Source organism: Dermacentor variabilis, chromosome 4 (genome assembly GCF_050947875.1).
Source record: "Dermacentor variabilis isolate Ectoservices chromosome 4, ASM5094787v1, whole genome shotgun sequence".
NCBI lineage: Eukaryota > Metazoa > Arthropoda > Arachnida > Ixodida > Ixodidae > Dermacentor > Dermacentor variabilis.
Genome location: NC_134571.1, coordinates 121,522,794 through 121,594,463, shown reverse-complemented (window position 1 = coordinate 121,594,463; position 71,670 = coordinate 121,522,794). Strand labels below are relative to the sequence as shown.

The window sequence follows — 71,670 nt, the reverse complement described above, 5'->3', positions numbered from 1 at the left end:
AATGTTTACGCACGCTAAGAAAAAGCGTCGTCGAACATAACGGCACCCATGACTCTTGCTTCAGCGTGAATTCTCGTAATGGCTACGCTCTCATTCTCGTTTCTCGCCAGTAGCTATTGAAATCAGCTAAGCTCACCTGAAACGTTAGTCATAAGCAGCTAAGGCGTCCAATTTCTTAGATCATTCAGCGATTCAGGCGTCCGTAAGCCTATTGAGACGCGTCCGCATATTAAGAACAGGATGGTTGCTAATGGGTAGGTTGTCTTGGCTTGGACACGTTTGGCATGAGGCACCAGGCGGCGCTCTGTTTTCAACGACTTGCTTATGTCTATGGCACCGCGCGGTAAACTAAATGTATTGAAGGGAGTTTAACCGCAACGTTCCGCAAAATAGCTTGCGCATAACGTACGTAAGGCGAAAAACAATATTCTAAAACTGTCAAATAACAGCGCCCTGTGTGAACGTCGCAATAGCGAAATATTGGCTTGTGAGGGTGTTTGCGGCCTTCAGCTAACATACTTAGAAAACAATATGAAATACCTTGTGCGAGCGCGCCAGCCTGCTACCTAATTCACTACCGTAACTTGAATAAAGCTAGATTTGTTTGGAACAGGGATTTAGCGTAAAACAAAGGAATGTTGGTGTTCCTGAGGCCCTCCCATGTGCTCTTATCCATGTAAAGGCACTGCCGCCACCAGTCGCCGAATCAGGTAGCTTGAGGAGTATGGTGAACACACCTAAAATCTTGAATTCTTACTCGGGATGTTTGCCTGGTGACATGCCGACTGAGGCATGCCACGACCCTGGCCGTAACATGCCGTAAATTTAACTTCATGAACAGACAAGATAGAAGAAATCAGGCCCAAATATGCAAAGACATGCATCAGATTGTGTCTCAGAGATGTGCTGAATGTACGTAGATGCAAGGCAGCTTACAGTTTTCATTTGAGCATTTTTGGTAAGGAATGTAACTAGTAATATACCGACGTACGGAACTAGATCGTTTACCAGCCGCTACTTTAGCTGGGAGGGGCGGAGGACGTTATGGCAGAGACAGCAATAGATTTGCATGCATGTGAAAGCAACGCATCATCCAGCGAATTTCGGCGGGAAACAGCGGCACTCGTTAGCTTACACACACACAGCGTCACGCGGGCAACAGCGCCGATGCGCGCATATCTCGGCAACAAAAGAGATATTCGGCTAAGAGAAAGCACACTGTCCATGACTCCTCGCTTGCGCCGCTGACAGCGACGCAGCTCTGTATGTGGGTGTAGAAACTTTATGGATACTAGATTCTGTGTGTGGTGAAATGCCGGGTGGCACCTTCTGGTAGGGCCCCACTGGGTTCCGCGGCTCGCCAGGCCTGGTCTAGGGTCGCCAGTTGGCTTCCCGAGCCGAGTTCGGAGTGCTAGTGACAAATTTCCGCGCCATAAATTAACTGCGTCACAGAGCGGCTGGTTCGCCGGGACACAAGCTGAACGCCTCATCAAGCGTGTCGGCGTCCCTGTTTACTTTACTCCACCGTGCTTCGTAGTTCACGCGTCCACGTGGACTAATCAAAGCACTTGCCTAAAGAAGGAAGAGAAAAAGAAATAAGAAGCCTACAATAAACTTGGATGCAGTGACTATAGAAATAGAAGACGCGCAGCAGAAACATGAATAAAGGGAAAGTCAGACATCCACCCGTTCGTAGCAATTGCTACAAAGGAAACCCATACGGGTTCCTCGAAAGGAAAGCCTCATAGTTGAAGAAAAATTCGTCCTGGTCCGGGACTCGAACCCGGGACCACCGCCTTTCCGGGGCAGCCACTCTACCATCTGAGCTAACCAGGCGGCTAGCAGATGGCCGGGCGAAGTCGAATTTGTCGACAACTTTGTCGACAACTTTGTCGACAACGTTTTCGACAAATTCGACTTCACCCTGCCATCTGCTAGCCGCCTGGTTAGCTCAGATGGTAGAGCGGCTGCCGAATGATGGTAGAGCGGATGCTGATGGTAGAATGATGGTAGAGCGCAGATGGTAGAGCGGATGCTGCCGAAGGAAAGGCTGCAAGGGAAATGGAAAACTGGTGCATCGTATTTTTCTTTTTGTAACTGCGACATTGCTGCCACGAGTGAATAGCCCTGTCATTAAAATTCAGGCACTGGTACCAAGGAAAGACGTAGTGCGCTACGAGACTCAATAACCATTCGGCACACACTGCGCCTGTTTGTGCTGCCTTTTCGTCTAGCTTGTGTCTTTTCATATAACATACTCATTTTTATCTCTCCGTATTATATTTTTTAGGGGGGGGGGAGGCCAGGAAGGACGTGGCTTGAGTACCCTACGTTGATGCCTGAACTAAGAAGTCGTTAAGTAGGTGATCACCACACTGATGATTACATCATAACACAAGTGTAACATAGTGTCACATATAACTACCACGAAAATATGCTTAGCGCTGCGGTCCATGTATTTATACATGGACCACAGCGCTGATGTATTTATACTACGCTCTTTATTGTAGTTTATAAGCACCTTAAGGCAGTTTACAAGCAGTGGTTGCCGAGAAAAGCTATTTCTCCTTTCCCATACATTTAGATCAGAGCCCCTGAGCTAAAGCTTCCTCAACATTATTCAACAAAATTGGGCACTTTGTTTCTTCCTTTTCCTTCCTTTTTATTCCCTTCACTTAAACCCCTTTCCATGTGTAGGGTAGCAAACTGGAAGTGCGTCTGGTAGACCTCCCTACCTTTTCTTCCTTTCTTTTCATCCTCTGCCTCCTCCTCCTACTTTTCGAAGCACCAGGATCGCCTGGAACTTTCCCTTATGAACATTTCTAGCATAAAGAAAGACAGAGGGAGAAAAGGCAGGGAGCTGAACCAGAAACGAGTTTCTGGCGTGTTACGCTTCAGTGGGTATGGGGGGGCGGGGGTGATTGGGATTAGAAAGAGGGCAAAAAATTCTACCGTAAGAGCTTTCTGTGAATACGGACCCAAAATTTAGATAGCTAAAGGCTTGTGTGTGTGTTTTCTTCTCCCTTTGAGTTTATGTGTAGTTCTGTTCCACTGCACGCTTTCATGACGACGTACTATCAGAGTCAAATGAAATGTGAACAGCGGAGCGCGTAGCCCAAGCATAAGTAAAGGTATAGTGTGTGTCGGCCAGTCATCACCATTGACAAGGACGCATTTGACGATTTGGCCGCACCGCGCTATCCCCCTATAGTGAAATACTTTCGCCTATGATCTGGTTCTTACATTTGAAAGATGGAAAATAAGAATAAAAGATAACTGAAGCTAAAGTTTGCAGTTTACGGTGGGTACTGTCGCACAGTTTGCCGACGCGAACAGCGGTGCGCGTGGAGCAGTTTGCACCGTCATAATTAGAGATTCGCTCATGTGGTTTCCGCTTCTGCGCCACATCATTCTTTCAATCGGCGAACTTGCACAGCACGGTATCGCTGGCAGCCGCGACGGTGGCCCGCATCGGTGTGCCGAGCGCGTTTGGCCATTTGTTTCACTTGCGGCCAAATCGGATGTGCGCGTCTGTCATTCATGGTGATCGGACGGCGCGCACTACACCTTCACTTATGCTTCGGCCACGCGCTCCGCTGTTCACGTTTCATTTCACACTGGTAGTACCTACAAGCTCTAACCACGAACAACGGGTACTATGCAAGCACGCCCGAGTTGGCAAAGCTCCAGATAACTGTGAGCGGCGGGTTCGCCCTCAGGTATGAATGAGCTATTGGTACACTCTTAGGCAAAGGTACACCCTTTGGGGGGTATCTCTGCCACACAGCGATAATCGTCATCTGCCTTGCTTGCGTTTTCTTTCTTGAAAATGGAGCGCCCGCTACTTTGCTGTCGGGAATGCTATGCCATGCTGATAGCGCGCATGCCGTTCGTCACTGGAAAATACCGGGCTCGCGTTCTTAAAGAAAGGAAATGCGGAACAGACATGACGACTATCATTGGGACAAAAGGGTGTAAATTTGCTTAAAAGTGCATCAACTTTCTTAAAACGGTTGTACCCATTGGGGTGTGTATTTGTCCCACAACAATAATCGTTATCTGCCTTGCTTGCGTTTCCTTTACTGAAAACTCGGCGCTCGCTACTTTCCTGTCGAGAATGCTGCGTCACACTGATAACACGCATGCCGTTTGTGACTGGGAAGTACCGGGCTCGCAGCGTTAAAGAAAGGAAACGTGGGCAAGCCAGATTATGATTATTGTTGTGGGACAAGACAAGCCCCAAAGGGTGCAAATTTTTCTAAGAGTGAAGACCTATATTTAAACCCCCTGCACGTCTCAAAGTTCATTGGCTCATCTATATTCACTCTTGAGTTGTCATCACTTGGGCGCTGTCACCTCATCATCTCTTGTTTTCCAAGGGGTGTTATGCAAGTACGCCCTAGTTTGGCAAAGTTCCAGATCACTGTGAGCTGCGGCGACGCCCTCATATGATTGAGCTATTGCTATCAAGACCTAAATTTAAATCGTCTGCACGTCTCCACGTTCTTTGGCTCATCTATATTCACTCTTGAGTTGTCATCACTTGGGCGCTGTCACCTCATCATCTCTTGTTTTCCAAGGGGTGTTATGCAAGTACGCCCTAGTTTGGCAAAGTTCCAGATCACTGTGAGCTGCGGCGACGCCCTCATATGATTGAGCTATTGCTATCAAGACCTAAATTTAAATCGTCTGCACGTCTCCACGTTCTTTGGCTCATCTATATTCACTCTTGAGTTGTCATTACTTGGGCGTTGTCACCTCATCACCTCTTGTTTTTCAAGGGGTGCTATGCAAGTACGCCCTAGTTTGGCAAAGTTCCAGATCACTGTGAGCTGCGGCGTCGCCCTCAGATGGTTGAGTTACTGCTATCAAGAATTAAATTTAAACCCTCTGCACATCTCTAAGTTCTTTGGCTCATCTATATTCACTCTTGAGTTGTCATCACTTGGGCGTTGTCACCTCAGGGCGCTCGAAAAGGAGTCACGTGGCGAAACCGTCAGTAGTTTTTACAGCCAAACTGTTAAGGGCTAGTCCCCCAGGATCCTGTACGTGTGTAGACACAAAATCCCGAAGATAGTGCAATACTGGGTGGACCCACTGCGGAGGTGAAGCAGGCGTTAAGCAGACCCCATACGTGGGCCGATCACGAACATAGTGCAATGCCGGGCTAACCCGCGGCGGAAGTGCAGCTCGCCATTAAGGGGCCCACATACACAGCACCGCTGGTCATCTTTCTTAACATAGTGGAACGTCACTGATTTTTTGTTTCATCTTTTTATCATTCCACTAAGCGAATTACCGGTCCATGTAAGTCATAAAAAAAGGTTACTGATGTTCTTATCTTACGCCCTTTATTGTAGCTTATAAGCACTTTATGGTAGTTTACAAGTAGTGGCTGCCGAGAAAAACTATTTCTCCTTTCCTATACATTTAGATCAGAGCCCCTGAGCTAAAGCTTCCTCTTAATATTATTAAGCGAAATTGGGCACTTTGTCTTCTTTTCCTTTTTCTTTCTTTTTATTCCCAGAAAAAAATCATTTTTTTCCAAAAGTCTTAGTTTTTTTGTTTTACAAAGTCCACACAGCTCCACCTAAATCACCACTGTACGCGGCCTTCACCTTAAGCCGAAAAATGCCGACCGTCGAGAGGCTACCAGCTTCGCTGTAAAGGTATGCGGCTTTAGAGTGTTGGTAGAGCACTTCTTCAAAGTTAAGGGGATTCTTGCTTCGAAAGCCCGGAAATTCGTTTACTTCTTTTACAGCGAAGCTGTGAGCCTCTCGTTGGTTGGAATTTGTCTTGTCGATGCACGTGCGCAAAAAAAAAAAAAGAAAATGGGGGCCGATGCAGGAAGTGCTGAACTACCAGGCCGACCCGTGGTGGAGGTGAATCAGGTGTCAAGAACCGAGAAAAGTTAAGCGAAAAGTGCATACATTTTTTGGAATCATGCCTACATCAAAGAGAACAGCATTCGTTTCAATAAAGAACAAGCACAAAAGTATCCGAACCACATAATAGATGGTAAGACGCTCATGATATCAATGGGAAGCATGTAGCTTGGTTAAAACACGTTGGTGGGCTAGTTGGTTAGAATCCATGGCAGAGTCTATAAGCGCGACTGAACGAGGATGTAGCAAGAAACTATGTCTGTGTCTGTGTATCTTTCTTTCTACGTCCTCGTTCAGTCGCGCTTATACACTCTAAGCATGTAGCGCTCCCTGCATACGTTTCCCGGTAAAGATTACTATTGCGAAAGCAGCCGCGTAGTGACAGCAGCTTGCTACGCAGTGAGTGACGTGACTAGCCTTTCCTACATGAAAGAACCAGCCTAGCAATTCATTTCATTGTTGTTGCAGCACGGCTAGGCAACGCATACTTACGACTACCGAGGAACAGCGTGAATACGAGCAGCAGCAAACGGAAAAAGAAACGGCAGGATGACCTGCTGCGGCACGCTGTACAAATTACCATTACTCCCATTACTACCATTACTCTAACTAACCATTGCGAGCATCACTCTAAAGCGACATCCACTTTCGCAGGGCTGAGATAGCGAGTCATTTTTTTTTCATGTTTGTTTCCGAGAGCCTGTTAGTGATGTTACAAGGAGCCGTGATGATACAGGGATGTCTCAATATCTAGCCCATAACTGCTTAACACAGTAACGTCCCGCTGTGACGTTTCATGACAGCCATTGACAGGTTGGCCCCGCAATGCGGTTATTGGTGATTTATTTTGCCCATTTGTTGGTATTAAAGTGATCCATATCAGAAAGGGGGTTGACAGTTGAACTACAGTTCAGATTCATACATTTCAAATAATCTTTAGATCTCAAATTCTTCTAGGGGATCGCGAAGCTCTGGAAAGCCTCCGCTCAATTACTTGCCAAAATGTGAAATTGTATAAAATGGGGTATGTTTTCCGGCACATTGCTCAGCCGTAATACAACTTGCATCTACATTCTCTCCTTTTGGTGCGGATTTTCTGCACAGAATAGGAGGAATGAAATAAAATAAAATAAAAGCTTTCAAATCTGCATCGTGCAGAAACTGCATCAATGTTTCCACCAACTTACGTCTCAAGACAGGTGTAGTTTTCGGGTAGGTCAACGTTTATTAAGATCTTAAGTCTGGTCAGCTGCGTTCCAGGTGACAGCCAAAGCATTTGCGAGCGTCTGATGTGGCCACAGGAGCCGATCACTTGAGCCACTCTCCTTGGTCGTCTTTCGTCAGTAACCAAGCCCAGGTAACTGGCGTTGTAAGGGCTACTGCAGTCTGAAGCATTTGGAAATATACTTCCTGCACCCACCTGAGGTTACGGGTGAGGAAACAAGCATATGGGGGAATTAAGGCGCGTGTGTGGCTTCGGAGATTAGATTTTAGTGCTTGAGGGAGAGCATGGGGACCGTTCGGAAGGTATGCTGGTGCCCAACATGAGACAGGTGATCGAGCCAGTTGGCCTGCCATCTTATTGGATTCTGATCAAGCTCTTCTACCCACTGCACCTCAATACTGGGAAGAAAGGACCTGTGGAGTCCGCGATTTTTTTGACAAATTTTTTGCATTTTTGTAAGTCACTTTTGGGGGTGCTTCAGTGCAATGAGTGAGTCAGTGTAAACTTACATTGTTGTGATGTTCAGTACTGGACTAACTGAGTTGATGGCACTGTGTATGAATCGCAATTCAAGGAGACCAGTATGAACTGGTTACATGACTTTTCTCACATGTATAGGCTAGAGTCTTGTAATAAGTTCATGCCACTTTGTCAGTCCGTCAATTGAATGTGGAATAAAACTAGTGTAGGCAAAGGTAAAGTTCTTCAGACAGGCATTTTCTTTTCACTTTCTTCCTTTACAAATAGCCGCCATTGACAGCTGCACCATGGACGTCCCTATACTAACGCGTGAAAACTAACTTCACAAAGCCATCCTTGACAAAGATAAATGTGCCTGTCGTTATACATCTGCCAGCTTGTCAAGGCACTATACTCCCAGTTTGTGCATATTTTTCCCACACTACAGTTCCATCTGTCGGCCCCTACCTCGACTTTGGACAAGAGGAGTAACGGCACTCTTTCAAGTTAACCGTGGGTGCTAGACTATACGCGTCGTCAGTCCACAAAAAAAAAAAGAAAAGAAATAATGAAATCTACCAGCACATGTGGTCGGCATCTATATCAGGACACCAATGTAAGTGTGGCGGTAATAAAGAATATTGTAGCTGTGCATCCGAACAATGTGCTTCGCCCCTCAGAACGGCGAGTGCAACCTGGTCCTATGTCACAGTCAGAAATTTTCTGTAAAAATCCTTCGCACGGCTGTCATCGGTGACAAGGGCGTGACACAGTCACTCTCTAAACTTTTCCTCCTCTCAGTTCCCGTGCGTTGCACCAGTTTCGGGTATTATTCCGGTAGACGGTGCGCACAATCGATACCTAATGCGCATTACTTCCACGTGAATATTCTGAAGAACACTCACTAAAGGTCATGCAATCATTTGATACATTTGAAGAATGTTAGTTTTATGGATGTGCGAATATTCTAAATTTTCGAATGACGAATTGTATATTGCCCTGTTTTATTGAGTGTTCAAATCAATTAGCCACTGTTTGTAAATAGGAATACTTCTTGTACACTTTTCGGATAATTCAACTCGCCCATTCGGCGATAAATTTCATATCGGCGGCCATAGTAGACACCAAATGCGAGAGGTTACGCGGTGGAGTGCCTTATATGTCCAAGCTTTTTATGTTAAACCGTTATCATTCGTACTTACCCATGAGTCATTACTGTGCGACTAAACTGCGTGTTTTCTCCTAATGCTCTATCTGTGTACTTAAACTACGCACCATGTGTATAATAACAGAACCTTGCTAACATTTTTAATAAATTTTGTCGCGAAGTTCGACGGTAGGAATAGCAGTTTATTATACGAAAAGTACTTAAAAAGCACTCGATTTTGTATTAGCATCGCTTCTGGCACTATTTGAGTTGTATTTGCTCCCGTCTCAAACATTACTATTCGCACACACACCTATAGCCATTGTCAGAAATTACCACACCGAGTTTTTCCATTGGAACCTCTTTAATCTCAAAGCCGCGTCACTTAAGACCCACGTGATGAGTGGTTCACGGCAGGATGGCCACCACCCGCACCGGGGCACCACTGGCGCGGCACACTTTGATGGGCAGTACGATAGCCGTGGCTCCGAGAGCGGGGAGGCGCGACAGGTCGGCCAAGTTTTCGAGGATGTACACGTTATTGGCGGAAAGAACCCTGTGCGTCGCCGAAGCGTTGAACAGGTCTACGGAAGGAGAGTCCAATCCGACGCCGTGTACTTGCCGCTGCTCAACCAGGAACTGCGCAGCCTCTGGTGACACAGTCGGGAAACGCCGCCATCCATGGTCGTCGATTCCCAAGTAAGCATTTCGGTTCGGCCACAGCTGGGCAAAAAGAGCGCGTGCAGCGAGATAAATGGCGCGTCTTGAAAACCATGTTCAACATCACCACATTTGGCAGGGACAAGCGAAAGCAGCGAAGCGGGCATGCGCGGTGACTACCAATTTAATCGATTACATTTAAACAGCAGCTAATATAGCCCACTACGTGACTCCTGCAACACGTGCAAGGGCACGCACATCCTGCGTCCAGATATCAGACGCCAAGGATTTGTGTCAGATGGCACAAGTTAAGAGTAACAGTTGTGCCACCTGATTAAAATTATTGGCGTCAATACATGTAATAAATTCAATAGGTAGTCAGCGAATGTTCCTTTCGATCTTTTCGCTTGTCCCTGTCAAAAGCGTTGTGTTGTTCAAAATGGATTGTCACCCACTTGCCAAATTTGCAATCCTACTAACAATTCTGAAAAGATGGCCCGGAAACATGTTAAATTTGTCTGAAGATGAGACGGTTTTCACATCACGAGAAAACGGGAACACGCGAACGTGCTAATTGTGATATTGCAAGGTAGGGGCTACGTCCAGGGACAAAAAGCCACAAGAGTGAAAGTGTTTAGACGTGCTGTCATACAGAGAGACCACTTTGCAGAATACAAACAAAATTACGGACTGCAAGTTACACAGGCTAGGTGTGCCGCTTCTTCACGAAGTATGCCCGTGCGCATTTGTGGGACCACACCATGTCATAATGGCGAGAAAATGTGAATAAAAAGAAAGTCATGGTACCACAATTTTCTAAAAAATTGCTAATACATTCTACACCTAATAACTTACCCTTGTGCCAAATCAAAGGGAACGCCAGAACTTTTTTTTCCTAGAAAGCTATAGCAGCTGGACGCGAACGCAAACGACTGTATATGACGGAAGATGCATCCTTCCGTATTCATATGGTGATTTCGAAGTATATTCATACGGCGAGTTCATAGTACCATTTCTCTAGCAAACCATCTTCTGGCTTGTCATTTGCGAACAACGACACGCCCTTGAACAGTTCATTGGGGATCACAGTTATGGCTCTCCTGTCTCAATTTGCTCAGCCCACTCCTTAGAATCCTTTCATTCCCAGACTTTCCATCAGCGGTGAAATCTGAAGAAAGTGTTAGATGCATTAGATGTAGCCAGAAAACGAATATACACATTTCCTATCAATACCATTACACGTTTACTGCGATAGCTGTTTTTTTGCGACATACAGCTTACATGCATGCGTGATTACAGAAAACCACCTAGTCTCGCTGGATCTTTATCCGGACGTAAGACAGCAAGAAAAGGACTCCAAATTCCTGCCTCGAAACGAGAGGACTAATCGCATAACGATTAGGTACACAGGCTGTGGTATAAATTATAACTGATCAATGCTTTCCTACACAATTTTTTCTACTAATGATCCAAGTTGTACTTCTTTCCTCACGAGGGTACGGGTTTTAGTTCTCCACTTGAGCGTTCGAGACGCACTGACAGAGACGGCCTCCGCAAGGGAAAAGTACTGCCGCTACGGATAGCGACGACAGGTCCGCCGGAGTCTCCGAATGCGAGGAAGCAGACACAGATGAAGCAAGCTTGAATACAATTCGTATTTACAACTTTTTACAAGAGACACACATAGGAAGGCAAGGTGGAACTGGAACTCATAGGAGACCTTATATCGGCAGAAGCGATGGGGCACGGCACCGCAAGTTTAATCCAGAGCGCTTGGTGCAGAGCGCAATTAAAGATTAATAAGCAGTAAGCCCCAGCAAACCAAGGTGCAAGGTTGATTGACATGCAATCTCTCCCTGCCCCAGTCTCGTAAAGGCCCACTCACACTAGGCCAACACGTTGCCGACTTCACCTGTACAGTGTGACAAAGGCGCCGACACAAAGGAAAGAACGCTGTCGCCGACAGTCGGCAGACTGATATCGGTGACGGGTCGGGATAGTCTGAATGAGCCTTTGTACGATCTTTCGTAAAACTGATAGCGTAGTATTTGCGGGCCATTCGTCAACGAAATCTGCCAACATGGCACATTAGGTTCGTGCACATTTACAGAGTAAACACTTGCGCAGAAAAGATTTTCCATTACGGTCAACTGGCCACGGCGTTAGAAAAAGGTTCCCACAGTGGAGGGTGAGCGCAGTGCATGATGAGTACGGCGTTTACGCATTCCGGGCCGTCACCGTGATAGTCACCCGCCGCTGACAACCAAGCATATCCCATTTTGCTTCGCTCGTCAAGCAAGGGTAATCGGCCACACACTGCTAGCCGTCTCTCTACCCTTTCTTTGCAGCTTCGACGGGACCAAAAAGGAGGAAAGTGCCGATTTCAAGCTTCCCGAGCTAAAAGTAAAAAAAAAATAGCAAGTGCTTTTCCAGCAGCAGGGTTACAATAGTGTTTAAAGAAGTGTTAGAAATGTTAAGCAAATAGACGAGCTGCAACAGATTGACACCGTTTCATAACCGGTGCGAAATGTCGTCGCCCTCTCTCACTCTTAGTGCTATATAATGTAAGCCCGGCAATGTGACCATTATGTCAATGAATAAACAATTGTTAGTTATTTATGTCTCTACAGGCATGAAAGCTTTTCGTTGAGAATAGGATCTGCCTTTCAGACAATAGCTTCCCAGTTGTCCAAAATTGATTTAATCGAAGTGTGTAGCGTCTCAGACTTGGAAGTCGTCTGCTACTCGAGTTGCTCCAGCGTATTGTCTCCTTTAGACTTTTCGTTCTATACTCGCGCATCCTTTGTCGCCTCACCTTAGAGCGTCCGGTCCTCTCGATGAGAAGAGCACCGCGAGGAACGTGGCCATGCTGTCCTTCCCAGCGCTCGATGTCTTCAACAGACAACTCGTACACGGGGTTCTCGCTCGCCTGGGCCTCAACATCGACTAGCGCGATGGGGACGAACATGAGCCGTTCGAGTGGTATTTGGCTCACAGTCCACTTGTCGGGAGCAAAGTGAATCGGTGCGTCCAGATGCGTGCCGCCATGAGTGGCTAGCTCGATGACGTCGGCCTGGTACCTGGAAAAATCAAGATCACCTTTTTTTCTTTGCGGAAGCTGAATTCTACGAGATATCGAAACATGTGGTATATTCTATATTTCTAATTTTTCTGATAATTCTACACACCACGCACACCTGACTGAATAGTGCTAAAGTGCTGCTTGTTTTTAAAGACAGCTATTAGTAAACGGGAAGAAAAGCATGAAACGTCGTCGGGCGATGACGATCATTTTATGAAATGTGTTTCTTATATAGTTTTGTTCTATTTTCTAGCGTGCCGCTGAATGTTGCCACTATAAAAAGTGGGGGAAGAGATGATATACTTTGCCCCTCTATGCCCCCCTGCAACCACCCGGTAATTACGCCTATAAACGCAGCCGAAAATTTCTGTTCAAAGATTGCGAACACTGTGATCACCGTCAATAAATAAATTCTGAGCGAAGTTACCGCAACACGCATCCCTGAAATGAATGTGTCCCTCTCTCTCGAGAAAGGGACGTATCTCGAGACAGGAACTCCATCCACCTGAAAGCATTTATTGTGGTCTGCGCTGGACAGAACCGCATACGCCGCTTTATGCCACCGAAGCAAAGATGGGTATGGTCCACGTTTTAAATGCTATAATCATGAAATGGCGGCTTTGTTCCTAAATGATTGAAGTCCAGCCGCTTGATACCACTCCTGAACCCTGAAAAGTCGCTGCTCCTGCCGACCCACTCCACTGCTCAGCTGTGTCAGAAGCTGGTGAAAACAATAGTCATTACACGCCTCGCATGGTATCTTGAGCGCTGCAACATATACCCCAATATTTTGGGGAGGTTTCGAAGAGGCCTCCTTACATTCGAGGCCTCCTGCAACAATAAATACATCTCTAACGTATATCCTTAGGCGCCTTTTCGCAACGTGAGACGCGTATATGCTAATCTGGCGCAAAAGGCAATTCTTGGTATGTTATTGGGTATTTAAATTAGTGGCGTAATGTTTCAGTGCGTTTGAAATTATCCTTATTTGCACTAAATACGGATGGAAAACCACTAATAATTTCAGCCGCTGTGCCGTCCCGCCTGGCGGAGTTCTCAGAGCCGTTTTGTTGAACCTTACGATCACTGAAGACGGTGAGATTTTACCGCAGAACGTCAAGCTTTCAGTATGCTGGTGACATATATACGTCCGGGCAGCAGCGGTAGTGCAACCCCGGGTGCGCAAACGGTTTCAAAGAGAAACTGACCTCCACGTATACCTCAGCGTTCAAGGCCTCAGCATTTCGACAAAAAAGTAAGCTTTAGTGGTCTTTACTCACAAGCCCATAAACTGATGCCCTCAGGTAGCAGACCCGATGGCAGACGAGCATGCGACCAAACAACGACGTGCCGCCTACCTCACAGCAGTGGGCAATCCACTCTCTATACCGTCGCTTCCACCGAAGGTATTCACACGGCGAGAGTCAGTCTTGCTTCGGAGAATTCAGACAGGCGCCCTCCTTATTCCTCACTTGTTGAACCCTTTCCACAGGGATGGCACACCACCACCCGTAAGTGGGTTCTGTTCCATGTGCACATGTCGTGCTGATCTCAACCACCTTTGTTGGGAGTTCCCGCTCTACATCCCACCAAGGCTTCGTGCCTTGTCCACCATACAGCGGGGACCCTGGCCTTCCTTTCTCCGGACTAGGGCTTGCCCGGATACCGCGTCTCCGGACCATGCCATCGAGCTCTGGCGAGCACTGCTGTTGTTCCTCCAGGACCCGGCGGCACCACCCGTCGGCGATCGGCTTCGCGACAGCCACAAGCGTCATGCGGCCCCCACTTAGCTGCCTCCAGGACGCTCGTTAATAAAGCAGAGGCAGCCTTACCCTTCCCCTTTTGCAATAACACCCCTCTCTTTCCACCGCATCGTCTTCGGCGCATTTTAATGTGGAATAAACGTGGTTTCATTCATTCATTCTGTTTCAAGTGACCACGAAATGGTTTCATATAAAAAATCTTGACGACCATATTTCGTTATCGACAGAGACCTTTTAGTAAGTCTCCACATCTCTTAAAAAGTAAGGTTTAGTGGTTTTTACTCACAAGCCCACGAAATGATACCCTGTTTCAAGTGACCACGAAATCTTTTCTTATAAAATATCTTGACGTTTTTTCTTTATTATCGACAGAGACCTTTCAGTAAGTATCCACATCTCCATGTGGGCTTAACTAATCGAGGCTAAGCTATCGCCCACATACTACGGTTCCCCATCGGTAAAACCTGGGGCACATCCGTGACATCTCTACTTCTATATAAGGAAACCGTATTTATTGGATACCTGCGATATAACACACCAGTGCTATACAACGCTGGCAAAAAACTAGCCTTCGGTATTAACCTACGTGAGCTCAATGCCGATGTGAAGAGACTAATATAAAGGCTACAGCGGAAAAAACGAGGACGAAAGGGGGGACACGAAACTACAGGACCATTAGCTGTCCATAAACTGAAGAGACCATCAATTACATCCTCCGCAACTACTCCTGTTCGACAAGCAAGGACACAATTCACAGTGTGTCGTCAATAGCCCGAACGATTGGCCTTTACTGGAGCAAAGATCCTAAGAGCTCTTCTTTATTATCTCTTCCTTAAGAGCTCTTCCTTCCTTCTCATGAGCCGAAAAACTTACACGAGGCCTGCTGCCATTTCAGAAGGCGATAGACTTAAGTGCCCGGCTGTAGACACGTGTCCCCGTGTCCTAAGTGCAACGCAACTCTCTGACGAGGTGGGCCATGCTATCGATGCTGGTGCCTGTGGTGTCCATATTTTGTGTGAATGTAGCTTGTGTTCGTGTGTGGAGCATCGCTGCTGGTGCCTGTGGTGTCAATCTATTGTGTGAATGTAGCTTGTGTTCGTGTGTGCAGCACATCTTCTCTCAGATATGTTCTTGTTCATTTTTCTATTACAATATTCTTCTCATTTTTCTTCATTAAAAAAAAGGGGATTGCCTACATCTCGCAACTTCCTGCTCAGCGTGGCTGGTGTGGAACTTCATCGCGCCCTGCAGCACACTGCGGCGACGCACGACGGCTGCACCGCAATGCTCATGACACGTGAAGCACGCAAAAAAGGTGCCACTGTGGTTTCACTGCTTGATCGGGACGTGAGCGCGACCGATTGTTCAATGTAGGAGTTGCTGAAATTACGTGTCTCTCTTACGCGCTTATGGTGTCATCGAAGGCTGAAATGGGCACGAAGGAAGCAAGGGTCGTTCGAGTTAAAAACAGAGAATAGACACGATCGAGCTGAAGACGGCAAACATAGAGGTTCATCGTAAAAACGGAACAAACAAGGGCACATTTATATTGTTACGTAGGAAGACGCAGACGAAAAGCTTCTCTGAAAGTCCGACGTGACGAGAGGGCGACCACAGGAGCACGAGCGCACAAGGAGAAAACTGTACGTCACGGTGGCGGGCGTTGAACTGACGCTGCTGAGTGATTTGCGAGGCCGTCAGTCGAGTACTGGTAAGCTGGCATGCATGGTCGGCGAGGGCGATGGCGTCGCGCGCATACTCGCTTGTTGAGATCGCAGGAGGAGGAAGTGCCGTGTCAAGGGGTAATGTCGGTTCGCGACCGTACAAATGATAATATGGAGAAAATCCGGCGGTGTCATGCCGGGAAGAATTATATGCAAATGTTTCGTAACGAAGGGCAATGTCCCAGTCGTGGTGGTCCTTGGAAACGTACTTGGACAGCATATCGGTAAGGCTACGGTTTAATCGCTCTGTCAGGCCATTGGTTTGAGGATGGTATGAGGTAGTCAGCTTGTGTTGAATGGAGCAGGAACGCACAATGTCGGCGATAACTTTCGAGAGGAAGTTACGACCACGGTCAGTAAGCAGCTGTCGCGGGGCGCCATGAAGCAAGATAATGTCATGCAAGAGAAAGTCCGCGACGTCAGTGGTAGAAGTGGTAGGGAGAGCCCGCGTGATAGCGTATCGGTTGGCGCAATCAGTTGCGGCGGCTACCCATTTGTTCCCAGAGGATGGCGTGGGAAAGGGACCGAGGAGGTCTAATCCAACACAAAATAACGGTTCCACAGGGACAGTGATCGGCTGGAGATGACCGGCAGGTAGCACCTGAGGTGTTTTCCAACGCTGGCAGGGATCACAAGCAGCAACATAGCATCGGACGGAGCGAGCGAGACCAGGCCAATAGAAGCGGCGGCGGACGCGGTCGTACGTGCGGGTTATGCCAAGATGTCGCGCAGTGGGTGCGTCATGCATTTCAAAGAGCACAGTCTGTCGTAGGTGTTTTGGCACGACAAGAAGAAGATCAAATCCGTCAGGGAGGTAATCCTTCGGTACAGAATGCCGCCCTGGAGGACATATCGGCGAACGGATGCGTCGGTAGGTGAAGAGCGCAGACGCTCGATGAGTGCTCGCAGCGATAGATCTCAGTACTGCTCATCGGCGATGTTAGCGAAGGCAGACACAGAGAAAATGCCGTCGGCGGTACTACTGTCGGCGTCGTCAGGCTCGTCTACCGGGTAGCGAGACAGGCAGTCAGCGTCCTTGTGTAGTCGGCCGGATTTGTAGGTGACAAGTACGAATATTCTTGGAGGCGTAAGGCCCAGCGACCAAGTCTTCCTGTAGGATCTTTCAATTAGCATAACCAGCAAAGCACGTGATGGTCTGTGACAACGGAAAAGGCTCGGCCATATAAGTATGGGCGGTACTTCGCAACCGCCCAAACTAGGTCCAGACACTCACGTTCAGTGATGGAATAGTTGCGCTCCGCGGGCGAAATGAGCCTGCTGGCGTAAGCGATAACACGGTCGTGGCCGCGCTGGCGTTGTGCCAGTACTGCGCCAATTCTGTCACCGCTGGCATCAGTACGGACTTCGGTAGGCGCAGATGGATCGAAATGGGCCAAAACGGGAGGCATTGTGAGAAGGTCGATTAGAAGCTAAAATGCAGAGGCCTCGTTAGCGCCCCACTGGAATGGGGCGTCTTTCTTCAAAAGCTCGTTTAGTGGTCGTGCTATGACAGCGAAATTTTTCACGAAACGGCGAAAGTACGAACAAAGGCCGATGAAGCGGCGCACATCCTTCACACACTTTGGAACAGGGAAGTGCGCAACAGCGTGGAACCTGTCTGGCTCCGGTTGCACTCCGTCCGCGTCAACGGGATGTCCAAGGACGGTAATCTGGCGACGGCCGAATTAACACTTCGATGCGTAGAGTTGCAGACCGGCTCGACGAAAAACGTCCAGGACTGCTGAGAGGCTCTTGAGGTACGTAGGGAACGTTGGGGAGAATACTATAACGTCGTCCAAGTAGCACAGGCACGTGAACCATTTGGTACCGTGAGAAAGGGAGTCCATCATGCGTTCAAAAGTGGCAGGAGCGTTACATAGACCGAACGGCATCACTTTGAATTGATAAAGACTGTCGGGTGTTACAAAAGCAGTCTTCTCGCGGTCGAGATCGTCCACGGCAATCTGCCAGTTGCCGGAGCGAAAGTCAACAGAGGAGAAATAGGGAGCACCTTGGAGGCAGTCAAGGGCCTCATTAATTCGACGTAGGGGATACACGTCTTTTTGGTAACGTCAGTAACGTTGGCAACGCCAGTGGTAAGTGGGCAACGTCAGTAGAGGATTTGGCGGCGTAGGGAGCAATGCAGCGTCACGTCGAGGCGCTGCATCGTCTACTTTTCCGGCTGGGAGCGGCGTCCGAAGGGAGTCGGCGAATAGGAGCGACGGGGCTGGGGAGAGCGAGCTTGTCGTCGTTGGGGCGAAGGCGAACGAGAATAGGGGCGGTTCGGCGCAGGAAAATCAGTGGCGGCATTATCGGAGCGGGCGGCATAGGGACGAGAAGGGCCACCTGGGGGGCGAGAGCGGCAGTATAATTAGACCGGGTCGGGGAACTCCAGCGACTGCGACAGTGCCGAGAAATGCGTCCGATTCGATGGCAGTGAAAACAAATGGGCTTGTCGTCAGCAGTGCGCCATTCAGATGGGTTGCGGAAACATGGTAGGTAAGAAGATGCGAGACGGGGCGGAATCCAAGAAGCAAGGTGGGTATAAGGGCGACGGGCCGAGCAGATGGTGTGAAGAGCCATGTTTTCGAACTCCTGGCGGACAACTGCCTGGATCAGGGAAACCATGACTGCAGGTGCGTTGGTGGGGCTGGAGCCGAAGGGAGCCGAATAGGCGGCCTCGACCTCACGCCGGACGATTCTGGTAACATCGCCAGTGTTGTTGGGACGAGGAACGTCGGCACAGGAAGAAGTCGCTGGGGTGTTGGGCAAACGAGCAAACTGCTGGTCGATACGACGGCTTTTAGCGAGTTCCAGGCGGCTGCACTCTTTTATAACTGCATCCACCGTCGCCACTTTGATGAAAACGAGCAAGTTGAAGGCGTCATCGGCAATGCCTTTGAGGATGTGGGAAACCTTGTCTGACTCAGTCATGTGTGCGTCAACTTTGCGGCACAGAGCCAAGACGTCCTGAATGTACGTGACATATATGACTCTGTTAACGTCTGCACACGCGCCTTCTGCGCAGCAAGTTGGTGACCGTAGGGGTTGCCGAACAAGTCTCAGAGCTTTTGCTTAAGCAAATCCTAACTAGTGAGCTCATCTTCGTGCGTCCAAAACCAAACTCGAGGTGTGCCACCGAGGTAAAAGACTGCGTTGGCGAGCATGATAGTAGTGTCCCACTGGTTATTGCGGCTGACGTGTTCGTACAGGCTGATCCAGCCCTCAACGTCTTCCCCATCTTTGCCCGAGAATACGCCAGGATCACGGGGAGCGGGGAGAGTGATGTAGGTCGTCGAAGTGGCAGCAGGTGTCGGAGCTGGCGGAGTCGAGTTGTCGTCGCTGGGAGCCATGAAGGAAGGCTCGACGTGCCGTCCACTGCGAAGCTCCATGACGAGGTACAGGGAACGTCCACCTCCAGCAGACATGTTACGTAGGAAGACGCAGACGAAAAGCTATATACAAGTATATTTGCAAGAAAATATGCCGCACTTGGCCAAGAGGCAACAGCCCGCGCTGGCCTCTAATCGTCGTCGTCGTCTTCACCCTGCTCGCCTCTTTGTCCTCGCGAATACTGTTCCGTAGCAATATTATACAGGAAAAAAAAACTTGCTTCGTCCAACTGGCATGAATACTGTGTATATAGAAACATTGTGCAGGAACTGCAACAGAGTTGGAAGCTTTTTTTTCTTTAATTTTCGAATATTACTGAAAAAGAAAAATGAATGAATGAAAAATGAATGAAAAAGAATATAACCTAGACACCGTTTCAACTGCCTGTACTTATTGGCCCAACAGTGTTATGCGTCTTGCTAGAGAAGTGGGGCTGGCTGTGGCTGCACTACGGTTCGTACCTAACGCTTGATGCATTTGCTGGAGCAGTCCTCTCAATTACCGTTAGAGTACCATGCCGGTTGATTAAAGGCAGGTGGTGGCTCGCCAACATTTAATAAAATCGCGAATATGTTACGCTACGTCCAGAGACCTTCTATTCTCAATGTCAGGAGGGAATTAGAAACTGTGAATGACTATGGAGTACAAGTACATCAGGCCTAAAGTGAGGGTTTAAAAATAATTTTCTTCTAAGTTGGCAGAAATTACAAATATGACGTATTGCCGCACTACACTTTGTCACAACATTTCCAGCACATTTGGAACAATGTCCAACAAAACCAGCGTCAGTTATCCAAGCTTGAAAGATTTTTAAAGAGATTAGCATTCTTAGGGTACTTCACGCACTTTACTGGGTCTGCTTATTTTTCCACCAGCTTGAGGTCACCGCGTAATCGATGCTCTAATAGAGGATTGGGCTGCTGTGCTGAGGGACCCGTATTTGGAACGAACTGCCGGATCAACTTGGGTCACATTGTATGTGACACTACGTGTGCGCCACTCTTCGATGTACCTCTGCGACACAATCTGGGGTCACCGTTTAAGTGCTGCTCGGTATGCATTATCCTTCAGTGAACCTTTATGACACCAACTCGGTTATTTATGAGCCACTTAGTACATGCAGCTCTTCAGTATCGAAAGAAATACAAAATTTCTCCGTTGCTGGGTGTCATTGAATCCGCGTCATAGTAATCAGACAAACTTGTCTCAGTGTGTATTCACACAAGCTTCACCTGATGACATCGCGGCGGTGCTTCTGAATGACGCTGCGTGTCCAGAGGCAGCGCGAGAGAGCAGCCCGGCTGCATACTCGCCTAACACATGACGCGTCTCTACCGTGGCAATACGGTGAGTGGCTAGCTTCATTGGCTTAAGCGCCAATCGCAATAACGTCGACATTCACAGTGAGGGCTTCTGGCGCAATTTTCGACATACAGGTATGCATCATAAAAAACAAGGGGCTCCACTATACCAACGCGCATGGTAGTAGTGTTTTCGATGTGGAATATTAGCAGTGGTGCAAAAAAAATTACAAGAAAACAGGAAGAAAATGTTCATGGCTAAAATGTAATCCTGCGTTCAGTGCATGACTTCGTGCCAAGCACAAAACACGTAAGAACAACGCAAATCAAGCACTTTTGTTACCAGTTGACGCTGTTAGACCACTTTTAGCTAATTCCGTTAGCTTCCAGAAAATGTAGCCTTAACTGAATGCATACACTTCGGATCAGAGTCTCTATTCATAAGAAGTCTATTGCGCTACAACTGCTCGTAAACAGCTGCTAGCTGCTACACAGCAGCTAGCAGCTGTTTACGAGCAGTTGTTAGCAGCAGTTAGCAGCTGTTGTTGCAGTCATCAGTTGTTGCAGCTGTTAGCGGCAGCTAACAGCAACAGCTGCTGGCCGGTTCGGAAGCGGGACATGAATAGCGATAGCGGCTTGCCAATGGCAAACAGCGCTTACTGATGAAAATTAAAATTGAATTCAATTTTATCTTCCCGCATATATACATATGTTTGTGGTTCACTTGGCAAGAAAGCTCTGTAAAGCTTTGAGAATTCTCTAGGTGCTTCATAGAGCTGCTTCTATACGCTGTAAAACATACAGGGAGCCCTGGACTGATATTGTATCAAAGCTCTAGCACAACACGTTCGTTGCGAGAACAATCGGTTCACGTTAGAACAACAGCACCGCCAGGTGCGTTACATTGAATGTTCAAATTTGTGTTGCTCATCTCAATCACAATCAGAGGACCGACGTATATGCGACTACCAAAGTACCTGCGCAATATTAGGGCAAAAGTTATGCTGTTAGCATGTCCGTACTTCGCACAGCTTCGTGATGTTTGAAAAGCTGCACTTTTCTTTTTAACTGTTGCCTGAACAAAAATACCAATTCTTCTCCGTATTCGACTCTAATTGTTCGTAAATGTCCAAACAAATTACGTTCGTGCAGAGACCACTGTTACACTTTACGTACCAGTCTTCAGGCACACTTCCGCTTTGCGAGATATTCAGGCGAAATTCGGCGTCATCAGACCAGAAGATTGTCCTGTTGTTGAAGCTGTACGACAGGTCGACGAGTTTCTCGGGCGGCACGAACAGACCTCCGCAACTTGATGGGATTCTCGCCGCGATGCGGCTTACTAAGCTAGCACACATGAGCAAGATGATGGCCGAGAACGTTGACGCCATCGCAGCATTCATGTTAGAGGAGCTGGAAAGATAGAAGGTAATACCTGGTCTAGCCGGTAATACACGGCAAAACTACAACGTGCAGGGACGGGGACGGAAACAGCTAGCACTACACCAGTGTTGGTGTATTTTCTGTATAGCCTAGGTGCGCTGTAGATTTAGTGAAAGTCCATTCAACGCTACGTGGCAATCGCAAAACTGACTGACACCCGTGCTACGGACTGCGTGCTCTAATCACCTCTCTCGCTCACTTTCCGAAGAAAAAAAGAACCTTCTATCCTGTTTAACACAAGTGACATGCACCAGTCATGTCATAAAGTTATGTCACATGCAACTTACGAAGGCATCATGAGAGTGCTGGTGATACACGTTTACATTTTGTGGTTTGGTATACAAAAGAAGTGGGCATATGTAAGCTGTGTTGCTGTTCTGACAAATTCCTCTTAAGTGCAAATTGCTTTAAGCTACTCCCAAGTGTCACATGACTCGTACTTCTGGCGGTATAGGCAAACACGTAAGGTTTATTATAACTATCGAATAATTCTCCATATTTCATATATATGAATTTTCCTATGCCGTGTTTCTTCATTAGACGGTTATTTGCAATTAGTACAAGAGTAACGTGTTTATTGCCACCAAATCCGACCAAGACGTGTTAGAAGACATTAATAAAGATAAAATGAGACATCCACTCAATGGTAGCAATTGCTACAAAGAAAACCCATACCATTTCCTCGAAAGAAAAACCTCGCAGTTGAAGAAAAATTCGTCCGGGTACGGGACTCGAACGCGGGACCACCGCCTTCCCGGAATAGGCACTCTACCATCTGAGCTAACCAGCCAGCTAGCAGGTGGCTAAGCGAAGTCAAAATTATTAAAAATTCGAAGCAAATGCGAGAGTTTCCACGTAATAGTTCTGCGGAAACCCGCAAGGTAGAGAGAAAATAATTAATAAAGTGAAAATGAAATATCCACCCAATCGTAGCAATTGCTACGATAGGACGAATTTTGCTTCAACTGCAAGGCTTTTCTTTCGAGAAAACCGTATGGGTTGCCTTTGTACCAATTTATACAATTGCGTGGATGTCTCGTTTTCAATTTTTTTAATTACTTCTCTCCACCTTGCGGGTTTCCGCAGAACCATTACGTGAGTATTATAAGAGTAGCTCAAAATAACGCATACACATGATGCCCAAACACTTAGCCATGCACAAAAGCCAACTAAGAAGTACAACTCTGATGACAAAGAGCCATGCAAGATTTTGCAGTAAAAGGCTTACAGATGCTCTGTGTTCCCAGAAGAGCTGCTACCGCCGCTGGTGTTGTCGTGCGCAAGTGGTGCAATCTCGCTAGAGTCTACACTTCCTGCCGGGCGTAGCCGTGCGCAAACATTCAAGATATGGTCTTGACGGGGACGATCACGTTACAGAATGAGTAAAAAAAAGCACATCAAGAGATGCTTATGTCAGTATACATGCATAATAGGAGAGTTGACATCGGAAACCACGAAGAGTCTCTATTTCGAGCTCTCACGCCACATCTTATCATTCAGCTGGCGTTATTTGAGTTGAGCTCTGCTCTGGAGCGTGTCTGCAGAAGGCGGGCGTCTCGTAATATCGCTTATGCGGGATCTACCATTGGATAGCCTCGGCGAGCCGTTCTGAATTTCCGACGCGATATTTGGTTGCTGTAACATGATTGTGAATACCAACGTTGGTGTTTATAGCAGGTGTTTGTGTTCGAGCTGAGGGCGCACGTACCAGAGATGGTTGCATTCAGTGCGTTCAGAGAGCACGTTATACCGGCAGTGCACATCTCTAAATATTTTTTAATTGTTTCCCATAATAACCAATTGCAGGAGTACGAATGCGTTTCTTTACTCCGACGGGAGTTCTCTGCTCGGATCTGGGTTCGCCTTTTGCGTCCGTTCGTTCATTCGGTTACGCAATTTGGGCAATATTACGTCGTCATTTTGTTGTCATCAGGCCGCCTCGTCCGTTCTAGCTTAACCGTCGCCCATATATGCCAATAAAAACAACTTTTTTCACAACCAGCCCCTCTGAAACTCGCGCCCACGTCACCACAGGAATGCGCATTTAGAGCTCGAGCGCGCTCAACACTCTCTCTGCTATCGCGCGTCAACAGCGACGGGTGATTAATGCGAGGCTTTCTGCTCCGCGCCGACTCTGGGAGCGATGTCGTTGTTGCGCATGTTTCGCAGTTCAGAACAAGCAATGCTGTAGCGGACGAAGATGACATTATGTGGAGCATCGCATACAAGTTGTTCTTCACACGGTGGTGGTGTGCTGGATTAAAATTTTTCTTCCCGTTTGAGATAAAATGACAGTCGCTTTAGCATACGCCAAATAGGGTAAATGCGAAAGGCTGCGCGACTGAGAGAAATTCATTAACTTACTTGACATTCTCATTCGAGTGCGTTGTTGCCTTTTATTGTTTTCTCCCATGAAAGGTCCTGCATTCGAGTATATTAGTTAACGCTAGCTTAATTTGTTGTGCCTTGATTAACCTCTCCATTATTAGCACCAAAGGATGTGGGTACGAGTGCCCTAATTGACTGTAGATTAATTAACTCTGCCCTAATTAACTTTGTCTTAACACCAAAGGTCGTGGGTTCGACTTCCGCATAAGCCCGAAGATTTGAATCCCACCGAAGGTCGTGTGTTCGAGTGCCTGAATTAACACTATCTTAATTAACTTTGCCTTTTTTTTACATGGTCAGTGGCATCGGAGCCAGCTGTGGAAGGAGACGACGACGACGAATGCGCGGGCAGTGGCACGGGCACGTGCTTGCACGAGGCAAGCTCAGATGACTTTCCATACCGCACGCCACGTTTTCGAGACACTCGGGGCTATGAACCACTTAAGCCTTTCGCCTTAAAACAGCGTGACTGCATAAGAGAAGCGTAAACGGCAACAGTAATCAGTCTCAAACATGGCACATACCTGCAATAAAGGAAGCGCCAAGGATCGGTCGGTTGGTGGAAGACAACATCGAATTACCGGCGGCGTCGACGCCAGCAGCGACGTTTCAACGACGACGACGCATAATTCATTACTTAGTCGTCCACAGGTTTCACAGTCGTCAATTGTGCGCAATATGACAGTGCTGCAACTGTACTCAAACTGTCACTGAAATCTCATAGTTTGCACTGCGTCATTGTTCTCTCGACATCAGTTGTGGGAGCTTTTGCTTGGGAAGCAGAAAAATTCCAAGCCTGCGCCTTCGAGACGACTCATCGGGCCCGGAGGTGCCAACCTTCAACACAGCATCACCTCATCATAATCAGGGTGCTGTTTCAGTTCCCTTTAAAGGGCCCTGTATGAGTAATAAATGGGACGTTTGCAACACTGCGAATACCTTAATTTTTGGCCGCCTGTGGAACCCTACGATATAAGAAACCGTTCTGGTAACCCAGGCTAAATGACTGTATGTGGTGGTTTATACAACTTCCCGAGCCTGATTACACTGACCTCTAGGCAACTTCATCAGGATAACGCACGCAGGACACGAAAACACATATAAGGCACCCTAATTGCTTCACACGTATGTTTGAACATACTGAGAAGTTGCACCACATAGAAGAAAAAAATATCGTAAGCCTCTGGACAAATAACTACGAAATTAAGGTTGCATAAAGTTGTGCAATTTAACTAAATTACAATTAAATTATGGGGTTTTATGTGCGAAGACCATGATCTGATTATGAGGTACGCAGAAGTGGGGACTGTGGCTTAATTTTGACCACCTGGGCTCCTTTAACTTGCACCTAAATCTAAGTAGACGATTGTTTTTTGTATTTTGCCCCCATCGAAATGCGGTCTCCGTGGCAGGGATTCGATTCCGCGACCTCGAGCTTAGCAGCGCAACACCGATGCCAGCGAGCCACCACGGCGCGCACATTTGAAGTAAACAAATGTATTTTATTTTACTAATGCATGAGGAAGGTGGGCTCTGCGGCTCTGCCACTGCACGGACCATTAACACGTATGTTTTCGTCATGCAGTTCCTTGCTCAAATCGTCACTTTTGCTCTCCTGCAGATTTTGACGGGCAGGACTGCCGGCAACGCAACAGACTTCTCAGCGCTACATCAAGAAGGCGAATTGTGTGGTCGTCACCCGGTCGCCACCGACAAATGGGATCCACCTCTTGAATTCCGGACCAAAGACGTTGCTTTGGCAGCCCCTTCGTCACCGACAGCACCGCACAAGTCAGCTACAAAAGAACGGCACCCACCTTCGGCCCACTATGTGCTCTGCGGCAGTGCTTCTTCGCTGTGCTTCTACAGCCGGCAGTGCATCAGTTTCTCTTCGTCCTGCAGATTAGTTGTTGATACACCCTTTTAGCTAAAAAAAACTAGTAGTTATTACCTGGTACAGCTGCCGAGCCCGCAGAGCTGTTTGTGTCATCCTGTTAAATGTGTCGATGTCGTTCCCGCTCTGCTGCTACTGTCGGGCGACGTTGAAACAAATTCGGGACCCCTTAATTCTGATGCTGTTTTGACCAAACTAGAAAAGTTGACCGCTGGACAGTCAACGCTTATCTATGAAGTCCAAAGCCTCAAAAATCAGCTTGTAACAACAGATAAAACGATATCTGCCCTAAGCAAAGCAATAGCTGAACTTGAAACCCAACGCGAGTGTCTTAGCCACCCTGCATACCGAACTCTAAACACTTAAATCTAAGACTGTGGGGACTGGTCACTGCTTTCTGAGTTAGATGCATGTCTTGATGATATGGAGAACCGCTCGTGAAGAAATAACATTATTCTGTGGACTTCCCGACCCAAATGAAAAATTATCTTACAAACAATCACAGAAAATAATCATCCAGCACTGCCTTGATAGCCTGAACCTGGCAATCGACCTAAGGACATAGAGCGCACTCACCGTCTAGGCCGCCACAGCACAGACCGCCAATGACCAGTAATAGTGAAGTTGACTTCCTTAAAAATGATAGGGATCGTACTTTCGAAAGTCCCTCAACCTAAAGACACAGGTTTCAATATTGACGAAGGTTTTTCTCGACACGTTCGAAATGCATGAAAGCATCTTGTGGCTTTCGCCAGGACCAAATCCCTTCGAGCACATGTTAATGAATTTTTACAGAAGCGGTATTCATAGGCACAGATTTTACTTCACTACCCCCCCCCCCCAGGCCACCCTCCCTTATTTTTGCTAATTTTGGTATCGGTTGCGCTCACAGTTCTAGGAGAGCAGTGATATTAATTGTGTTTCTTCGCAAAACACACTTAGCAAGCGCCACTTTCTGTGCATACGTATTCTACTGCAAATGCCGCTTTTAGTCCCCACAGTTTTGAACTTTCCTATTCATTACCCCTAACGTACCCCCCTGTTTCCGCGAAATGTAAATAACGTGCCTTATTTAGTTCACCTTGTTTAAACACCACAAAAATCGAACTTTGCATGACAGAAGAAAATAGAAAAAAAGCAAGGTTTCAGTAATCATTTGCTACAGGGCAGGGAACGTGAAAGTCTGCCACACATTGCACGTAGCATGATTGCCAGTTCCACGAAATATAAACCTGCTGTATTTTATAGTTATGTCGGGACATTGGGGACCACAGGTGATATGTGGTCTTATGAAGCTTTCTAACTCTTGATGAAGAAATATTTAACAAACGCTGTATTTGATCAACACGCGTATAACTTCGCACAGTGATATTCAAAGCGTCCTACCAACTTTCGCTAACTTTGATCTTGGTGAAATTTAAAGTTCTGCCAGGGCAATAAGGTAAATAGTGCATCGCTCGCAAAACACACTCATAGCTTCTGAATTCGTCAATACATAATTTTTTGCCGAGGTGCCAATTAACATTTTCACTTTAAGCTTTACGTACACGTCACCCACTATTTGTCCCATACTGTCACCAAACGTAAAGTAGCTGACTCATTTAGTTCATTGACGTCACCAGGCGAGCGTTATACCATACACGGTAAAATAAAACTAAGTCCTAGTAATTATTTGTAAAGCACGTAACTAGGCCAAGAACGAGACAATTTTGTCACGCATTGCAATTGTTATGTTCCCTGTTCTCACGAAATATCAACTTGTAGCCTCCAGTTGTATCAGAAGACTGAGAAACACACCTGATAGCAGTCATATGAGACTTTCTAACACTTCATCAACACTTTTTTAAAATAACCGTATTTTATGCAACCGTATTTAACTTCCCAAAGAGATTTTCTATAGTGTTTCATTTATGTTCGCAGTCAGAACGACAGAGACACGGAAAGTAACATTAGAGAAACACGCAGTGCTATCTGGTTGCAAAGGATGCTATACCAATGAGCCGATGTGGCTACCCTCATCAGCTCTTAACGCTCCGGACCACTTAAGCACGTAATCTATATCAAAGCACCACGTTTACAAAGCTTCTATCTCTAAGACACTCAATTGCTCTACCATGAGACTCTGGAAACATCTGAAGTAACGCTTGAGAACCAAGTGAGAAACATTAGAGCTATTCCCGCGCAACCCACTACGCGTCGCTACAGTTCCCATGGGTGCTACCGGCATCTTTGTCTCTCCGCGGGCGGTGTGGCAGGCTTTTTCAACGACTGCAATAACTCGTGGACGAATGTATCTGGCACTGTGAGAATTGTGAGTAAATGCATTTTTTGAATGCTTCAAAGATTGAGCTATTCTTTGCTTCACTTTTAGAGCCTAATCTAATACGAAAATGTTATTGACCTACGAATTGCAACTATGAAGTGCGAATATACTTCCCTACTGGCCTCCCACAATGCTAATCCACGGAGTGCCATTTTCTATTTCTCCAGATGAAAACGCGCTAAGCCTTTGTGGAGACCCTGGATTTGCACTTTTCTTTACCTGACAATCTGAATTATGCTTCTGACAACGAGGAAGATGATGACGAGGACCAACATTGTCCATAATTACTCGCTCGAATTGCAATGCAACAGACAATGGCCATGTGACTACAAAGCAAGGCATCAGCTTCTCTGATGTGGATTTGACCGACGACCCAGAAGATGACGACGAATAAGGCGAAGGTTCTGCTGGCTGGTCTGTACGGTCGCGGCCACACACAAAGAACATACCGAACTTTGGCTCCAATGCGCTAGCCTCTTTAAAGCTGGCACCCAACCTCAGTACCTGATAACATTTGAGACATTGTTTGGGAATATGTTCCAGATTATTGGGAATCAAGCCATGCTATCCGGGCAGATTCTGAACGGATACATTGGAAGAAAAAGAGCAGCAGCACAGGCACCTAAAAGGCCTTCCAAGGTGACAGGAGAAAATTCGGTGTACGAGATGAAGCGTGGCTGTCAGCCGTACAACATTTTCTTAAACGAACAGCAATCTTCAAACGCTACCGATGCTGCTCAAGTAAGCAAGATGTCGAAGATTGCGTCCTGCATGTGCTCTGAGAAATTTCACCAGAAGTAGGGGTCTTCTAAAGCCCATTGGGAAACATATTCCAACCATAAAAATGTTTATCTTGCGTCAATTTAGGAAACTTTTCCCATTGCAATATGTTCATTCGATAACAAAAACTGCTTTCAAGAAATCTTGCATTGGTATTTACAATAGATACCGTATGTGTGTTAAAGGTTTAACCAACAGACTTCAAATCTTGTGTACGCATTGCCCATAACCTGCCCCTTCGGTTCCTCAAATATAAATAAAGTGATTTGCATAGTTCTACGAGTGCACCTAAGAAACTAAAAAAAATGTTCACATCATGCACAGAAAAAAAAAACAACTTGCGCTGAATAATTTTTAGCGCGCCTGTTTAAGCCAGAAATGTGAAATTCTCGCCATACTGGTATAACGTTATACTTGCGATCTCCCTGATTTTTCCCGAATTTCAACTTGCTTTCTTGCACTTTTATTTTGGGAGTCTGGGAGACATCGTTGATAACGACAGCGTTAAACTCTGCAGCACGTGAATATTCTTCTACGTGAATAACTTTCTACAAAGGCTGTAAATAGACAGCACAGAGTAAACATTGACCGTTCGTTACTCACAACATGCTTCCTACTCAAATGAACGGAAAAAGAGGGGGGGGGGGAGGGAACCGATGAGCCCATCTTTTGTTATTCGCAACTATATAAAGCTAACAGAATGTGAATGCATAAGGAAAGTTATTTGTTGTTTTTGTTTCAGAAGTAGAAATGATAAATGGAAATGGAAATCGCTCGTCGCCCGGAAATGCTATGAGCGACTAGCCAATTGTGCGAAGCCGAAACTGAATGTACATAACTCAAATACTGCTGTTTGTCGCACGGAACGAGCAAACTATTGAATTTTACACGTGCAAGAATAAGAACCTAGTGCGAGATCTTCAGAAATATTTTATGCTCCTTCTTCAGTAAAATACATCAACTTAAATTGATAAAGCATGCGTCACGCTCGTTTCGGCGCGTGTATTGCTGCCCTCATACCGGGAAGTCGTCGTTCAAAGCCGTCTCTCGCGTGGAGTTCGGCTTGCAGACGATGAGTGAACGCGACAGCCATCGCCTCGCTTGTAGCGCTGTCGCTGTCGCGTGCAAGATCACTTGTAAGGGGTTTATACTTGTACATACTACACGTACGTACATACTTGTACATACTACATCTAGGAGCTGATTGCGAAGAGCCGGCCTCTCCAAGAAGCAAAAAATGCTGGTGCAAGCACTGCTTTCCACGCGAACGAAGGCGAAGTGTTAGCATCTCCTTGTGTTGGAAATGTTCTTTGGCGAGTATGTTTTTGCTAAGCTGCATTCAGCGTTCCAGTGAGTACGTTTCCGGGCAAACAACTGTAGTATTATGTTCCTGCATGCCTCTTCGTAGAATGTAAGCGGTGATGCGATCTTCAGCATTTGTGCGCTGCCCCGAAGCTGTCGGCAATCTACACAGACGGTTTAAACGCGGTAAAAGTTTACCGGCTGTTGTAGCACGTGTAGTGTATAGAACCTTCATCAGCGCGCCATCCGCAAGCTACTCGTAACCGGCGAATTCCGTCGGCTACGTGAGATGGTCGGTTTCTTATGTGTGCGAGAAAAGGGGGAGCGCAGCGTCTTGGCGTGAGCAGGCTTTCCAACACATGCAAACTTTACGCTTGCACTGCGTTATGGTAGCTGCATGCAGGCTGTTTCACAACACACGTGCGAATAGAAAATTCGCGGCGCTTGGCGATGAAACTTGCGTCCAGGGTGGGCGATAACTATGCACCTTCCGTTCAGCGTGCTAACTATTTTGTTAGGAGAACCCAAAGCGCGCAGTATTGATAAACTCCGGTGGTAATCGTCACGGAAGTGGTTAGAGCACAACACTTGTTCTTGAGCGCTTGAAGTTGTTTCGCTCCACAGCAGCCTCCCACTTAGCTGAAAGCTTCTTGTCTTGCAGGAACTAATGGAACATCGGAACATCGTCGCGGCCGCTGGTGTTCGTGCAAGTGTAGGCTGCACAGAACGGCGGCATGATCGGCCTACAAGTTCAATTGATGCTGCGCGCGTCAACTACCACTCCTATATACACAGAAATAAAGGAATGTAGGGTGGAGCGAAGCAGATTAGGACGGCACGCACGCAGAAATAAGCCCGGTAAGGCACGGTCGTGGAGACTGCGAAGGAGCGGAACACCAGTGTTGACGTCACTAAGCCGCGGTTTCCGGTCTCCGCTCGCATCGTCAGCGTCAGCAGCAGCGCGCGGCGCTCGACGGGGGGCGGAGCTACAGCGCAATTTTAACCGACGATTGTGTCGCTCCTAAGTGAAAAATCCCCTCCAAAATTTTACCTTCATGGCTTATAAGGTTCCAGCATCCGTATATGAGCGTCTTATTGAATTCGACAGACTCTTCAGCTTCCCTTTAACTCTATACTTTAATTCACTGTGCCCTAAGTTCGACTCCCACCAAAAGTCGAGGGCCAAACACCCACCATAGGTCGGGGGTTCAAGTTTCTTCAGTCGATATTAATTAGCAGTTCCCTAATTAACTTTCACCCAATTAACCCCATAGGTCGTGTGTTAGAGTGCCTTAATTGATTTTAGCTTAATGAACGGTGTCTTGATTACCTTGGCCTTAGCTAATACCAAAGATCGTGAGTACGACTCCCACCAAAGGCCGTGGATTCGAGTGCCCTAATTAACTATATCTTAATTAGCTCTGCCTTAATCAACTTCGCCCTTATTAGCAAAAGACATGGGTTTGACTCCCAGTAAAGGCGGTGGGATCAAGTGCCTTAATTAACTATATCTTAATCAACTGAGGCTTAATCAACTTCGCCCTAATTAACACCGAAGGCCGTTGGTTCGACTCCCACCAAAGGTCGAGGGTTCGTAGCCTTTTTGTACCTCGTGTAGACACGCCGCCAACGCCTGATTTCCCACCTCATGAGCTATGGTGTTAATAAGCCCAATTGGGCCACTCAGTTTCCCTCTTCTAATTCATTTCATAGCGAGGGTCTCAAGTCCCGCTTACTTGAAACCTTCAGGTAGCATACCAGGGTTTATTGGTCAGATGTCTGCTCACAAAGTTCACAAAATACATGGTTTCATTGATCAAAGGGTGTTCCGCGAGCGCCACTATAACCTGAATGATTCAGTAGTGAATCGCACTAGTAGTGCAGTGGTTGTGGCTCTGGCTCCCACAGCCGGCAAGTTGATTTTTCTTCCACTTTCATTGTCCTTTAAGTTATCGTTTGGACGTTTAAACTAATGACTACAACTAACTTATTGTGTGTCTCCCTTGTACTCATAATCTGTTGGCTTTATGTGGTTGTCGATTCATACTCCAATGAAATGTAAACACGTTACCTCGCATTGTGCACCGAGGAGGCTGGGGAAAAAGTAACTGAATGACTTGTACAACGCATAAAAATTGGGTGAGGGCGACTGTAAAGCAATACTTTTCAAAGCACATAAATAACCTCCACACTTCAATCTTTCGTTACATGTCACCCATAGAGGGGCCCCCATTCCTATAAAATATTTCTGGTGATTTCTTCTTTGTTTTGTCTTCCCACGGAAGCGGACAAAACTTTTAAAATGCTTGGTATAACACATTTAAATAGGCCAAAACAAGGGTTTATCAAATATATTTAACCCCAAAACAAAACATACGCTTCAAAATTTTGCTTGTATTTTGCTAATAACATTCCCGACATTGTCTCGAAATATAAAGGTTCCAAGTGGTTTGGTTTTTTAAGAAACCCGTAAAAACTTGCATATAAAGTTTCTGGGCGCTGCTAGTCACAATAACAGCTTCGCTGTAAAAGCATTTCTTTTTAAATAAATGAAGCTGTCCCTTGGCATCTTTAAGCCCTGTTTTATAGCTAAACTTTACGCATTCCAGGAGCTTCCTAGGGCATTGCTTTCACTAGCAAGAAAATTAGGATATGAGAAGCTGCAATATCTTCTGAGGTTGTGTTTTTGGAATTGCAGTGTAACAAGTACACGCGACCACTTTTTTACCAAGGGTTACAATGGAGAAGACCAAATAAGTAATTACTAGCTATCAATATTGAACATTGTAGTGCCTTGAATGACTGTAACGAACATACCACGAACGCAAAATTACCTACTAATTCCTAAAACATAAGGACATGCTTTTTTAAATACATTTACTTTCGATAGAATATGAAATGCTCGTAGTCGATGAACGCCCCAATTGACAAATGCAGCCAATCAGAGCGCAAACTGATCTACAAGGATGGTGCTCAGACTTTCAGCTAAAGCTTATCCTGCTGTTTTAGTTTGGTGTTCCCTCATGCTGGAGAGGCATCGTTTTGTCGAAAAATTAAAGGCACGGTAAATGTATCAGTGCGGATCGGGAAACACTGATATATTCTCAACTTTTTCGGTTTCCTTAACATGTATTTTACGTGACGCCTCTTCAGATTTTGCCCAGATTGATGAAGTAGACACTGGCTTTTTCGTGGCCGGTAAAATTGAGAATGCTTCATGTAACCGCACAAAAACAAGGGACAAAGAAGGAACACACAAGACAGGCGCGGATGTTGTCCCCACAACCCTCCTAAAAACATTATAATACTCTAACGTACGCTAAAACTGATAAATCACACTTGTCCGGATATGATGCTCTAGCAAATACAGCTTCCAGAACTACGACATCTATCGGAAATGCAGACTGCACAAGTAAACTTCTTGTTTCAGTTATTTCACCTTGTCGTTCTTTGTATAAATATGAGGTCAAAAATCATTGCTGTTCATCCTACCGTCAGTACAATCTAGCTTTTTCTCTTAAACACAACCAGTTTATTTCGCGTCGGTCCGGTGATCCGGTGATGTTCTAGTGAGAGAATTCTTGCATTTATTTATTTGTTTGTCTCTTATCCACTTATGTTATATGTACTGCAAACCATTCCTGTGGCCCAAGCCAGAGGGGCCTTCAGTCGTGCAATAAGTTTATGTCAATTTAAATAGCCAAATGTGATTTTCGTCACGATCCAAGCTTCCTCTTACCGCGCAGATCTATGCAGCACTTGCAGTCTTCGTCCAAAAGTAAAAATATTTCAATAGCCGCTAAACGTGTTTTTCTATAGAAGCAGTATTGCTCATGTATAGACAAAGTTAAACTCGATCACCATCTTCCCCTGTTATCATGCACATTCCGTCGCAGGTCCACCAAAAACATTTGCTGAACATACATATAGGCCCCATCTCGTATTAATAACTATAGTGAGTACGGCGTTTAGAAAAGTCGGTGCTTGCCAAATGGAGAGTTTGTCGTTAAGCAGACTAGAAAGTCACTAAATCTAGCGAAAAAAGTGCTAAAATGACAACGCCGCGCAGGGGTAACGTAGAGGTGCTTCTCAACTCTTGTGTAGCCAGCATGTTTCTCTCCGATTTGGGCCAGGAATATTTGTTTTATAGGAAGTAAAATGGCAGCATTTTCCAATTTTGTTCAATGGTCCTTGGATTAGGCAACAAGAGAGCATATTCATGTTGCATAAGTGCAGACAGCACATTCAGGTACATTCTAGTCTACAAACTAAGTGCGGTTGCTATTGCTATGACCATCAATTCATAAAAAAACACCTCAAGATTCCTGCAGTCATTTCATGATCTCTATAAAAGCTTTTCGATACCTTGCTTACCAGATTTGGTGTATTAGCCATACAGCACGTGTAGATTTCGGCTATGTAAAGATATTGCAATTGCAGAAAATGTCACGTGCTCCTAAGAATTAGCGTCACCAATTACACGGCACTTGTGACGAAGTTCTGCGTGAAAACCGTGAGATTCCATGCTCACAGAAATTCCGGAATATGCGATGTAAAAACATACATTCTTTTACTACGTCAAACCCTTAGTTCATTCGGTGACACCTGTCCAGATATTGCGCATATAATGACGTTTTCCCAGAGCACCTTTACATAGTATTGGAAAAATGCCAGGCAATAACGTTTCGACCACATATTTTGTTTAAATTCAAGGCAGAGCCCACGATGAATGTCGATGCTAAGGAGATTTGCAAGGAAGTAATTTAGCGATACGACGTCTTGCCACCGCAGAGATTCGTCATATATGTGACGTGTAGGCAGCTGGGCTCCTGGCGCTTTCCTCTTGACAGGCTGCATCGTTCAGCTGCGCCTCCGCAAAGTCAGCATGTGGCGCTTGTGCGAATATTGCATTCACATAAGTTTTTTTTTCTCTGATTAGTCGTATATAACGCAGGTTTGATAACCGCCCAGCACCGGAGAAATTTTATATATATTTTTTGAGGAGTGGTACATACTAAGTGGCACAGCTATCCAAGTTAAGAATTATGGGGTTTTACGTGCCAAAACCACCGTCTGATTATGAGGCATGCCGTATTGGGGGACTCCGGATGAAGTTGGATTACCTGGGGTTCCCTAACGTGCACCCAAATGTAAGTGCACGGGCGTTTTCTGCATTTCGCCCACATCAAAATGTGGCCGCCGTGGCCGGGATTTGATCTCGCGACCTCGTGCTTAGCAGCCCAACAACATAACCACTAAGCAACCACGGCATGTAAGTTCCCAAGTTGACCTGAAAGGTGGCGTCATTGAAGATATCCGCGGACCTTTGCCGACGTAAAAGCGATTCCTTGCCCCTTTAAGGGCGGCAAACCAGCTGAGCTCGTGAAGCAAACCTTGCAAGCTGAGCTTTTCTGCAAGGAGCCTTAGGTGGCTCCTTGCAATGGCTCATATTCGAAAAAAGCAGCGTCTAATCTACTGAAGCAAAAGATATCATCGTCAGTAATGGCTCATGCCCCCGTAAGCAAGCAAAAATGGAATAACTGCATATGAATAAAGAAACGAAAGAAGAAACAAAAGAAAGAGAGAACGAACGAAAGAACAAAAGAAGAATGAAAAGGCCTTTAGGTAGCTCATTAGGTGCTCATATGTGCCGTTGAGGAGGTCGACCTACAACGCCATACGTTAACGCTACGGCTCGTTATGTAATGCAAAAGGTCTGGCCCATCCGTTCGTCTAACTTCATGCATTACTATGTGTGCTGTAGTCTTTCAGCCTCACGCGTTACAGGAGCGTAAAATGCTGCCGAACTTTTCCATGAAGATGGTTTGAGCTCCTGTATTGCTCCGCGTTTCTTCAAGATGATGCGTGTTTTTTTTTTGCGCTTGTTGTAAATAACATCAAATGGAGTAAGGCGCTGTTCAAGAGTGAAGCTCGGAGAATATACATTTGTCAGTGTGCTGCTAGTCGTCTATCTTAAAAGAGCATTCTCCGTCAAATCAGTGAGCGCTCGTGCTGAAAATAACAAAAAAAAAACGTGGTGACTCTGAGAGTTCCGGCTCTTCGAGTAAGAGGGATTTTGAACTTGCCTCAAAAGACAGTGGTAAGTCATGGACGGAAGACATCAGTTCTAATGGGAGTGAGCACCGAGAACTTCAACTCCGAGCGTGTTTGTTCAAAAATTGACACCACCATTGGTGATACTCCACCGGGACCTCTTCGATTCTCATCCCATGGCACTCCTTGTATGAATGTTCCACTTCAGTATAGCGAGGAAGCAAATAACAATTTTGTCCTAAATTTCTCAGTGAAGAGCCTTTGTGCTGTGAAGCCGACCCTCGTTCGAGAGTAATTTTTTTAGCACCAGCTATGGCTAGTGGTTACTGTTACGCTATCAGTACCGGGCCACGACTACCTGGAATTGGAGGGCCGCCCCTCTACGGGCACCAACAGCTTTGTCTCTAAAATAAGGTTTATTCACTTGACTCACTTCTAGTAGAATTCACCTTCCTGATAGACTTTTTTTTTCGCGTGGTCTTCGTTTATATGATCAAATGAAAACTTTTTTTTTCAAGTTTCAAGTTCTCTGCGCTCCTTAAAGCGTTGAAGAGAGGTACATAACCAGCGCTACATACCCAGTGATACAAGTTGGACTGAAAGAAGTTCTTTGAAGAGCGGTGTACGCCCTGTGTTGAGGGTTGGTTATTACTCTGCAGAGTTACTAGTGTCTTCACTATTCAGACGAGCTGCTGAACCATTCTGCTCATTAGCGCTTTCTTCAGCGCAGTTTTCAAGATTATTCTGTGGAACGAATTGCACCGAAGTGGAAGCCTTTCCACCACGTATATAGACAAGGAAACACATTCGAGAGGTAATTTTGTTTTCTAGAAATGGTGAAATGGCACTCTGGAAAAGTCATGAGAGCTTAGACGGCTCAACAAGCTACATATTCATCTGATTGCTGCATATTTAATGCAAAACAATAAGTAAACATTTTGCAACACGCAGTTTGCTCGCGTAAAGTATTTGTGCATTGACACACAAACAAAAATTTCATGAGCACCTAGAGTTATTCGCCCCGAAGCAACACGTACCAGAAGTGACTCATTGTTGTAGAGGGCTTCAGATTAAGCTTCACGGCTTTCAGTTATTTACAACTGGCATCCAAAGCTAGGTACAAAAGCCCTTTTGCATACCGCTTCCATTGCAATGTAGCCAGTGCAGTCTGGAGTCGCACCAGTGCCCTTGTCTTCTACAAGAAAACCTCTTAAGCAATGAACCGCGGCAGCAGGTCATTAAATGCTCTAAACATTGTTACGTCTCAACACCACAAAAGCGTTAACTGGACGCTCGCCACGCGTCAAGCCAACACCCATCCATCAGCACCTATCCAGACGTCAATGCAGCGTAGACACGGACTGTTGAAGGGTCCCACGAAAGACCCTCACCCCACCCTTTACCTGGCAGCCTGAGTAAAGGATGAAAAGGAGAGGAACAACGACGGCGATTTAGGAATCAGTTAATTAGACATTTAGCACAAGTAAAACCACCACGCATCCATCAGCGCCTATCGAGGAGTCAACGACGTGTGGACACCAACTCTTGGCGTGTCCCACAAGAAGCCCTCAGCCCGGCTTTACCTGTCAGCCTGAGGGAAGGATGAAAAGGAGGGGAACAACGTCGATGACCTGAGAGGCACAGGTTGCTTTCTTGCCACATATTCCAAACCAGCCTCTTCGGAGGCGGAGTTAATGCGGGTTAATGCGAGCGTGGGCGTGGTATCGCGACGGAGTCGACGATGGTGATTTGCTGCGGGATGATCTCCAGATTCCCTAGTCGGCGCTCGCCTAGGGAAGACGACGGTATAAGAAGCGGAGACATTTCGAGAGTGAGGATAGCTAGCCATATGTGAACTTGGACGTTTAACTTGCTGCGGCATGAAGTGGGCTTCCGTAACTGGAGCCGCGTAGCTAAGTATAATAAACCTTTTTTTCTTCATTTTCTACAACCTGACGTAGTAGTCGATGGGCTTGATGGATTCCATGCCCTGAACGCCACCCTAGCCGCAACAACATCAACTTCAAAACTCTCAAAATATTTATTGCTCTCGTTTGCGGTAGAGTACATGAAAAACTGGAACAACTGCTCCATTATTACCATGGCAACATCATGTGTGTTATTTTTGTGACACATATTGTTGCGCATGAAGAAAACGAAGACCAGTGAACGTGCTTGCGGTCCCGAGTGGAAGAAGAAAGAAGAGAACGACGCTCAGTGGATAAACCAGCTGACCGCTCTTGCGCTCACCTTTGCGACTTAAAGTAAAGGGTCCCCTTCATCCGTAAGGGCTATAAACGGTCTCCTTCGCGCGTAACAAAGTGGTGGAGGTGCGGGGTAACGCTCACAACAACGGAACCATTACTACCGCAAGCACGTTCACTGGTCTTCGTTTTCTTCATGCGTAACAATATGTATCTTGCCTCTAGACAAAATCATGTGTCGAAGCCAACAGAACACCACGCCGTAAGTCAGTAGATGGTAGGCAAAAGACTGCGTCATCTTGTGATGTTGAATGACCAAGTTATCATAGGAACACCACTTGGCAACCTGCTTGATCTAACACTGAAGCAGATTTAGCGTAATCGAGTGGCCTGCATTCAGAGTACAAACAAGGTACACGCATGCTAGGGCGGCGCCAGAGCAACCACTCGTACGGGCGAACCGCTGGCTCCATCCAGTTTTAGTGGCAGCACGATGGCGTAAGCTCCTCTTGGCGGCAGCTTCTCCAGGCCTACGAGGTTCTCGAGGATGAAGATGTTTGCGGCTGAGACTGCCCGGTGCGCGGCATCTTCAGGAGCCGCGTCCACTGAAGGTGTATCCACACCGACGCCGTAAACACTCCGTTGCGTTGCCAGGTAGGAGGCCGCCTCCGGCTGCATGGCTGGGAAATGCTTGTCGCCGTTGGCGTCGATGCCCATATAGGCGGTGCGGTTTGGCCAGTGCTGCGCGACAGCAAACGTATACGTGCGTAAGAGCTCTGTTCGCGTCTCTTTAAGCTTTATGAAATCGTCAAAAAAACTTCGCGCATGCCCTTTTCTACAGCGAAGCTTTTAAGGGCTAGTTCCCCCAGAATCGTGTCCGTGTGTAGACACAGAATCCCAAAGATAGTGCAATGCCGGGCCGACCCGCGGTGGAGGTGAACCATTACCTGATAACGAGGCACACCGTGCTGGAGCAATTTTGTCCACCTGGGTTTTTTCAATATGCACTCAATGCACGGTACACTAGTGATTTTTGGAATTCCGCTCGCATCAGGATGGAACCCGCTTCCTCGAGCTCAGCAGCGCAGTGTCATAGCCACTGGCCCACTGTCGCGGCTGACCTCGTTACTTTACTATGTACATTGTTTGTCAACACAACGTTGGAACTTGTGCATTTACACACCATGCCTATTTTGCAATTTCGCTACGTTCCTCGAAGGGATGGAACCAACTTCTCATTGAACCTACAGCCTACAAAAATAATGAACCGTTTTGTAAAGCATTAGCTAATATTGTAAAAAAAACAGTAGCCATGTTCTTAACTGATCTTAACTGCTTTCTACGTTCTTTATGTTACGAAGACCGACAAGGACGGGTGCCCGTCCTCATGTTCTTCCTTGTAACCGCGTCACCTAAGCGCTATGTCCCCAATAACTGTATCAAACAAATTATGCCGGTAGACCTAGGTATAACGGTAACCAGGTGGTCGTGATGCCGTCATGGTCCTTCCACATCATAATTCTAGCTTCGTCATGTCGCTATTTTCGTGCCATCGTCGTTCACAATCTTTGAGGTTCATTTGTTGGCAACCAATTTTCGGCTTTCTATTTTTGGCTCACGACACCTTGAATATGAACTTGTTATTACAATGATATTAGTAAACAACCTGCACTTCGGAACTCAGGAGCTGCTGACGAGTGCATTTGAAGTGATGTTTAGTCCTCCAAATCTATCGATCCCTGACATGTTCCTTGGCGGCAATTTCACCAATAAACCTTGCCATCTTCATCACTTTGCTAGTTTATGTAGGCCTCCTCCAGTGATCTCCAGCCATGTGTCGGCTCTTCGTCAGCCAATTTTGTCGTATTCCAGCTAATTTTCTAACGTTATTACTCACTTTTTGTCACTTTCCGACGCTAATTTGGTCAATCTGCTCTAGACACATGTTCGTATACTCTAACAGACCTCCAAATCCTCGCATAACTGATCCACCTTCTTCATTAATCTCAATTGCAATGTTATCTCACATGCATTAGCTCTTTATTACATATTGCAGTACTGTTATCGTTAAAAGCTATACTTTAATTTCGCCGCTGCATTGCTCGTTCCTGGGACCATAGTTACCTTTCACGTTTTTTTCATATACTCCAAGTTTTGTCCACACTGGCAAGTTCTGACAAAATTGATTCAACGTATCGTTTTCTTTCCAGATATACAACAAAACATAGAGGACACATTCCTCACAATTCTAAAACAAATTTCTGATATTCTGCACATATTCTTCCAATTATGTGTACCCCTTTTGACTCCTCAGCTTAGACAATCGCACTGTTTCGCTATTACAGCGTTGTTTCGCTGCACCAAGAATCTGAATACCAAACGCAAATTCTAATCTCGTTGTTGGGCTACTAAGCATTACTTTCACGCATAGTAATCTCCAGAACGATCCTGTTCGCTTACGCATTCTTTTTACTTTATTTACCCGTAGTCGTTCAAAAAAGGGCAATGTCATCACTGAGCCGTAACAAGCGAAGACGTTCAGTAGTAAAATGCTCAAGATTTTACCTTAGACTGTCCGGTGTGAGCCACGAAGAGGCACCCGCTCGGAAGCTGACCATTCTTTTCCTCCCAGAGAAGTATGTCATCCACAGAAAGCATATATTCGGGGTTCTGCGCCACTTTCTCCCTGACGTCCACAACTGCCACTGGTAGGAACATCAACCTGTTCAGTGGTATCTGTGTCGCGTCCCACCCACCCTTGTGGAAGTGCACTGGTGAGTCCAGGTGGGTTCCGCCATGTATGGCTTCTTCCATTGTGTCTTCTTGGAACCTGGACCATTCAGAGGTGAGTTGGCGTAAATGAATGTTCCATAAATGAAATACACAAACGAAAGGCAAAATAATCCATTGATCTTTTAGATAAGGCACAAATAAAACGTCATCGTCTCACAAATACAGTTTCCTCAAATTAGGAATTGTCACTCCATCATCCATTGGCATGTATAATATGTAGATATGAAATCGTAAGCACGAATTCGTTACGTACACAAGGCGGAAAATAAGCCTGAGTTTCACTTATTGTTGATTAAGTGTTGCGCATTCTCAGTATACTTCATGGCCCCTATACCAGAAACGCTCTCAGTACTCATCTAGCAGATCATATCATGTAGCTAGGGCTCCGTGTTTTCAGAATTTATTTTTCTTGAAATTCGGAGGGTGCTTTTCGGAGTTTATATTTTGGTGGAAATTCGAAATTTATTGGAGTTCATTTCTCGTAAATCCCCAATTCTCCGAAATCCGGCGTTTAGTGTTGCATTATTCTCAACACTCCAGAATCTTAGATAAAGTGATACCTGAACATCAAAACATCAGAACGCACGAAGCGATTTTTAGTTGTCTGGAAGCGTTTAATGCACAAACACACATACACACAAGCACAAACACTTTAATACAAGACACCTACATTTGTGCGTATTACAACCTTAAAGCCTGTTGTAATAGACGCAAGCATACTTTACGAGGTTGCTGTCACTGATGGAATCGCGCTCCTTTCGATTTATGATTATCAGCTTTCAAAATTCCCTTTCAACGTTTGCGCTAGAAACAGGGTGAGCCAGAAGACAGCATGCAGCGAGAAAGCACTGAAAACTGGGCAGTGTGACGTCTCCAAAACTACAGGCGTTCACCAATGTTATTTATTTCATAGCTCTGACAGTTCGCAAAATAACTCATGAGCTGGCTCATGTCGTCAGATTCAAGAAACACTAACTTAAATATCGGCGCATAGCTTTCGAATGCCCGGGGTAGCTCAAGCTTCAGATTTGAATTCACAATTTGAACACTATCAATAGGATTCATTGGTGTACCGGAGTGCACCGCAAAGGTCCCTCTCTAGTGTCTGTTTCCACTTTTCAGGGACAACAACGTAGTATCCAGGAAGGTCGGCGACAGTAGTTGAGCGGTCATTTTTGTCAAGGAGATCCATCAGAGTTGCGATATTTAATGTGAAGTTCTCAGGTGAGTCATGCCATTGACTGAGGAGCACGTGCAAACAAACCCCCAGTATGGGGTAAACCTGGTGTACCAGGGTACTCTCTGCCTCGTACTCTATGCCTCAAGTTCCTTAATGACTGAGAGCACAGCACACGAATTTGTCTTAAGGACCCTCAGCTTAATCATCAAGTCGCGCACAACTTCACGCGCTGAAACAAGAGTCTTGAGCTTTTCACACTTCTTTCCTTTGGCATCGTCGCTTCTCATGCAAGACAAAATGGCATACCTGCAGTCCAGAACATCTTCTAGGGATTCATAAATAGAGAACCACCTAAACGGACACAGTCTTCAGCGACTTGATGGTGATGCCCATGGCCACGCAGGCAAAACCAAATTTACGGCGCAGCTCCAGCGACGACTTCAACAGGGCAGGGAAGTCCACAGTGAAATAGTGAACGACCATAAATAAGCTCGTCTTAATTCCATCCTCCAGAGCATTGTAAAGTAGGTGGCACGGATCTTTGAAATGAAGTGCCTTGAAATCGGGGCTAGAGAGTTGCAAGTCCTTGTATAGCTTCTGAATGTAGGAGAGAGAGAAAGAACGAAATTTATTTACAGAAAGGCAGAGATGTCGGCCTGAGCTATAACTTGCACTGTCCTGCTACTCTACACTGGGGAAAAGAGACGGGGAGGGAAAGGGCTGATGAATGATGATGATGGTATAAGAAAGAGATGCGTCTATACAAATTCACAGAGTTGTAGCATCTCTACAGCCGTGCGTCAAGCCCAGTGGCTTGGAGAACAGCTATAGCGGCACTTGTTATCAGGGCTGCGCTGTTTGCATTAGGCCAAGGACCAAACTCGTCTGATAGTGGCCTCGTATGGATCTTTGCAATGGAAGAGACCAGTTGCTGTCTTTCTTGCGCGTACGCGGGACACACGCAAAATATATGATAAAGTGTTTCTGGCACCTCCCAGTGTTCACAATTTGGGCTAGTGTCACTGCTACCTATCATATGTCTATAACAGTTGGTGAATGCGACACCAAGACGAACCATGCTCGTGTGGCTTCTTTTGACCTTGTGTAGCATACGAAATTTCATTTCTTGTTCCCTTTTATGTACTCGCTGGTGTCGTTGATCAGATTGGGTTCAGTGCTCCAACGTATGGTTGCGTATTACGCAACGAAGCAGGGCGTTTGTGTCTGTTCGTGAGAACGAAATGCGTACTTCAGAAGCATTATCCAAATGAGTTTTTCCTTCAGCGTCTGCCTATTTGTTTCCTATCACGCCACAGTGTGAAGGTATCCACTGAAAGGTGACATTGTGGCCATTTCTAGTTGCATGGTCGAGATGCTCTGCAATTTCTATAGCCATGGAATAATATGGGCCCCGTCTGAGGACACAGTCAATCGTTTGAAGAGCTGGCTTGCAATCGCGGGATATCGTCTATGCGTGAGGAGGCTCCTCGGAGAGAAATAGAAGTGCCTCCGGGATAGCAACAAGTTCTGCGGCAGTTGATGTTGATCCATGGTCTAGTTTGAACCGCCGAGCGATGAACATATGTGGAATGACGAAGACTGCACTGGAGGCATATGGTGTGACAGAGCCATCGGTATACACGTGTACAGTATCTCCGTAGTCTGGAGAAATATGCAATACGGTAAATTGCTTGAGCCCAATAGATGTAACGGATGACTGTTTAGTAATTTCTGCATGTAGGAAGCTGAATCGGAGCACAACACAGCTGCGTTGGCTGAGGCCTTTCAAACCTTCTGAAGAGCAGTTTGTACCTACATGCCAATTAATACTGCGTTACACTGCTGCAATACTTGCAAGTCTATCATGAAGGTCCTACGTCCAGGAAGCTCGTCGTCGCAGAAGGTTGCAAGCACCACCACTGCCAGAGCTCCGCGAAGTTCCGCCGACTCGTCGATGGTGATAGAAACGGGGTGGTCTTTCATCGAAGACCTTATTTTCCCAATGTCTTTCGCACTGACCTCATGTAGGTATTTCCGATATGGTTGATCACTACGTAGCTTCGTGCCTGCCGCCGGACACTTGCTTCAAAAGAGGCTACGAAGAAGCCCATCGCCCTGGTGCACAGAGTGCACGGCAAAACGGCTGCGGGATGTCATCCGCATTTTGTATATTAGATCGGGCCCGTGTGGTGCATTCATTCGGCGTGTTTTGGTGTGACGAGTTGCCTAAGAAATAGGAATAAAAAGACGATATGAACAAATTGGACTGCGACCATGTGAAGACACCTGGCATAGATGGAAGCATGCAAAATAAGCGGAGGCACCACCCGCCGTGGTTGCTCAGTGGCTATGGTGTTAGGCTACTGAGCACGAAGTCGCGGGATCGAATCCTGGCCACGGCGGCCGCATTTCGATGGAGGCGAAATGCGGAAACACCCGTGTACTTAGATTCAGGTGCACGTTAAGGAACCCCAGGTGGTCTGAATTTCCGGAGCCCTCCACTAAGGCGTGCCTCATAATCAGAAAGTGGTTTTGGCACGTAAAACCCCATAATTTCATTTTTTTAAGCGGAGACACCGTGTCAGGTTGTACGAACCATTCGCATACACTGTCACATAGCCGTAAATTCAGAGCACCAACAGTTAGAAAAGGACTCATGTGTGTCTAGACAACGTTACTAGACTAGCTCTAGTAACGTTGTGTCGAGACGGGGCTTCTTTCCCTGGACATGGAGTTGTCACTGTAAATTCTCCGCAATTCTCAAGGCTCCCTTGCCGTTGGGAATGCTGTCACACGACAAAACTTGCAAACAATGACTCCTTCAGATGACGTTAACTCTTCAAAATCACTAAACACCTTTGCTTAGTCGCTGGAAAGCTTTCATTTCGTTCCCATTTTGCTTGTCCATAGTTTCTGTTCCTTGCTGCAGAAGTGCGTCAAGTGAGCATGCCACGCTTTCCGCCAGCAGGCTTTCCGCGCTCGATTCGGTCCCTTGGCGCTCGAGTACCGCCAGGGGACCGTATATCAAGATGTCGTCTCGCGCGCCCGGGGGCGACAATTCCTTTGTTAAATGTGCGACAGCTGCGGTCTGCGAGGTACTGTTGACGTGAGGTGAGGTAAACTTTATATCTGTAAGACCAGTTATTATATCAGTGACCGCTTATAACATGCCCTTCATCGAAAGGCTTCCGATAAAGAACGGAAGAGGGTCATATTGGCCGTTTAAATCGGAGTTTATCGGATAAATACGAACTGTCAAAATTTTTACTCGTGAGTGGTTATCAGATTTTTTTCGGGTTTATCCGAAAACACGGAACCCTACATATAGCCAACGTCTTATATCCCTTTTGTTAGCTCTTTTTACCCATTTCCAAAACGTGCATTATAGGAAAAAGAGACGATCTTATTTTTCTAGCAGAATGTCCAGACTTCTTTTGAGAAAGGCGGTGACAGTAATGCCCATTAGGTGATCTGATTTTGAAACGAGCACAGCTGAGCACTTGCCCGTTTTAAAGCCAGAGACATGCATCGAGGCATGAAAAATGTGCCGACGTACACTTTAGTCCATCGCAGAAATTATGCGAAACGTTACGAAAACAGCAGTTTTGCTCAGCTGATAAACAACCGTACGCTCTCATGCGTGCGTCCATGCAAGCAAACCTTGATTCGGGCCTAGAGCGGAACTCAGCTTTGTACAGGACGCATTGTGCTTCAGTCGTCCATATATCATTGCATGTGCTATATACAGGTTTTCTGTCCGGGCAGCGGGTTTATGAGTATTATGTGCTGTGTTTTTGTGTTATTGGACTCGCGTACGAATAATGACACGGATATATCCGAGCACTTGTGTGCGGCTGCGTAGTCGTGCAAAGCGCACACGTGTCTCGCGCCCCGTTGTTTGATCACAGGTGGTGCGAGACGCGCACTGTAAAGGTTTAGCTCGACGCCATAGCATCATTCCCGTGCACTAGCATCGGGAGCGTCAGATACTGCATCACTCTCAGCTATAATAATATATTGCATTTGACCTAATGCACATCCTCAAAGCCTAACCATAGAATGCTGGAGGCCGTTCTTTATGAGACAGAGGTGAAGAAGCGTTCTCGTCTGACGGAAACTGGTGCCACCACGGTTATGGAATGGGGTGGATGACGACTGTGCTTTGTGAACCAGGTCTTATTCTAGGAAAGACCACTGACGCTCTGCGCTCTACCTGCGAAGTTTAATATTGATGGAAGAAGGCTGCTTATTTTACTGTTTTGCAGTATAGACTGTCATCGCCCGCTTAGGTTCTGCTACAATGCAATCCGCAAGCTGCGGGAAAGCGTTCTTCTCGGGAAATCTACGCCTCACATAGGTCGGCAGTGAATCTTTTCACTCGCTCAACCGAATCACTATATAATCTTATGTCAGCACCGCACAGTCAACATTGTGCCTAATGTTCCTTTCGTACCCATTGAAAAGAAGCGTCGAGTGTAATATACAAATTTCCTTATATTTCATCATTCAAATGAGCCTTCGCAAATAATAATAATATTTGGGGTTTTACGTGCCAAAACCACTTTCTGATTATGAGGCACGCCGTAGTGGAGGACTCCGGAAATTTTGACCACCTGGGGTTCTTTAACGTGCACCTAAATCTAAGCACACGGGTGTTTTCGCATTTTCGCCCCCATCGAAATGCGGCCGCCGTGGCCGGGATTCGATCCGCGACCTCGTGCTCAGCAGCCCAACACCATAGCCACTGAGCAACCACGGCGGGTTTCGCAGATAAGCATTCGCTGTTGAGGTAGAACTAAAACATGCTCCCGATAAACCATAACTGTTACGATGTTACTCACTGAATTGACTTGAATAACGAATATTCGAGACAAATTTATGGACACTTCGCCAGGATTATGCCACTGCTACTAGATCGCGCTGTGATAATTGAAAGCACATTTTTGTTGAGAAAGTTTTTCAATAATGTGTTGTAGTTTTACTTAGTACTCCAATGTCAGTTGGATTTACCGATCGATTTATTTATTTATTTATTTAATAATTGAATAATTGATTTGTTTCAAACAAACATGCCCCAAGATGGCTACGATATAGTCTAGCGGGAAAAGTCGGAATAATTTGGACCACGTGGTGTTATTAACGTGTAATGCGGGCAGCAATGTTTGCGGAACCCCGCGTTCGACTTCTGAACACAGATTCGCCAGACCTACGCGATAACTACTGAGAACCCTAAGTGAATGTACAGCTTTATGCCTTTAAGTATTATCCTACACTTCAAGTCGCAAACCCTTTAAAGAAGTCGCAGTCCGCCAAAAGAAGAGGCATCCATTGCGATAGAAAATTAGTGGACAGTTTTACGAAGTAAGGAGAGTAGTTTTATCGGCCGTTAAAACATGTCAACAGGGGCGTACAAACTAAATTATTGAGCATGGTGTGACGCACGCACAAGCAAACATATACATATCACACTCAATGACCCCGAAAAATCATTGTCAAAACGCTGGAGCGAGGAAGCGCGGCAGCAGTAGCGAGCGAATTGGCCTTCGTGCTGCATCTTGCATCAACGCGAACTAAGCCGCGGAAACAGAGAGCACAGCATGCTGCAGACTTTCGCAGTCGCAGATGGCTTTCAATATAGAGCGGCCCAGGTGGGCGCGCGCGGCCACCCGGGCAGCTAGTAGTAGAACGCTTCCCCCCTTTCTACCCTCCTCCCGGAGCCTAGCGCGCTGCGGAAGACGGTGCGCTTCCTCCCCCGCTTCCCTCCTTTTCGTGCGAGAGAGTGAGCCCGGGTCATCAAATTTGCCGGATTCAGAATAAAGTTGTTTCCATCCATACCCTCGCACGCTTTCGCTCGCACATACGGCATACGGCGTACGGCATACGGCTCACGGCGATGATCTTATTGCCCCTGGGCTTTATAGAGAACGTCACGCCACAGGCGACGCCGATGGCAGAGATTTGCCTGGAGTGTCCAATAATTGCTATCGCAATAAAATGGAACTATGATCACCCGTCATCTGACCATAACGGACAGAACATAAACACGAAAGTTTAATTTCAAAGCGTTGGTGTACTGAAAAACACCAAAACTCGATTGAATATTCCGTCCTGCCCACTTCCACTGCCCCCTCGCAAAAAAAATATATTTAATCAAATTATTTGCGTTCATGCGAAGCGGTAATTGGTCTGTTGTTGCCTACTTCTTGTCTTTATTAAGAGGAAGCTTTAGCTCAGGTGCTCTTATCTAAATACACGTAAAAGGTGAATTGGTTTTTCTCGCCAACAACTGCGCCAAATTTGACCAGGTTTGTTGCATATGAAAGAAAATGCTGAAATCCAGTGAGTGTGTGTTTTGAATTTTTGATTTAGGCCGCCAATATTTTTATTAAAAATTTGCAAAAATCACAAATTTTCAGAAAACGATACTATCAAGTTTACAAATAATAATAATAATAATAATAATAATAATAATAATAATAATAATAATAATAATAATAATAATAATAATAATAATAATAATAATAATAGTAATAATAATAACAATCCTCATCATCATACCTTCATTCATAAAAACAAGTGGTGCAAAGTGCCAAGGCATTAGGGAAAAAGTTGCTAAAAAAGCAACTTGACTGGTCCTAAATATCAGAAGGTCCAAAAGGCAGCAGACAGCCAGAAGCGATAAAGAAAGAGAAAAAAAAAGAAAAATTCTATAACTCAGCAAGGAAAAAATGGTATCACAATTCCATGAATTGCATATACCAGTACATCTAAGGCGTACAAAATTAATATCTTACACGTGAATTTTTCAAAAAAATATAATATGTACATACAGCTTTTGGAGAAGCCTTTTACAGGTAATTCACGTAAGACACACCAAATTGACACACATTGACAAATCAAATTTATTCGCTTTGAATGATTTAATGGATGTCCATTACAGAGCTGTGATATCTGTTCTTGATTCAGAGCAATTAATTTGTTAACATCCTGCTTCTATTTATTCAGACTTTCGAATTTCTGAAAATTTGTTAAACAAAATTCCGACCCTTAATAGAATTTCCGCTTCCGAGCGCCCCTAAAATTTAACTTTGTAACATGTTTAAATTGAAAAAAATGTAACAAATTTCATTAAAACTGGTCCAGGGGTTATCTCAGAAAAACTTTTCTGCGTTTTAGATGTATTTGAGAGGGCCACATTGGAGTTGCGCCCGAGATAAAGCACCCTCCTAAGAACTCATCATTTTCCACTGTGGTCAAATACCGGAATGCAGGTTCAGACCATCGTAGTCTAAACAGTTACTGCACCCGTCAAACAACGCGTACAGCAGCTGCGCAAATTGCCTGAGAAATTTAAAAAAAAATTAAAGATATTGTTACAAAAAGAAGAAACATCTAAGCAGTGAAGTTTCCTGATATGTAGACGTTCATCTCTGTCTTAACGTTATAAACATTCTTCATCGACATAGTTCATCGACATACTTAATCGACATCGAAAACAGAAAACTCGCCCTCATTCATGGCTTCCTCTTCCACCTTAAAATGGTGTTATTAACCACGCTAAATAATCTTTTTATGCTCTCTTTTCCTAGTAAACTTTCGCATCAGAACTAGCTTATGCTACACCTGTTCTTTTTTCTTCGTTCGGCTTCGTCGCTTGCATAGCGCCATCGCAAAGTGAACAATGCATCTGCCTACCATCCAGAACTGGTTGCGTTGTAGATGGTCACGTTGAGCTTGTAGTACCCGTTGTCGTCCCAATATATCGTCCGCTCGTTGAAGCTGTGTGACAGATCCAGGACATCGTAGCTTTCGCACCATTGCGCAGGGACGAGTCCTCGAAGAATATCTCCGTGGACCAGGTTTAGCAGCTCCAAGGAAGCCAAAAGGATCCACGTCACATCACGCACCTGAACATTTAGAGCGATAGTTCGCGTCATTGTTAAACAAATTCAAGTTGAGCAACCTCTCGGTTGAAGGAAACCCAAGACGAATGCGAAGTGAATCGTGATGGACTGCCCTAGCTGTCCCAACATATTTCCTTCTTCTTTTTCAACAGCTGCCTCACGCGTTTCCTTATCTCCCACTCTCTGGTCAGGCGTCACCTAAACAAGCGGTGAGCTAAGATGTAGCACCACTTGTAAACGATAAAATTCGAGCGTCCCAAGAATTCTGCGGATGGCACGAGTCTCATGCGGTCTAGATAAGGACGGCCTTGTCTATTGCGGGCAACAAACTCACCGCCTCGGGTGTTTTCGTCTTTGAGATACAGGGGAAGGAGTTCTGTAAGTGCGCACCTAGTTGATATGCCTATTTGTTCTGCTACTGAAGTTCTGATTTGCTGGACTGGGGCGTGCACGTGGGGACAAGCGTCACCAGTCAATGAGCACTTACGCAGCAGAAGAAACGGACACGTCCACTAGGTGGACACGATGTTAACTAGAAGTATTAGTCCGCAGAACTGATGTGAATAAATGCTGATTAAGTGCTAATTACATATAAGTACACAGCAAATATTGTTGGTCCCTGTGTTAACTAGAAGTACTAGTCCGCAGAACTCATAAGAATAAATGATGATCAAATGCTTATTGAGTATAAGTAGACACTCAGTAATGCTGAACCTGCGCAAGATATGGGGGAACGGCAAAGGTGGATGTAGTCAACGTGCATTTTTTAAGCGACATCGCACTTGCTGAATTGAAACATCGTCTAATTAAGTGTTGAAGTGTTTATGCTAATAATTTGCACGTTACTGGTGAGATACGCTGTGCGCCGGTGCCATGTTCGGTGCTGCGTTAGAAAGGTGTGCAGCGGCCTGTGAGGACTGAAGTAGGTGGAACCTTGGATCTTCCAAATCGTGAAATTTCCTTGCAACCACATGATCACTATGACCCTATATATGTGCTGTCGTTTATTGTGTCCGAATTTAAAGTATCTAGTTCCAGTTCCTTCTTCACGAACGCAGTAAAGCACTGTGCGATCGGTTCAAAATGTCTTTATAAAGACCACTGACAATACTTTAATGCCAAGCATTCTTTGCCTCCTTCCAGGCGGGCAAGCCGGCAGGCATGTAAGTAGGTAGGTATTTCTTTTTTCGCTTTCTGTTGAACATCTGAAAATAATAGGCATAAACTCCACTGGAGTTGCCTAAGTATGCGTAAGCATTGTGCCTGTTGCTCATTTCCACGCTACGACGCGTCGTACGTTTATTCGGATTGATAAAGCAGTAGACGGTTCAATAAATGTGTGCTTTATTGGCCTTGTAATCTGTTTTAGCTCTTGATCCGACCAGCGTAATCCCTTATCAATCTTTATCGGTCGTTATAACCTTATCGAACTCGATCCACCCCTTATCAACACTTATCAACCCTCATAGGTCCTTCCCAACCTTATCGGATTTGATCCGACCGTTATCAGCCCTTATCGGTCCTTACCAACCTTATCAAATTTCCTCCGACCATTATAAGCCCTTCTCGTTCTTTAGCACCTTATCCATCATCGTCGAACGATTATAAACCGCGATCAGACCCACATAACACCTTATCACTCCGTATCATACTTATCTACCTTTGACTGCTTATCTGTCTGTGTTACGCTACAACGTAGAGACAGTAGAAGCACCCTGTATTTTGTTTAAAAGTGCATATTTATGTACATATGATTTGTATACCATACTTTGCCGTTGTAATTGTCAATACTAATTAGCATGGATCCATACTTGCCTGTAGCTAGGGATCCAAATCTTTTATTCAATATTTTCTGCGTACCCCTTCTCTAGATATCCCCACGCAACCGCCGTGGTTGCTTTGTGGCTATGGTGTTGGGCTACTAAGCACGAGGTCACGGGATCGAGTACTGGCCACGGCGGCCGCATTTCGATGGGAGCGAAATGCGAAAACACCCGTGTACTTAGATTTAGGTGCACGCTAAAGAATTCCAGGGGGTCCAAATTTTTGTAGTCCCCCACTACGGCGTGCCTCTTAATCACAAAGTGGTTTTGGCACATAAAACCCCATAATGTTTATATATATCCCCACGTGGAGTGGGGGGCATTAATGTCTCCTTCTATAACTATATATTTATGCACCAGACCAAAAGGAAGGGACTTATGGAACGACTCGCAAGAATTAGGCCTTACGCTCGTCACGGACTCCGGCATTCCAACCAGAGTAGGCAAGGCGCTAGACAGGGACGCAACCTAAGACCTTACCTTTTACCAAGAATATTGAAAGGGCGTCATGGCGCAACACACTGGGAGATGGAACGACTAGCCAAGACCCCAAAACGGGACGACATATAGTACGCAAACTTGGAATGAATTACCACAATCTACACGGGGAAAAGAAGACGATAACGAAAGAAATTTGTGACAAGCTCCTAGTACCATATATACACAAGAACATGCGTCCAGGTTACAACGAGGACAGACGTACGAGTAGAGCAGAGAAAATTATCCGAAACTATGGGTCAGACGGCAGAGCAGCCTACGTAGACGCGGCTGAATACCCACACAGAAACAGCTACGCGGCTGTAGTCGTAGATCACACCCAAAAACCCCTTACAAGCGTGTCAGTTAATACCAAACTTTTCGAGACAGCAGAGGAGGTAACCATTGCACTAGAATTGGTCGCCATGCATGCTCAATACATCATTAGGGATTCTCAGTCGTCAGTTGAAAATTATGCAAAAGGTAGGATCTCTTTTGAGGCGTAGCACATCATCAGAGTCAACAAAGCAAACTTCTCCAACGCAGAGAAGAACGGCAGGCAATTGCTCTTGTTCCCAGCGCATACGACTCCAGGTATTACCGCAATCAACCCCAACGAGGTAGCACACCGTGAAGCTCAAGGCCTTACTCGCTGAGCTGAGCAAAGAGTGATTCCCATCGGTCAGGAGAATGCGGAGATGGAGATCTGGAGAGAAAAAAAAACAGATTAACAAGATGTAGCGATATTACCAAATTCTGTCAAAATCGTAGGCGAGTATTACCACCGCCTCACATTAAACTGAACAGAGCTGAGTCCGTAACTTCTAGGCGATTACAAACAGAAACTTATACTAGTCCAGTGCAACTAAATAATATATAAGAGAGCGATATATGCAAGCTATGCAAGTGTGCTAGAGCCACCCTTCAACACATGTTGTGAGGAGGTAAAATATATCAAGATAAAATGGCATTCTCCCTGCAAAATCTACGGGCACTGTGGTCGGCCGCACTGCTCAGCTCAGAACTCTAAGACCAACTTTGGGCCGTCCAGCGAGCCATGGAGGCCGTTCGGGAGCAGCAGCGCCCAGTGGCCATCTGGGCGATACCAGGCCCGGGCTTCCCAATCGCCGGCTTCAAAATAAACTTATATATATATATATATATATATACACCGGGGGTTTATTCAAAGTTCAGCACGCAGGACCCGACGTAACATACGCAGAAAGAGACGACGAACTTTTTGGAAGACATATTTACTTAACGATTTCGGCTGGTGGACCAGCCTTCGTCAGAGTACTCTGTCATCTGACGAAGGCTGGTCCACCAGCCGAAAACGTTAAGTAAGTAAGTCTTCCAATAAGTTCGTCGTCTCTTTCCTGCGTATATATATATATATATATATATATATATATATATATATATATATATATATATATATATATGGTGGTTGGTTTCAAACCCTGTTCCCCTCACACAGAAGCCATTTTCTAGCTGCTGATGAAGTTAGAAGTTACGGGACCTCTCTGCCCATTTCTCATCGTACTGTGACGCTGTGGCACGTCTGCACAAAGTCAGGCACGTCGTGTTTTGTGATTGAGCACCTTGTAATGCTCAATAAAAGTTCAACTTTCTCTACGAGGTCTGCCATTGTGACTGACTGACACACTCATCACTGAAATCTGCAGCGCGTTCCTTGTCATAGTGTTCAATTTCGCCTTGCTGGCTCATGAAAATTTCGCGTACCCCGATTCCCATGGACATTTCGTGTTCTACATCATTTCTTTTCCTTACAAATTCGCTGATTGCGCACAATTTTCATGATTTAAAAGAAGCTTGCCATCGCGTCTCACTAGCTTATATCATGATTATTTCGTCCCAAGAACAAGCACCGAATGGAGCCACCTTCCCTGCTGCCATTGCAGATAAAACCGCATATTTTTATTTCAGGTGCAGAATGAGCCAGGATCGCCTTGAAAAATTTCTTGTAACGCTTTGTGTTATTTTACTGCACACGTTTGTAACCATGCCACTCATTTCTGTAGTGCCGTCGGGCCCCGAAAGTATTGATAATATTTTAATTGAATAATTGATTAGTTACACTATTTACTATTGTCGTTTAACATCTGATACTTCTCAACGGTTATCACAACATTTTTGTTTCACATCTTTTATTATTTTATTTTTATTTCTTTATATAAAAAAACGATAGCTTGTTTGAGCTTGTCCTCGTTGCGTTCATCGTGTGCATACTAGAAGAAATATATGTACAATTAGGTTTGGGGAATTTGCTAGTCCGTAAGCAACAAAATGCCCACCACCCCAGCAGGGGAGGGCTTTTGAATATATTTCCCCCCGCTTCAAGCATTGAGCTAAACCCCTGCGCTAAGTCCCTTCCCAGGATGCATTACTCCTTCGGAAATCCGTCCTTTCGCTCTAAAGAAGTGCATTCGTGACGCATGCGACAAAGCGCTGTGAAGTTTTTAGATTGCATATGCGATCGGGACCAATACCTGACGTCCACAAGCACATATAAACAGATCGAAATTCAAACTGTTCAAGTAACAGAGGTACAAAAGTTACATCATTACCAACTCCTACCGCGAATACCCCGCCTGAGTGTACGTCTCAGTGCTATACAAATAACACTTAGGAGCAAGAACTATGCACTAACCTTTGTTGTTATTTCTCCTGCAGAGGTCGAAATGCAGTGGCAGTTACAAAAACGATAAATCTGCGTGAGGAGTTCATTGCACCTCATTGTGTAAATACAACTCGCCATGGAACCTGCGTGCACTCATCCGTGTTGAACAAACCAGGTGCGTTCCCAACGACCCACCAAAAGTGCAAGCACGTGCAGGTGTAGCGCACGTAACGTGACTGCCAAGCTGTATTTTTTCACGAGGCCTGAGAAAGGACGCGGACGCCCTTTTCTCCATTACGGCCATCAGTCTACGCGACTTTTGACAACTATATACACTACAATCAAAGGCTATCGGAACCACTTAGCCGTATAAACATTCCTAAGCGGATCTACGTTGCGACCGAAAACCTACTCCCAGCATGTTTATTTGGTTGCTATCTTTACGGACTGGCAGTACCGTATATGCCGACCCTCTTCATCATAAGATGAAGTGGAGACTGTTGGCGGAGAGCTTGTAGCATCGTCGGTGATGTCACGCATGACGTCCTTATTTTCGTTAGCGCAACGAAACCTCCCGGTCTCCCGGCTTTTCAGCTTCACCGATTTTTACCGTAACCATAAGCGATATGACCTGTGTCACATCACTTGGACCTGCAATGTGAGAGCACTTTTCACTACATCTGAGGAAACTAGGTGATAAAATAGGTGTCCCAATGCTTGAACATCGCCTTATGACTCCAGCAAAGCCGTAATCCTATGGCAGTGACAGGTCGTAGAATGTGACACATGATTTGTGGAAGTCACCACGGACGCTCCAAGGACAGCCATCTCAGTGCACCTCCGAAAACTCCAGTCGAATTAGTCTTGCGTGGAGTTTTACCCCAACGCAAAAAAGTCACATGCAAATGTGTCTTACGTAGCATTTGGCTCATCATTCTCGGAATCCAGCGTTCTCCACCTATAACAACCTTCCTTATTCTATCTTTGCTTCATATATAATCTGTATTCGTAGCAGACATCACTATAGCCATTGTTACAGTGTTAATACATGAACATTTTAAGCACTCAGGCAGCTAGTGCCGTTTTGCAGCCATGTTATATATGCCCTTCGTAAGACGTTCCGCCATTGACTACTAATTGCAACTTCTTGGCGCTTTCTGGCCATCCACACCTGGCTTGGCGCCACAAATTCCCTTATATCATCACCATCATCATCTAATTGACATAACATTTCTGCACCAAACATCTTAGACAAAGGCCTGGACCTTGCTGCGATTGCTAATATCACTGGAAAAAGTTATTTCCAAACTATCCTTGGTTAAATGTAGCTTTTAATGAGAGTACTCATTATCAAAAATAAATGAAGAAAAAGGCGCGCGGATAGAGAGTTCGTGCAAGTGGGAGTAGACTCGCTTTTCTTCTGCAGAAACTTTCGCGATTAGAAAACCGTTGCTGTCCAACATAAACCAATTTGCTCATAAACGTAGCTGTCTCCATTTCAGTCTGCCCTAGCGCACTCCTCGCATCTGGTATCCAATCATTTGTTAAAGGTTGCTTCCCGTACCACTTTGCCTATCCCTTCGCCTTGAAAAAGAAAAGTCCACTTGTCGAAACGTTGACTCCCGCTTTCACCTTGTTCTCGTTTTGTCATCTTGTCACCTTGCCCTCTTTTCCCTCGCCTGTCCCTTGCCACGTAAACAAGCAATCGTGATGGTTCACAATTATAAGAGCAGTTCTCACTACATTCACTCAAACGTTATCGCCACAAGTGGCAAATATAATTGCTGTTCTGTTCTTCATCGGTGTATTAACGGCAACAGCTATGTGTGCAAGGCCACGTGTAGGTCGTTTCATGTCATCTGAAGAACCTAACGAGCTATTAACTTCACTAAGCCCATGCGAAAGCTCTCGACGGCAGGTGCTCCGTTCATGTATTTCTTCACATTTTGACCTCTTTCTCTCCGCAGTCGAGATCCAGTAGCACAAATGTTGCAGCTGTGAATCATATGTACTTATTCGCAGGTCAGTGCACTCGTGAAAACATGCCATGTACGCAACGCAGGTTTTCTGATTCATTTCGTCATGGTGCCCAGTACCTAAACTAATGGTATCAAGTATGAACTGAATTTGGCTGGTATGAAGTGGTTTTTTTTTCTTTTTTTTTCTGCCAGTTCGATGGCTGCTGAAAAGCTAGCAGGGGAGCAATGGCCTGATGTAAAGAGAACTGTGCCAAAAAATATATTTTTGTTTACTTTCTCTTTCCAACCAATGAAGCGCTAATGTAGCACGCATGTGCGCACACACTAACATATATACACACACGAATACACATCGAGTTGTGCATGCACAGCCGCAATAAAGTGTACGAAGCCATTACCCTTCGTAAAGCACGACTTTCACGCCCCAGAGGATTTCTCAATCGGAAAGGCAAGAAGGAATCTTTTCAAGGTGAGAAGTTCGTCTTTTTAGAAGCATAGGTGTAGGAGTATTGTTGCGAGTATTCGAATGTCATGTTGGCGCACAGCCGGTATAGCTAGGAGTACTTGACGATGAGAAATCCTGTAAACCGGCGTGAAAACCACACAATTTCAGTCATAGAAATCTGATTAAAAGCGCAACTATCTACGCTACTTCACTACTGCACTGGCAGAGTGCAGACAAACAGATTGAGTATGCCATGTATTGCCGGAAAATAGGTTCAATTATTGTAAAAACTAAATTCTTGGCAGCACATTTATGTCACAAAAGCCGTCGTCACATCCAGTTCATGGTATCCTAGAAAAAAATTTCTAAAATGTACAATGTTTTATATCTACTTTAACAAGAATCTTGCTAAATCACTGAAAAAGATATTTTTTTTTTCTAAGTGGAAAGCCACTCCTAAGCATTATTGAAGAAATGGCTCACTTCATAATTACTGAATGGTTCGACTGTCAAGTATCGTCACTTAGATGCTACAGCATACTCTGATACTCTAACTCAGTTATGTTCTTTAGTCCTATAAATTCATATGCCATATAATTTCTCAATACATATAATTTCTCATTACAAATGCCGTATCAATCTATATAAGCATTCCTTCTTTCCAAAAACTGTACATGATCGGAATAAACTGCCGCCTGAAATTGTCGCAGCAACGCCATCTGTTTCTGAAAGTTTCTTAGCGAAACATTTGTTGATTTAGTTCAAAAATCTGTTTTGCTTCAGACAGAATAGGAAATTAACCTTGCCTGCCCACGGCTTTCTGCCTTAATCGCTGTTTTTTTTTCAATAAATGGTATTATTATAATTATTATTATTATTATTATTATTATTTATTAGATGTATCCTTTTGAACCATCAATCATCTGTATTTGAACATACGTATAATATTCGTTCCCCCTACTCTAATCTACTCTTATGCCCAACATTGGGTGCTGTAGGTATGTAAGTAAACAAAATAAATAAAATGGAAACTGTATTCATGTAAATTTCAGCCAAAGTTCTTCAGACATTAACGCATTCTGATTTTTGAGAAGAAATTCCTCGCTGAAGGCGCCCTTTTTCGAAAGTGACCAGCAATATATGTTTGACACTGGTCTGCTAATTGTTATTTTACCTGACACTATTTATTTTGCATCCTACTGCTTTAGAAGCTTCTACGTTCTTTGCTGAAACTACTCTGTACAGTGCAACTAACAATATTTCCATCATCAAATGCTGTGTATCATGGGATGGAGCAAAGATGAGCCTCCCGCCCTTTTTCCCACTTGGTGTTAATGATTTATTGTGTCTAATTTGGTTATTACAGGGCAAGGGGAAATTCTATAAGGGAGGGGCCAAGCACAGCTGGAGAGCGAAGCCACAAAGTTTACCAGGCTACTGGGATAGGCTCTATGCTTCCAGAGGCACGCAGAAGCACAACCAAAGCTTAACTTTGATGACAAGCTATATTTTGTTTAAAATAGCTTTGACCGCATACGTCGTGAATTTTTTGTGCGCTATTGCCAACGTGCAAACATATTTATTTATTTATTTATTTATTTATTTATTGGTACCTCAAATACCCCATTTGGGGTTTTACATGAGGGGTGGGCATATTTACATAATATTTTCAATAAATGCCTTGAACGATGAATGACTGGAGTGGTGCACCGCTTCAGAAGGTAGATGATTCCAGTCTTTCGCTGTTTGAATGAAGAAAGAGTTAAGATGAGCGGAGGTGCGAGCTGGAGGGGGATAAACAGCCTTTGAATGGCCATGACGGGATGAAGTGCGATGCGCAGGTGTGATGTCGGTCTGATGAAGTAGTGAGTGATAAAATTTGTAAAAGAGGCACAGTCTTGCTGTTTTGCGGCGCTGCTCGAGGGTTGGAAGTTTCAGAGATGATTTAAGTTTAGTAACGCTAGTGTGGTAAGAGTAGTCAGAATGAATGAACCTTGCTGCACGATTCTGTATGGATTCTAGTGCTGTTGCCAGGTTAGATTGGTGTGGGTCCCATACTGAGCATGCGTATTCTAGTTTGGGTCGAACGATTGTTAAGTATGCGAGTAGTTTTACTGAGTGCGGGACAAGACGTAGATTACGGCGCAGGTAGCTTAGTACACGATTGGCATCATTGCTAATGTTGCAAATGTGTGAGGACCAACTGAGGTTATTGGACAAGTTAACGCCTAGGTATGTATATGAAGTCACAGCACATATTTCCGAACCGGCGATAGTGTAATTAGTTGACATAAATGATTGGCGACGATGGAAAGTAAGTAGTGATGTTTTTTTGACGTTGAGGGACATTAGCCAATTGTTACACCAAGTTTCAATGACGTTAAGGTCGGACTGGAGGGCGCGAGAATCAGCGTCGTTAGTAATACGACGATAGATTACACAGTCATCGGCAAATAAACGAATTTTGGAAGAACAGCCTATAGGTAAGTCGTTAATGTATATTAAGAAGAGTAGTGGTCCCAGGACTGTGCCTTGTGGCACGCCAGAGATAACGGGTGATAAGGTAGACGAGCATTGGTTAGCGTAAACGAACTGTTGACGGTTAGTGAGAAAGTTGCGCATCCATTGGAGAACACGAGGGTTAAGATTAAGACATGATAGTTTTAGAAAGAGCCGTTCATGAGGAACCTTGTCGAAAGCTTTTTGGAAATCTAGGAAGAGGGTGTCTATGGGTATGTTTTGATCAAGATGCGAGCTGATGTCATTAACGAATAGGGCTAGTTGAGTCTCGCAGGACATGCCTTTCTGAAAACCGTGTTGATTTGGATTAAAGAAATTAGCGGATGTTAGGAAGTTTACAATATGAGAACAAATTATATGCTCCATTAGTTTAGAACAAACACTGATGAGGGAAATTGGACGGTAATTGTGGCACGATGATGATGATCCTTTTTTTGGTACTGGAATTATCTTACCTATTTTCCAGTCTTGCGGCACCACTCCAGATGATAATGATTGCTGAAAGATATGACACAAAAATACACTAGAGATGTGCGCGGTGTTCTTAAGCATTTTGGAATTGATGCCGTCGATGCCGGCTGAGGATGTTAATTTGAGGGACTCAATTAGCTTGGTGATACCATGTGCTTCGATTGTTATGTCAGGCATCGTTGGGTTGTTGAGGTAAGGACAGTCTGGGAGGTCAGTGTTAGGTTCAGAAGTGAACACGGAAGAGAAGACAGAGTTTAGTACTTCAGATACTTTATGGTCTGGAACACGGTTATTATCGTTATCATATAATAGTAATGTTTACGGTTATTTGGGTTAATGTGTTTCCAGAATTGTTTGGGATTGTTTTGCAGCATGTTAGGGAGTGTAGTTGAGTAGAAGGTTCGTTTAGCTGTTGCGGCTAAGGAATCAAATTCCTTTTCAGTGACGTAATATTTTTCCCAGGCCGGAGCGGTATTGGAACGCTTGGCTTTACGAAACAATCTTTTCTTTTTATTGTTTAGTCGTTTTAATGTGTTGTTGAACCATGGGGACGAAGGTCGCTCTGTTAAAATGATGGTTGGTATGTAAGTCGTAGTGAGTTCGATCATTTTATTTTTAAAAAGCGTCCAGTTGGCGTCTACTGTGCGCTTCGGGAAATCTATAATGAACCAGTTGTAAAACTCGGTTAGTGCATTGTTGATGCTGATGTAATCACCTTTATCGTAGAGTGTTATTTTCTTTTTTGATTTTTTGCAATGAGGTAGCTGCCAGGATAATTCTGCATGTAGTACCGAGTGATCACTTAGTTCTGGTAGATGTGTTATAGAAGAAACACTGTCGGGATGGGATGTTAAGATAAGGTCGAGTATGTTAGAGCACTGTTCGTTTTTCCGCGTTGGGGTAGACACTAGCTGCGTCAAACCAAAGGTGAGGCATGTGTTAAGAAAATTACATTCAAGGTTATTTTTAGACAGTGTTATGGCTGGTTCGGACCATGTTATATCAGGAAAGTTAAAGTCACCTAAGAGGAGTAGTTGCGCATGATTAAATGACTTCGTAACAGTTTGCAGTGCCTCGTGGAAGTGAATAGTGAAGGAAGCATCTGCATCGGGGGGTCGATAGCATACACCGATAATAGTTTGTAGGTATGAAGAACTGCACAATACGAATAAGATTTCTAGAGGTGAAGTGATATTGATAATGGAGCAACAAAGGCTGCGATGGGCAGAACACCTCCTCCGCGTTTGCCTACACGATCCCGCCTAAATATGTCAAAATCAGGAAGGAAAGAATTAAGCTCTGTGTTATCGACGGTAGAATTCAGCCACGTTTCTGTTAGTACAAGAAGCTTACAATCAGCAGAATCGATAAGGCTACAGAGTGCTTCGCGTTTGGGCAATAAGCTTCTAATGTTAGTATAAACGAATGATACAGGGATGCTATATGGTTTTGCGATAGTGCGTGATGGTAGCTATGAAGTTGATATAACTCTGTTTGTAGTGTTATCATACTTGTAACTTCTGTTATCCACGATTAGTTTGTCGTACCGGAGTTTGAAAGGTTTCTGTTGCGACTTGCCGAATTCGATTAGTTGTTTACGTGCATGCCGAGTGTTAGCTGAGTAGTCTTCCGATATGCTGTAGCTGGACCCTCTAAGTTGTTTAGCATTTGAAAGAATGTGTTGTTTTACTTTGAAATGAGCTAATTTGATAATTATGGGTCTGTTTCTATTAGAGCTGTATCTGCCAATTCTATGAGCGCGCTCAATATCGAAGGGATCCAACTTGATATTAAGGTTAGAAGCACAAAGTTCCACAATTTTCTTCTCCGATTCTTGCCACGTTTCACGCTCAGTATCAGATACCCCAAAAAACACAAGGTTAGAACGACGAGCTCTATCTTCTGAATCGTTTAGTCTTGATGAAATGTCGGAAATGGCTTTAGTGTTTGTATCGACCACTGTCCTGATGCAATTAACTTCGGTTTTTAGTGCAGTTATGGCGGAAACATCACCTTCAATTTTTGTTAGTCGCCTTTTAATGTCGTCAAAAATTTTGTCGTTCTGAGATAGTTTATTTCGAATTGATTTCATTTCACTTAGAAGAGATGCCTGACCTGAGTTTATTTCCTCCAATGCAGCCATTATGTCACAGGATGCCTGCGTTGAAGTGGAACGGGTGTTAGGGCCGGGATTTAATTCTATGTCGCCAGAGAGAGCAAGAAGTTGTAAGATGACAGACGTGCAGTCGCGAAGAATGGTAATGCAGCAGCCTGGGCTTGGCAGCACTAGCAAAGCGGCATAGCGGGAACGACGCGCATAAATAGCGTAATTGGTTGTTACCTGTAATGCGAAAAGGCGTCCGGCGTCAGTGAACCGCATTGTCGGAGTGCTGCCAAGCCCACTGATGAGAGCGAGGGGGTGACGTGTTTTATGCGTGAAGGTTGATGTCTGTTTCGATGCGTCGGCTGAGGCAAAGTTGTATGAAGACGATAGATGCTATGAATTTCCGTTCAGGGGCGGTGCGGCGCAGTAGTCAACGGCGCTTGCATCGTTTTCGGAGCACTGGAGGGTAGACGAGGTTGGCCCGTCTGTAACACCAGCGCGCTGAGGGTAGGGCGAGCCTACACCACGCACGAAGGCATACAGCTGACTGTAGACGTGAGGCGGCGCTGAGCGTCGGTCGGCATTGGCATTCCCGGGCAGACGATAGAGGATGCTCCGCCAGGTAAGTGTATCCCGCAAGCCAACACACCGTAAGCCGGGCGTGCCCGCAGGCCCCGTGGCGGCACCAGGAGAACAGCAGGTGCCAACGGTGAAGCAGAAGCCTGTGAGCACCTGTAATGCGAAAAGGCGTCCGGCGTCAGTGAACCGCATTGTCGGAGTGCTGCCAAGCCATAGTTAGCGTCCATAGTTAGCGGCATTCGTTTGACTTAAGAACAACCGCGCAGAAAGCTTAGCCTCATATTTACTTTATTTGCAAATCTAAAAGAAAGTATTACATTTTATTTTTTATCGTTACTCCAATTTACGCAGAAACTAAGAGCGATGACCATAATTCATCAAGTTCTTTCGCGCGAAGTTTAGTTTTTACCTCTTTTCCTAAACGCATGTAAAAGAGCGTAATGCGATCAATGGGGCAACTCAACAGTTCCAAATTTTTGCCGGGGCTTGAACAAAACAAATTTTCCATCACTTCGATTCTTCCCTTTTTTTACCGCTTTTGTCAGATGTTTCAAAATTTTAACAACTCGGAGCAGCGGCAGTTGGATTCAGCAACGAAAATAGGCATCGCTGTTGTGTGAAGTGCATTTCTTAGTTGCCCTAAAACGAAGAATGTTGCCATAGCACACAAGCACTTCAAAGGTAAACTAATGGTCATGTTATGAAAAATGCGATGCTATCTGTGCAATATCTGCTTGCACAGGCAGTTTATGTGCTCTGCTGGAAACAACGTTCGCGAACAATTAGTCATCAAACGCATAATTAACAAAAACTTCGCAATTAACATCGTTTTTATTGAGATTACGCTATGCGTTTATATTTGAAGCGTAAAGGCAATCTTATTTGAAGACATCACTTTGATTCTCCTGAAGTGCTTCTGTTCCGAGATGTTCACCATCAAATCTGACACAATTTCAGCTGATTTCGCATTTCTACTTTTATTTCTTGCAATTAAAGTTTAGTAAAATTGCGGGCACCTTATTCCGATAGCTGTGTTTCTCCATGTGACCTCTAGCAAAATCAAAGAAACAGGCTGTTCGCACGCGAGGTACAACTGATAAATTAAAGTGATAATCAGTAAAGCAGAAAGAATGTTTGATCAGTGAGCGGGCACGTGCGAAGTCTTGAATCTGGAGTACAGTGAAATGTGAAGAGGGAGAAGTGCAGCACAGTTTTCTCACTGTGGTGGAGAAACGAATCAAATGCAGCATTAGCACTCAGTAAGTTCGTGATCAACGCCAATAATATTTCACACAACCCGCCGTGGTTGCTCAGTGGCTATGGTGTTGGGCTGCTGAGCACGAGGTCGCGGGATCGAATCCCGGCCACGGCGGCCGCATTTCGATGGGGGCGAACTGCGAAAACACCCATGTGCTTAGATTTAGGTGCACGTTAAAGAACCCCAGGTGGTCAAAAATTTCCGGAGTCCTCCACTACGGCGTGCCTCATAATCAGAAAGCGGTTTTGGCACGTAAAACCCCAAATATTATTATTATTATTTCACACAAAAAAAAAACCGGAATGCTTTTGACGAGAAAGTTTTGTAAGTGAGCCAGATACACGGCAACTTTTCTTTCTTTCAGATGCACTTTGGTGGCGTCAGCACTTGGCTGTTTTCCTTTCTGTCGGCCCTCCATGCCGAGAGTGACGAAATACATCATCATTGCGCTGTTCCGTACAAACTGTGCAGGCACTACGACTTGGTCGACCTGTCGTACAATTTTAACAACGGAACAGTCTACTGGAACGACGGCGAACACTTCAGTTTGCGAGTCACTTTGCACAACGCTACGGAGGCAGGATGGTACGGAATTAAGTTTTCACTGACTCAGAGAAGTTCTCAGCGAGCAATCTTGTACCACGTGGGGCTCTGGGCTGTGCAACAAACTGAAACCTTAGTTCCGGGCGATAAATTTACGAGGTGCAATTTCGATTAGTGCTTCAAAGGCAGGACGGGAGCTAATAGACTGTGGCACTCTCCCGCAAAGGTTGTGGTGGCAGCTTCGATTGTCAGCCGCAGTTAGCCTCAAGGCGGAATGCGAAAAACAACTGCGTACGGATGTGTGAGAGCTCGTTAGTGGATCTTTATTGGTCGAAATAGACTCCGACCACTTCAATATGACACGTGGCTCACAACCCACGGGATTTTTCTTTTTTACCTATAAACTGCATTATTTCGGGTGACTTTGTAGTAAAAAAGGAATGCTACGTAGTGGCTACATTTCGACGGCTAGAAATTTTGGGTCAGAAAACGAACACACGCTGATGAAGAATACCTATTATGTTTTAATAAAAGCTAGCAAAGTTACGCTCGAATGTGTCACTCTTGCGATATAGTAATCGCTGATTTCTCACAATAATGCGATTTAAGTTCCAAGACATGATGATTACCGTGCAATAACTCGACATCAACAAATGTTTTTTTTTTTGTAACTGGAATTTTTTCTGCTAAGGTTTATTGAGAGAGCGCACATTGGTACCGCCACGTGGGAGAGACGTCGATCATAGCATACCATGACAAGCGTGCCCGGCAAGTGTAATTGTACAGCTTGCCGGTCAAGTGCCGACAGGTAGTGCTGAAGCGAGATCTGTGGCGGAAGCGCTATACGATTCCCAGCAAATTGATTCAGTATATTATAAGGCCAATAATCGAAACAAATCGCATCAAAGTGCAAAGAATCAGTGAGTGATTTGATTTTGGCTAGGCGCTGGATGTTTCATAAACGGTATCGGATTTAATTTTGATGGTAAAAAGCACAAAAAAAACGACAGACGGTATGAATGCATGTCACGAAGCGTTGATTCTAAACGGAAAAGTTCTTTTTTATTTCTGTTTGCTAACACTGCAATAAATAGCGTTATCCGCCTAAATGTGAAATAACTCGTTTTTGTATAAGGAGGGGACAACCACTGGCGGATACAGACGGGAAGGAATATTGGTTAAGAAAACGATAAAAGTAACGCACGCTTCAGTCTGCTGATTTTTTCATTGTGACGTCCGGTTTTGCGGCTTATGGGCTAATGCTAAAGATGTTGGTATCAGACAAGCATCACCACTATTGTTAATCACGCGCACTTCATCAACCACCAGGCAAGCACATGTCCGGTCGTATGTTCCTATCACTTTGCGCATGGGGAAAGTCCGGAGCATATTCACACGCTACCAGTGCCTTGCCATGTTCGCGGCCCTGTTTCTGGATTTGTGTGCCTCGTGGTATACACTTCTCGGGTTCGTTCTACCACGCCTGGGAAGCCGACTTGTAGGCGCGACGTGCCTATGAAGCAATAGAAGGGTTTAGGCGCGAGCTAGTTGCTGCGGATCATTCATTTTAAACAGCATCAAAAATCACGGCCAGGGAAGCGCTGGTCCTGTGCTCTTCCCCGTCCGTGTGTGTTTTTTCTTTTGCGCCGTTTAATATTTATGGGGGGCGACGCGGCAGGCGCCCGCGCCGCCAGTACAACGCGTAGAAGCGAGGACATGTTGCTGGCAATCAGCGCCCTCGCGCACGAGGCGTGAATCGGCATTTAGGGAGCCTACATGCAAGCTCTGGCATGGCGCTGGCTTAGCGATGCGCCCTGGTGGCCTGAGAGTCATGTACAGTAAATCTAGTGGTGCGCGGAAGGCAGCACCATCTTGTGGTGCAACAGGGAACCGATAGTGCGGTTCCACCAATGGAAGCATCTTATAGTTGCACAGGCACCCGAACGACACATCAAATCGCACGGTAGTTCCCTACAAAAGGCGTCCCTTTAAATCTCAAGCCCAGGAGTTTCCGTATCTTTTTTTCTGTTGTTACACAATCTTCGTCCTCACTTTGTTCTCATACGCCGTGTTTGCACCTCCATATCTGTCAAAGATATCATAGGCTGGTAACGTAATTATTTGAAACGACCTAGCCGGAGAAGCTGCTAGAAAAGCACACGAAGGAACGAACCTCGTTTATATACCTACATCGAAGGATGATGCAGGCGAGCACATAAGCAAGCTAGCGTATCATATGACATTGCATAAGTTAACACTTACGTGCCCTCACTCATCATCGGTTGCGTTCTGTCGGCGCTACTATGGAACTGTGCCTCTTATCTGGCCTTCCCCGAACTAAGAAAACAGTGCTCTGTCGTTTACGCCTTGGCTGTGCGTTCACCAATACGTACTCATTCTTTACTGCAAGAGCCTATAAGATCGAGTACAATGCCTGTGTCAGGGAGCCTACGGAACCCATTCTGTGCTGCAGCTAGTCAGTTGAAAATGAAAGGACTTACCTCCCCACAACCCTAAGCCCACTTGATAGGAGATCTTTCTCGTTGGACAAGGTCTTGAAACCCTGGCCTCGCATAACACAGCTGCAGAAGGCCACAAAAGCGCTGCTGCGATTTCTGAAGGCTACCGGATTTATCGGCCGTCTGCGATACCGAGCATAGAACTTCCACTACATCAGCGACTTTGAAACTGCACTTCCTCCTCTTCTATAAACATTTTCCTCCCTATTTCCATTTCCGCAATGAAGGGTAGCCAATTAAGCTCAGTCCTAGTCAAAGCCCCTGCCTTTCATTTATCCTTCTCTCTCTCTCTCTCTCTTTCAGTGCCTTGTTCGCAAAAAAAAAAAAAAACTTGCAGATTATAGCCAGCACTTTTGTGGTGTGCGTTCCAGCGTCGGTATGCTTGTTACTGAGCTGTTTAGCGTCACTAGATAGTCCAGTATCGCACTCCTCTTTGAAACACTTTATTTGAACTGTAAACATAAAATCGGCTTTTCGTCAACCAGTTTCCTGTAAAAAACATTGCACAACTTTATTGTCTGCAAGCCGATAGTAGCTAGTGAGTGCATAGGTATATGCGCTAACTATTGCTTCCGTACTGATGGTGCAGGTTTCAGGTAGATGCTATGGAAGAACCGATTCACGGTGGAACCCACCTGGATTCACCATTGCACTTCCACAAGGATGGCTGGGATGCCTCTCAGATACCGCTCGAGAGGCTGCTTTTCTTGCCGGTGGCGTCCGTGGATGTACGGCCGCAGGCAGAGTTGAATCCAGAGTACCTGCTCTCCGTGGACGATATCTTAGAATGGGAAGATGAGTACGGGCGCCTGCCAAACGGCTGCCTCTTCCTGGCTCACACTGGGCACTCCAAGGTGATCTATTGACGGGGTGATGGCTGATTCCCTTAACATGTATTTAGTAGACTGCCAAGAATGTGATCGTTGCGACCGATCCTTACAACACACAGTTTGCCTGTTCGCCTCCTTTCGCGGCTAAACACTTTCGGTGTGCGGCTTCTTGAGTGAGTTGGAATGAGATATTGTACTGGGGTGCAATTTAAAGACGGGGACGATGTTTGCGGAGATAGACACAAAGGTTTGGAGATGAACACAAATTTTTGGCGATAAATATACGGGACTGTGTCTTCTATGCTTATCTGTGTGTCGTACAATGACCCTCGTCTTTAGGGCATGCCCCCCCTCCCCCCCCCCCCCCGCACAACAAAACACTTTCAACTCTTAGGGATACCAGAATAATCGAGCCCACATAGTCGGTCTTCGAGATCCCTGACAAGTCGATCGTCGTGACGACAAAGAGAAGCGACCGTTTACTTCTCCGTCACAGCTGTTTTCAGTTAGTTCTCAATTGTAACTTCGGCTTTTCTAGATGGTGTCGCACAGCTCTAAGACCTCCTCTTCTGTGTAGGAGTATCTGGGTAAGTGCACTGTTCACTCCAATAAAATGAACTTCTGATGTTTTTTTCTTACACAGCACTGGCCCAATCGCACGGCGTACATGGGCATAGACAAGAACGGTGACAAGCATTTCCCAGCACTACATCCGGAAGCGGCTTCCTTCCTAGCTACGAAGCGCAGCGTTTACGGCGTAGGCCTTGACACGCCCTCTGCGGACGCCGGCAACGGATCTGCCGCGCATCGAGCCCTGATGAGCATCAACGTGTTCGTCCTGGAAAACCTTGTCGGCCTGGAAAAGTTGCCGGCCCGGGGAGCGTACGCCCTCGTGCTCCCGCTTAAGCTTGACGGCGCCAGCGGTTCACCTGCGCGCGTGATAGCCCTAGTTCCATAAGGTGTTCAGCAAGAGAAACGCATTACCCTTATTATATGAATGAAATGAAGTAAAGAAAAAAACAACAACCGAGAAGTAGTTATCTTCTTCCTTCGCGCTTGACAAAATCTTCTAACGACACAGGGGCTCCTGTCAATTGTGTGCTTCTAGTTTATTTCTGCTGTCTACGTCTTTCTCACAGCTCTGAGACACGTTGGATAACATGAAATAGTTGCGGTTTGGCTCATTGAAGCGTAACGTCTCACCTTAAGACGAAAGCTGTGAATTAAGTTTTAGCACGCCTTTATAAGTTACGAACAGCATTAGCAAATTCTGACGAGACACGGTGAAGACACGATCTGCAGGACTTTAATAAAGTTCTACCATACCGTACCATACAGTCCACCGTGGTTGCACGTTTATAGGGGCAATCAGTATTTATGCATTATTTCACCCATTCGTAAAACTTACATACATTTTCCAAAGCCTGCCTTTCAGCGCGAATTATTATAGCTTATGTCGCACTACAACCTGTAGTTTAGCGTCGAATACGTTCAACCTGCGTTAAATGGAAAGAAGCCTGCACCTGCAAGTACATTCACTGAGGCTCACGTACCAGGCTTATAGGTAGTGAAGTAAAAGGCTCCACAACTTGCTTTTACGGTGCCCAGCTTTGAGCATTCATGGCAATGTGCTGCCAAGCAAGTTCCGGCACTTTGGTCCAGCACCATTTTAGCGCATTGAGTTTTTATTCCTGAAAGGTGAAGCTCCAAGATGACACGATGCCCCCAAGGTCATCACGGAACTTTCTTCAGGTACGGTGTCTCTTACCTGTATAGCGCTTCTCGACAGTACGTGTTTTTGAGAATGTGCTTTAATGTGCATCACTCAGTCATTGGTGGACCGCAAGCTTATACGAGAATCATTAAAATCCTCAATCGGATATGTGTGATTTTCTTACATATTACACAGGGTGTCCCAGCTAATAGTATATAAGCTGTTCAAAGAAAGAAAAGCTTAATATACATGATGCAAGATGCCTTTTTAAGCCTACATTCTTCGGGCCCCAGAACTCTGACGGCTGAACACTGTTCGGTTGTTTCTTAACTAACATTGTGACACAGCTAAAGTTCTGTTCCAGCTAACGTTAGCTTGGCTAACGTTAGTTGCAACACACAGTAGATCGTTCGAACAGCTTTAACCCATTTTGATTTTTTATGCGTTGCATATTGCAATCACTCAGTTCAGCCCTTGGGCGCGGCCGGGCAGTCACCATTGACCTTTAGCGCAACCACGTCACGTGACGTCACGACCGCCGGAGGAAAAGCTGGGCCCCAACTGGCGCGGTCGCGCGCGGCCGCAGCCACCACCTGACTCCCGCTCCTCCCGCTAGGGGCGCTGCGCCGGTGCGTGACGTCACGGAGGAAAAGCTGGGCCCCAACTGGCGCGGTCGCGCGCGGCTGCAGCCACCACCTGACCGCGCAATATGCAACGCATTCTTGGCTTAACCAAGCTAAGCCTGGCCATTGTTCCCCGCCATTCTACAACTGTTCAGTCTTCACTTTATTTATTTTACTATATTGTAACGTAGATTGAAGACGGAGTCTTACAAAATAGATGCTTCTTTAATGGTGGGCCAG

At 45.5% G+C, this 71,670-nt stretch overlaps 3 protein-coding genes and 1 long non-coding RNA gene across 4 annotated transcripts; 1 reads left to right on the top strand and 3 right to left on the bottom strand.

Moving 5' to 3' along the window:
* Positions 1–9,043: 9,043 nt before the first annotated feature.
* Positions 9,044–23,410, bottom strand: LOC142577917 (isatin hydrolase-like). Its single transcript, XM_075687354.1, has 4 exons — positions 23,311–23,410; positions 21,816–22,052; positions 12,192–12,456; positions 9,044–9,439 (listed from the first exon to the last, which is right to left on the bottom strand). The coding sequence occupies exons 2-4, from the start codon at positions 22,040–22,042 to the stop codon at positions 9,125–9,127; spliced, it is 807 nt and encodes a 268-aa protein (XP_075543469.1). The 5' UTR covers positions 22,043–22,052; positions 23,311–23,410; the 3' UTR covers positions 9,044–9,124.
* A 15,435-nt stretch (positions 23,411–38,845) lies between these two features.
* On the bottom strand, positions 38,846–51,094 carry LOC142579690 (isatin hydrolase-like). The gene is made up of 3 exons (XM_075690156.1): positions 50,696–51,094; positions 41,593–41,857; positions 38,846–39,768 (listed from the first exon to the last, which is right to left on the bottom strand). Exons 1-3 carry the CDS (start codon positions 50,935–50,937, stop codon positions 39,451–39,453), a joined length of 825 nt encoding a protein of 274 aa, XP_075546271.1. The 5' UTR covers positions 50,938–51,094; the 3' UTR covers positions 38,846–39,450.
* Positions 51,095–53,847: 2,753 nt separating this feature from the next.
* Positions 53,848–64,147, bottom strand: LOC142579689 (uncharacterized). Its single transcript, XR_012827433.1, has 3 exons — positions 63,602–64,147; positions 61,245–61,287; positions 53,848–53,910 (listed from the first exon to the last, which is right to left on the bottom strand). It is a non-coding gene; the product is annotated as an uncharacterized LOC142579689 (long non-coding RNA).
* Positions 64,148–68,864: 4,717 nt separating this feature from the next.
* LOC142577915 (isatin hydrolase-like) lies at positions 68,865–70,114 on the top strand. The gene is made up of 2 exons (XM_075687353.1): positions 68,865–69,117; positions 69,737–70,114. Exons 1-2 carry the CDS (start codon positions 68,869–68,871, stop codon positions 70,049–70,051), a joined length of 564 nt encoding a protein of 187 aa, XP_075543468.1. The 5' UTR covers positions 68,865–68,868; the 3' UTR covers positions 70,052–70,114.
* Positions 70,115–71,670: the final 1,556 nt, after the last annotated feature.

Bases quoted from the DNA above. Each gene is read 5' to 3' on its own strand.
- LOC142577917 (XM_075687354.1), bottom strand. From the start codon at position 22,042: ATGAATGCTGCGATGGCGTCAACGTTCTCGGCCATCATCTTGCTCATG. The intron at 12,457-21,815 runs GTACGTAAAGTG...TGATTTTTCCAG, and splicing joins GGAAGTGTGCCTGAAGACTG to GTACCAGGCCGACGTCATCG. The intron at 9,440-12,191 runs GTGAGGCGACAA...CTTTTTGCCCAG, and splicing joins AGAGGACCGGACGCTCTAAG to CTGTGGCCGAACCGAAATGC.
- LOC142579690 (XM_075690156.1), bottom strand. From the start codon at position 50,937: ATGACGCGAACTATCGCTCTAAATGTTCAGGTGCGTGATGTGACGTGG. The intron at 41,858-50,695 runs GTAGGCAGATGC...TGAATGGTCCAG, and splicing joins AACGCAACCAGTTCTGGATG to GTTCCAAGAAGACACAATGG. The intron at 39,769-41,592 runs GTAAAATCTTGA...GCTGTCGCGCAG, and splicing joins CTCACACCGGACAGTCTAAG to CACTGGCCAAACCGCACCGC.
- LOC142577915 (XM_075687353.1), top strand. From the start codon at position 68,869: ATGGAAGAACCGATTCACGGTGGAACCCACCTGGATTCACCATTGCAC. The intron at 69,118-69,736 runs GTGATCTATTGA...TTTCTTACACAG, and splicing joins CTCACACTGGGCACTCCAAG to CACTGGCCCAATCGCACGGC.